The sequence below is a fragment of the Salvia splendens genome, chromosome 17 (assembly GCF_004379255.2).
Source record: "Salvia splendens isolate huo1 chromosome 17, SspV2, whole genome shotgun sequence".
Lineage (NCBI taxonomy): Eukaryota > Viridiplantae > Streptophyta > Magnoliopsida > Lamiales > Lamiaceae > Salvia > Salvia splendens.
The window spans coordinates 11,884,358-11,956,446 of NC_056048.1; the positions used below are offsets into that span (position 1 = coordinate 11,884,358).

Here is a 72,089-nt window from a genome sequence, read left to right on the forward strand (position 1 = left end):
TTAAATATTTTCTTTGTCATATATTTTTAAGTAATACTCCCTCTGTCCCACGTTACTTGAGGCTTTTCTTTTCAGCATGAGATTTAAGAAAGTTGTGTTTAATGGGTTAAGTAAAGTAAAATAAAGTAGAAGAGAGAATAAATTAAGAGAGATGAGAGAAAGTAATGTAAATAAATAAATAATAAAGAGAAATGACTCAAGTAACTTGAGACCCAAAAAGGAATACGACTCAAGTAACTTGGGACGGAGGGAGTATAAATTTTATTATAATTTATTCAAATGTATTAAAAAACTCATATAAAAATTATATAAATTGTTTTATAATAAAATATTACACATTCATATACTTGAAGTACAACATAAAAAATACACAAAGAAAAGAATTATATATTTGTTATTGTAATATAAAATATGTTCAAATTTATTTGAATACCAAAATATGTTCATGACATAAATCAAGTAATAAAATAAATCAATAACTAAAGGTAAATAAACAAAAATAAGAAATATTCCAAAATTGCACCAACACGAAATAGCCATGCGTACCTACCCCAATTTTGCATGGGTTTATTTAGTTTAAAATTATTTTTATTTAATTATGTTTTGTCTTATATGAGTGACCTCACTCCATGGTAACCGATGGAGGTGGTCTTAAAACATCGTACGTAAAATAGTGTATAACTTGAAATTAACATCTCTAAAATTTCCATACCTCAAAATTTGGGACGTATAGTGTGAAATTTTATCACTTGAATAATAATACTCCCTTTGTCTCATAGATATATCTCATATCTATTTATGACAAAAAAAATTTCCTTGTTTTTTACTTTATCATTTATTGGTCACACCATCCACTACACAATTTCAAATACTTTTTCTTCTTCTATTTTAAATACTTTATCAATTAGGTATTAAAATCAACCTAAAATAACTTATTTCAATGGGATAGAGGGAGTACAAGAGAAAGCCATGCCTAAGTTGCTTTTGTCATCCATCTATTAAAAAAATATAAAGAATAACTCCTAAATTCTAGTAATAAGAAAAGTCTCAAGTTTTGTAATAAATGTGTATTCACTATAATTTTAAAAGAAACAATATACTCATAATATAGGATCACATATAGTAAAAATGTATTCATAATTAAAGGATAAACGTGAAATATTTTTTAATACAAATATTACTATAAAATTCAACTTGAAATTATAAAAATGCATTCATATTCATAAAAATACAAAGTCTGGAACTTGTTTTAAATTTGATTTTTTTAGTTTGAGTACTTAGTTTGAAATTGTGATTAATTTTCAATAGTTGATAAATAAAAGTATACTAATGCCGTGTGCGTGTGAGTTGGTCAAGCAGTAAAGTGAAAATGTCTGAGGGTTTGAGTAAAGTCCACCATAACACGACCTTTAAATTTATATTCATTTATCTATAAAATGACAACGTTCACCTAAAACATCTACACCACTTGCAACCAGGGACGGACCTAGGCGTAGTACTCACACCATGGTTGTCTGTGTCTGCACTGCACCTTTTACATTTTATTACAGAAAGAAGGTGAAGGAGACGGAAGAGAGGAGGGAGAGAATTAGAAAGTAATTATGACAATTAAATTTACAGCTGTGTGGGGTCCTCTATTGATTTACATTTTAATTTCTATTGTTTATATAAGACGTTATATACTCCTACTAATTTCATTTCTAGTTTGTTTCGAGATTTGGGAATAGTGGATATAAATCTATAATGAATAATCAAATTTGCATTTTTTTATTTGTGGAATAATACTAACTCCATATGCTAATTTTCTTGCATTTATAGGATAATAGTATTGAGTTTATAAGTATCAAATTATTTTACATATCTCCAAAATATCAAAAATTTATGTGTTTAGGTGTTAATGTATAAAATGTTATTCAAAAGTTGAAAATAGAATATAAAATCAAGAAATTTCAATTTTTTAATTAGACTATATATATTTTCTTTTATTTTTTTTTCTCATTTTAATAAAAGACTACCGTTTTAATAATTTTCAAAAGACAATTTCTTTTGTAATTAATTGTGAAAAGTTGAAAGTTTATAATTTAATATTCTAATTCCAAACATAATGATATTGACCAAAAATTTCCTAAATTTATTAATTTGAATGAATATTACAGTATCTCATATAAAAAATATAAATTTTGTATTTGTAATTCAATAATGTAATTGTGTTTTCATCATTTTATAAAATTTTAAAATAAATACAAAAGGTAAGAATAATCAAATATTACTATTATAGATATATATACTATTATTTTTTATAATTTTAGCACCGGCTTTTTCAAAGTTCTAGTTCCGTCCCTGCTTGCAACCTGCTGTGTGTAAAGAACTATACAAAACCATGCGAAGAAAAATGTAAATGAACATAACTCAAATAGATGGTGAAGAGCCTTTGCTGCTATTTCATTGATTGATAAACTTACAGCCAGATCCTATTACATATACTGCATATTGAAAAGATCTAGAATCTCTCCTTAATCTCCATACTTTAACAACGCTAATCAAAACTAACTTTGCAACGATTCTTTTTTCTTTAATCCACTTATCAACACGTCTCTCCAAGTACAAGTGTGGTCCTCCATCTTAGCTGCCTTGCTTAGCTTGTCCTTGGCTTCAGCTCGTGGCTCTCCTTGCACAGCACGTGCTTCAATCTTCTTTGTCGCATTCGCATCGATGCAATGTACAGTGAGGTTCAGTGGCTTGGCACCTCGGTCCACAACTTGATCAACTTGGCCATTACGACCATGATTCATGGCTTGATCAAGTTGGTTGCCATTACGACCACGATCAACACGCTTGATCGATGGCGTTATCAAGCCATCTCGTTCAACACACTTGATCGATGGCTTGATCAAGCCATCTCCTTCTTGGTTATCAAGCCAATCTTGAGACTTCTAACATCCCCCCTCAACCTGAGGGAAGCTAAGGAAACCACACCAAGTCTGTTCCGTAGCTTCGAGAAAGATTGTTGGCTCAGGGGCTTAGTGAAGATATCGACCACTTGATCATGAGTAGGAACATGCCTCAGTTCAAGAGCCTTGTTGAGAACTTTATCCCTTACAAAATGTCAAGCTCAATATGCTTGGTCTGTGCATGGAGAACAGGGTTAGAAGCTAGAGCTATGGCCCTTAAGTTGTCAACCCAGATTACAGGAGCAGAATTAATAGGCAACTTTAATTCACCAAGAGTAGACTGAAGCGAAGCCACCTCAGCCGCAGCATGAGCTAAGCTCCTGTACTCAGCCTCTGTGCTGGAGCGAGCTACAATAGTTTGTTTCTTTACACACCATGAGATGAGACTTCGGCCGAAATATGTGCAAAAACCAGTAGTTGACCTTCTATCATCAAGGTCAGAGGCCCAGTCAGAATCAGAAAAGGCAGACAAAACACCATTGGACTTATGAATTTGAATTCCAAAATTTGAAGTGCCTGACAAGTATCTCAAGATACGTTTGACAGCTCTCCAATGAGTATCAAGAGGTGATGCCATGTATTGGCTGACCTTATTGACAGCATAGATGATGTCCGGCCTTGTGATAGCAGCATATTGTAGAGCACCTACAACGCTCCTATAAAGTTTTGCATTAGTGACAGGGGTACCAACGCTTTTGCTAAGCTCACATGAAGAAACCATAGGTGTGGGGCATCCTTTTGCACCAGTCATGTTAGCCTTCTTCAGTAGATCTTTGATGTATGCAGATTGACATAAGTGAAGTCCATGCTGAGTTTTAACAATTTCTACTCCAAGAAAGAGATTGACATCACCAAGATTCTTAAGAGAGAAATGAGCATTTAACTGATCAATTACTTTCTCAATGGCTGCAGGACAATTGCCAGTAACAAGCATATCATCCACATATATCAACAGATAGATAACCTCAGAGCCAGATTTCTTGATGAACATTGAAGCATCCGCTCTGGATTGAGTGAACCCCAGAGATATAAGGACAGAATGTATGGTGTAAAACCAAGCTCTGGAAGCTTGTTTAAGGCCATAGATAGCTTTATTCAACTTGCAAACTAGATGAGAACCTCCCTGCTCAAAACCAAAAGGCTGCTTCATGTAGATGTCTTCTTTTAACTCACCATTGAGAAAGGCATTATTTACATCCAAATGTGTAATATTCCAACCAAAAGCACAGCAATTGTAAGAATTAGCCTGATAGTGGCCGGCTTGACCACTGGACTAAAAGTCTTAGTGAAGTCAAAGCCAGGTTATTGTGAAAAGCCTTGAGCTACAAGTCTGGCCTTGTGCCTAGCAATCTCTCCATAAAGGTGCAATTTTAGCTTGAATATCCATGTACATCCTACAAGGTTCTTCCCAGGAGGCAGAGCAGTGAACTCAGCATGCATGGCAGCCTTCCATGCAGGTAAGAGTAATGCCTCTTGAGCTGATCTGGGAGTGTAATGTGGAGAAATGAGCAGAGTATATACTTTAGGCTTGAAGATCCCAGACTTAGACCTAGTAGTCATGTGATGTTTGGCAGGAACTGGATCAGCAACAGGATGATCACTCAAAACAACAGGAGAGTGTTGATTGCCTGAGACTGAGTGTGTGTCAGTGACTGAATGATGAGAGTCAGTATGATGAGAAGAATTTGAGAAATGATGAAGTGGAGATGACTGAGGTGAATCATCACTGGGTAGATCAGCATGAGGTTATGGAGGTGAAGTAGGAGATGAGACAATTGGAGTATGGAAATCAGCTGGCAGTTGGTTGGTAGCGAAATTGTTTCGGATTTGATCAAGTTATATAGAAGATAACCGACCGGATGGATCATTTAGCAAAGGTCGTTGCCACTTAATCAAGGCATTCTCGCTCTCGCTCACCACCAATGTAATTTGTAACTCCCAAAATCGCACAACTTTAATAGTAAAGCGGCAAGAACGGAGTCGATCCCACAGAGAAACCGGTGTATCGAGTGTGTGAGTAGTGAACAGGGTTCAGCTGCTGCCACGCTTTAGTTTGGGAGTTTCTAAGCTACTGGATTTACACTAGGCAAAATGTAATTAATCTACTTGATCAAGCTACTCATCATGCTGACACAATTTAATGGATCAAGTAAGCGACAGACAGAAATAAGATCTTAACTACCTAGGCATGCTACGAAAAACACAAACACTTTGCCATTCAACATAATAAAGATTCGGACAATTAATCGAAGACTTAAAAGTGAAACTGAACTGGAATCGTAAACAAGATGATAAAGACAAAACAACTTCGACTTTTATAGCTAAGAACATTGCGGTGAACATGCGGAATACAAGAAGATCAATTCTTTAACTACGGAATTAAACTAAGCTATCAACTTCGAAAAATAAGAAAGCGAGTAAAACCAAGGAGTTCTCGGTTGGAAACTTGGGACGGCGCCGAACAGATATTGAGTATTCTGTCGCGCTCCCTTCGGTCGCTCTCTCTCTAACAATTTCTTTTACTACGCTACCTTCGGAACTGGAAACTAAACTCATAACTAAACTAGAACGAAAAAAGGAGAATAATAGAAGAAGCTGAAAAGGAGATGCTAAAAAGAAGATTCCTCATTATGGTGGCACATCTTCTATTTATAAGTTCACCGCAATGACCTCCAGCTGGATAACGATCTCGGAAGAGGATATTCGCTCACGCTGTGATCGAGCGTCTCATCGATTGATATGTGCCCTCCTTCTAGAATGACGTCGCTCCTCAATAACAGAATGATGACTCAACTTCGTCCTTGCGTCTTGCGTTTCAGCACGAGTTCCCTTCTAGAACGTCGTCCTTGATAACAGAATGATGATCATCATCCAGCTCATTAGCGTCACGTGTCCTTCTTCTAGAACGCAGTGGTCCCCGCCTAACTACTTGATCACCCCCTTGATCATTTCACCCGATTTTTGGCCTTTTTCGCCTTTTGTACCAACTTGATCAGCTTGGCCTTGTTGCCTTGGTCAAGCGGCATTCCTGCACAATTAACACTTGCTTTGCGCGATAAACTGATCAAGTAGCATACATTTTACCCCTAAACCGATGCATGAAATAGGCCTTATCAGCAGTGATGTGCTTACTGGTGGAGACAATGTGTGAGAATCTGAAGCACCAGAAGAGAAGATTGAAGAATATGGGAATATTTTCTCATCAAAAACAACATCTCTAGAAATGATCACCCTTCCATCAGGGAGAAGAACCTTATAGCCTTTGTGAGAGCCACTGTATCCCAGTAATATAGAATTCACTGATCTGATGTTAAGCTCGTGCTTATTATAGGGCCTGAGAAGAGGAAAACATAGACAACCAAATACTCTTAAAGCAGAATAGTCAGGCTCCTTTGAATACAATTTCTGAAACGGAGAGACATTGCCAATGATTTTGGAAGGCATTCTATTTATCAGAAATACATCAGATATAAAAGCATCATCCCAGAATTTTGTAGGAAGAGAAGACTGAGCCAAAAGAGAGACCAGTTTCCACAACATGTCTATGCTTCCTCTCAGCTAATCCATTTTGTTGAGGAGTATATATCCATTTTGTTGAGGAGTATATGGGCAAGAAATGAAGTTAAGCTTTGGAATTCTCCTCCCCAATCAGACTGAAAACTCTTGATTTTTGTTTGAAAAAGATTTTCTGTCAAAGCCTTGAACAACTTGAACACATCAGAGACATCACTCTTGTTTTAGAAAAGATAAATCCAGGTGAATCTTGAATAATGATCCACAAATGAGACATAATATTTATAATCATTTCTTGAAATTGCTGGGGATGGACCCCAGAGATCACTATGGATGAGTTCAAGAGGAGAAGAAGCTATTGATTCAGAAGAATTGTAAGGAAGTCTATGTGCTTTAGAGATGCAACAAGAGTGACATAACTGGGTTTCATTCATTGAATCAAACGGGACATTACAACTTTTAAGAACACTTTTGACAATATCTAGAGTAGGGTGTCCTAGTCTATTGTGCCACAAAGCTAGAACAGGGTCAGCAACTTGATTTGAAGTAGCACTAGGTGTTGGTATAGTGGATCTGACACTGTGTATGGCTGGTCTGCCTTGATTGAAAGGAGTGGACAGGGAAGTGGTGGAGCTAGAGCTTCTCTTGATTGATGAATGGTCTACTAGAAAATGGTACAACCCCTTGTCAAAAGTTCCCTTGAGCACGACTTCCCGGGTTCCCAAATCCTTGACAAAACAAAAGTCAAGATGAAACTCAAAGAAGACAAAGTTATCCCTAGCAAATTTTGACACACTGAGGAGATTCTTGGTTATGCTAGGAACATGTAGGAGATTCTTTAAGGTAAGCTTCCTATTGTAATTAGAAGAGTGAGGTTTTAAAACGAATTCACCAATATTAGAGATAGCAACAGAAGATCCATTTCCGAGCAAGAGACCATTACCTCATGTGTATTCTGCAGTGGTGTTGAGGTTGCTTAAATCACCAGAGACATGGTGAGTGGCTCCAGAATCTGGGTACCAGCTAGCTGAAGCATTTGAATCATAGCCAAACTCAGATGGTGCTCCAGTGGTCAGAGATGGAGGAGGCCTAGCTGCAGTAGAATGCACCAGATGTGCTGATGGACTGAAGAAGCCATGTTGCTGATTTTGAGCATTCCCTCTGAACTGAGGTTGCTGCGGCTGTGGAGGGGAATAATTTTGCTCAAATCTGTGCCAGCATTTTGCTGCAGTATGCCCAGGCTTGTCACAAAGTTGACACACTACCTTGTTTCCTCTACCATAGCCTCTTCCACCTCTTCCTCCTCTCTGATTTGTTGCTCCACCTCTGCCACTTCCAGAATCAAACTTAGTGTTGTATGGAGTGAAATCTTTCTTTTGATTTGATGGTTGCATCAGTTTTAGAAGAGGTTGTGACCCCTCTGCGCTGAAGGAATGAGATCTCATAGTCTCCATCCTTGACTCAAAATTGAGTAGAAAAGCAGTAGCATCACCTAAACTCTATGAGTCTGACCTTGAGCTGATCGCACACACAGCTGGATCATATTCTTGTCCCAAGCCTCCAAGAATGTACATCACTTGCTCATCTTCAGATACTCTGCAGCCTACTGATCCAAGAAGATCAAAGTAGTTCCTCATTCTTCCAATGTACTCACTCATGGTCAGGGAGTCCTTCTTGAGATTCTGCATTTGCTGCCGGTATTGCATTATTTTAGCTGTAGATCTGCTTGCAAAATTGGTCTCAAGGGCACTCCAGATATCCCTTGCAGACCTCAGGCCAACCACCAAGCCCAGAGCTCCTTCTGAGAGTGAAGAGAGCAGCCATGCTGCAACCCTCCTATCTTGTCTCTGCCATGAAATAAACTTATCATTAATGACAGATCCCCCTTCTCCCTCTGCAATAACAATTGTCTGGGGTGGAGATTTATTTTCTCCATTCAGAAATCCTTCAAGCCCATATCCATAGGCAGTGACATTAACTTGTTGTTGCCACATTAAGAAGTTTGCATCAGTCAGCTTCACTGATATGGAGGGCAACTGCTATGTATAGAGAGACTGATTGTTTTGACCCTGAGCAATACCTCCAGATGTAGAGCTGGAGCTTGCCATTTGTGGAAAGAAAACAAAAACGTAAAGAAATGGGGTATAGAGACAAGGTCAAGGAGATCCTGCTCTGATACCATGTAAAGAACTATGCAAAATCATGCGAAGAAAAATGTAAATGAACATAACTCAAATAGATGGTGAAGAGCCTTTGCTGCTATTTCATTGATTGATTAACTTACAGCCAGATCCTATTACATATAATGCATGTTGGAAAGATCTAGAATCTCTCCTTCATCTGCATACTTTAACAGCGTTAATCGAAACTAACTCTGTTAATCAAAACTAACTCTTCAACGATTCCTTCTTCTTTAATCCACGTATCAACACGTCTCTCCAAGTACAAGTGTGGTCCTCCATCTTAGCTATCTTGCTTGACCCTTCCTTGGCTTCAGCTCGAGGCTCTCCTTGCACAGCACATGCTTCAATCTTCTTTGTCGCATTCGCATCGATGCAACGTACAGTGAGGTCCAGTGGCTTAGCACCTCGGTCCACAGCTTGATCAACTTGGCCATTACGACCATGATTCATGGCTTGATCAAGTTGGCCGCCATTACGACCGCGATCAACATGCTTGATCGATTGCGTGATCAAGCCATCTTGTTCAACATACTTGATCGATCGCTTGATCAAGCCATCTCCTTTTTGGGTGCCATTTCGTTCAACACACTTGATCGATGGCTTGATCAAGTCATCTCCTTCTTGGTTGATCAAGCAAATCTTGAGACTTCTAACTGATAGAAATCCATGGGTTCCATCCTAAAACTAATTGGTGATAGGAGGAGAGGCCCATGAGACTTATATAGTGGATTAAACTCTTTGTGTACACCGATGTGGGATATTATTATATTCATTTTTATGTTTCAATTGCCAACACCCTCCCTCAAACCCTTCAAGGTGAATTTTGGAGGGGTTGGACTTTTTTATGATCGATTGGACAATCAGCCCAATCTTTTTTTCGGTCGGTTGGACCACTGACCCAAATTTTCGGCCCAGTTATACTGCTAGGTCAGTCATTTTTTTTGGGTTTCAGCCCAGATATACTGCTGGGTAAGTTAAATATGACCCACAGTCGCCGACCCGCTCTGATACCATGATAGAAATCCATGGGTTCCATCCTAAAACCAATTGGTGATAGGAGGAGAGGCTCATGATACTTATATAGTGAATTAAGCTCTTTGTGTACACCAATGTGTGATATTATTATATTCATTTTTATGTTTCAATTGCCAACACTAACACTGTGCACCGAGGCTGGTTCAACAATTAGTGATTAGTGTGGTATCCTATTAATAGTTTGCTTTCATTCTGATAGCTTTTTACCGTGATCGATTTAATTTTGAGTTGATTATATTCTGTCATTCAGAATCTTGAAATTTTGATTGTTTAATCCACTTAAATCAGTATATGTAGATAGTTATAGTAAAACAGAAGAATCTGAATAAATTTGGAAGTTGATTATGAACAACCACAAAACATTCCTTGCGTGGGTTGCTTTAAACTTCGTTATTCAAATATTGTCAGGATTGATCCTAATTCGAAATGCGGAAGGAATGCGATGCGAGAATAAAATAGGAGAAAGAATAAAGTATGAGAAAGGTTAAATATATTATTTTTTGCTAAAAAATGTAGAAGTCAATAATTTATAATGGAACAACTAAAAAAGGCAAATAAATCAGTTGTAGTGGGCCGGAGAGTACTAAATTATGATTATATGTGATCTTCATAATTTTTACTTAGTTGGTGTATGGGCTATGGGGTATTGAGGGGGAAGGACTGTGCTCAGTGGCATAAATATGTTGATCGTTCTTTACAAGTCATTTTTACCTTCATTAATTCTTGATGTGATTTATGACTCTACATTTAAGAAACAATAAATTTTAGAAGTATGCATGACATTTGTGTTTTGGTTTCTTTTTACCACTTGTTCTAGGTAGTGCCTTTTCACTGTAAGAGAAATTGACTTATTTGTAAAACTGAATGTTGTTGGAGAAAGATGGACTACTGTCTCAAATCTTCTGTATTTATGTGCATGTTATATATGGATTACTTAGTACTTACTTTACTTTTAAATCTACTTAATGTGAATTTCTTGTTGTAGCTTGATGATTTGGTATTAAGAAAAATCTATTAAGTGGATGATTATACTTATGTACTTTTTTTTTTTAATTTTTCTTTTCAGCCTTCTGACGGCTGTGATTATACTTATGTACTTATTGTGCAAGAATTGATCAATTCTTTCTAGTTAGTTTTGTGGGTTGGTAGTTCCAACAGGATTATAATGTGGTTCTATGATTCATGTTTTTGGATTTTGTGTAGAACAGGTAGACTTTCTTGATAATTTTAATTTGATGATAGGTTTTTCGTACTTGTGATTTGGTTCAATTCATGTGTAATGGGTTGGTTAACGGTGGTTCTCAATTGTTAATAGGGATAATAGCTATTTAAATTATAAAGTTTGGTCAAATTTTGGTTCGTTCTATAAAGTTTGAAATTGGAATGTTAAATCACGAAATTTCAATTTTTCTCAATTGTCTCATCAATGCACATATCAACATCTTTTAGTGATATTAAAAACAACAATATAAATAAGAAAATAAAGGATTATTAAAGACAAATATTTATTTTAATGAAACACGTCATTTTCAATATCGCTAAAAGACTACATTTTGTGCATTAATGAGACATTTGGAAAAAATTGAAACTTCATGATATAATACTATTTCAATTCCAAACTTTATGGAACATATCAAAATTTGACCAAATTTTATGATTTAAGTGGCTATTAACCTTTGTTAATAATAGAGCTATTTATTTTCACTTGTACCATAAATCACAATTTCAAATTATTCTTCTAAAGTTGATTTTTTAGCTTGGCTTGCAAATGCAAAAATATGATAAGTAGTGATACGCTCGGATTTTGCACGGTTTTAAGGTCATTATTTAGTCAGTTTTGAATGTCAAAGTTGCATTACATGTCCATTATTTGCATATTTTATCTATTTTGGTATTTTGGCATGTTTTGTGAGAAATGTGCATATTTGAGCCTAAAAAGGGAGTCAAAACGCGAAGTTGGAAATCAGGAGATTCTGGGAGCGTCCAACAACCGCTGCAAGATCGCCGGAGACCGTCGGCGCTCAACGACCGCCAAGTCTGTAGCGGCCCGCTCCGGGAAAACTGTGCATGGAATGAAAACACGTCCGGCGACCGCTTGACAACGTGTGGCGACTGCTACAAATGGTCCAGAAAGTTACGGGATGATAGCCGGCGACCGCTGGCCAAGATGCAGCAGCCCACCGGGAAATAGCGGCGAGCAGAATTTGCCCTACTTTCTCACCAAGATTTACCATAGTTTGCAACATTTTCCTTATTTAAGAAGCTCGATTTTTACCCTATATATAGCCCCTCAAACTTCATCATTAGGATCCTCTTTTTGCAACATATTTTCCAGAGTTTAAAAGTTAAGAGTACTCATTATGCAAGGAGTTGAAAAATGATTCAAGATAATCAAAGCGACAATGATTCAACCTTTGGGTTTTATTTGCTTTAGATAGATGTTTTTCATTTTCTTCCCTTCAATCTATGACTTTGGTTATACAATTCCTTTTTCTATTTAATATCCGTTTGTTATTACTTTGTTACTTTCTTAAGTTGTTGGATAATTCTTCAAGTTTGAGTGACACATTTTGTGATGAATTAATATAACTTGCTACATAATCGTGCGAGGAGGTTGGCGAGTTAGGTCCACTTAATAGACACTACAATTAGCTTCCTTTAAAATGACACTGTTAATTGAGAGTGAGAACTTTTCAAGGGTCTTAGGAGCTTTTAGGAGTTACGTATTTATGATTGACAACCCTAATGTTTGTAACCAACGTTTGCATCGCATGAGCATAAACAAGGTGACTCGTTCTATCAAAGTAAGAACTATGCTAGGGTATTGTAGTTGGAATTTGTATAACCTGAAGGGGCTGGCAGCGGAAGCGTGCATGGAATTGAACACATAATAATTCTGATCTATTTAGCAGATTATTTAGACAAAATCTATTCGCATAATTCTCACATGTATCATGCTCATAACTTTAATTCAAACATGGTTTAGCGCAATTAACACCTAAAACATGCTTACTACGGAGTTAACCAATTTACCTCGTTGATTCTCCAAAGAATCGAAGATAGCTAGCGTCTTTTCCACGTTAAGATCTTAAGTACGAAACCACGGATCTTCTGACAGGTTCCCGGACTGTAAACTGATATCAGTGTGGGTTGATCTCACTAGAATACTAGGACTCAAATAAAGAAGACGGAAACTGGTCACGGCGGAGAGCTGAAAATCGTCCCTCTTCAAGACAGAAAGGGGGACGAAAATTTGATGATGAAAAATCTATTTTTTCTGCCCCCTTTATTCTCCTATTTATATTAATTCACATATTGTGCCCAGACAGGGATCTATGGAAGAACTTGGATATTGCCTCCCCCAATTAGCATCTTACTAATTAAATTGAACCCACAATTTAATATAAGCTTATATTGAAATATTACGAGCAGCCACTACAGAAGTAATATTGCACTGCCCATCCAAATCCGAAATTAAAAGTATTTCGGGTTTCCATTTGTTTGTCATTTATTTCTCATGCTTAAGATAGAAACGTCCATTAATTAATTAATTAATGTCTGCTATGAACTTAATTAATTAACATACCATTATCTCCAAGAGTGGACTTAGCAAGAAATGCTAATTTATTATTCATAGAGTAATCAAACTCCAACTAGGTAGGTTCCGAATAATAAAACCTTGTTTCGAGCTTCTCTTGTGGACGTTATCAAACGAGACTCATCTCGCGCACGATTCAATATAATATCAATCCTAGCACCGCTAGATATTAATCATCACTACCCAATATACAAGGATTCTTGGGTTGCAAAAAACCCGCACAATTTGGTAAGTCAAAGTAGTGCATAATCAATATCGTATGCTCAATGCTAACATATATTGATTAAGAAATTAATTATCAAGACCTCGTCTTTCAGTAGATAGCATAAAGACTCGTCTTGCTATTAGATCCAATTCAGTGCTATACCACACCAATTTCATCTTATTTCAGTAAGGCTTAGAAATATGCGGACTGACATTGCAACCTTTCACGATAGGTAATATAGGCCTATCTAGGTTGTGAAATTCTTATTTTTTTCTTTGTTCAGAACTGACCGTGTTACCTTAAATTGGACGACGCCCACAACCGGTCTACTAAAACAAAGGCTTAGACTTTGTTACGTTGCTCATACATTTAAATATGCAATAAACATTTAGTAAATGTAAAACCTAGCAACATTATGACAAAAATAATCTATTGCATCCATTGGAAAATAGAATATAGAGTTTTATAGTATTCAATCACTCGAAAGGTGATTTCTAGTATACAAACTCTAACAATCTCCCACTTATACTCAAAACAGCTTTCGAGTATACAATATATATGTGCACTACGTCTAATTCTCACACTTATACTTAATGCAAGTTGAGGTCTTGAATGAGTCGAACTCCCATCCCTTCAACATGGCGCTCGAACGGTTTCACCGCCAATGCCTTTATAAAAGGATCTGCCAGGTTGTTCTCTGACGCAATCTTGACCACTTGTATGTCTCCTCTCTGCACTATATCTCTAATGATATGATACTTCCTCTCTATGTGTTTTCTCGCTTTGTGAGCCCGTGGTTCTTTCGAGTTTGCAACAGTACTAGAATTGTCATAATAAATGGTGATGTTCTTGGGCAAATTATTAACCACACCTAAGTCCATAAGGAAGTTCTTGAACCATACAACCTCTTTGCAGTCTCCGAATCGGCCACATATTCAGCTTCCATGGTAGAGTCTGCGATGCATTTCTGCTTCACACTCTTCCAAATTACGGCTCCACCTCCTAAGGTGAACACATATCCAGAAGTAGATTTTCTCGAGTCCTGATCTACTTGAAAATCTGAGTCAGTATACCCCAAAGGACAGAGCTCGACTGCATTGTAAACTAGAGCATAGTCATTAGTCCGTTTAAGGTACTTGAGTATGTTATTTACGACAGTCCAATGTCCTTGGCCCGGATTCAATTGATATCTTGCTACCATGCCAATAGCAATGCAAATATCAGGCCTTGTACAAAGCATAACATACATGAGACTTTCAACTGCCGAAGCATATGGTATCCTTCTCATCTCTTCTATCTCAGATGGCATTTTGAGGCGCATCTCTTGAGATAGATGGATGCCATGTCTAAAAGGTAAAAAACCTTTATTGGCATCTTGCATGCTAAAGCGACTAAGTACAGTGTTGATGAAAGTTCTTGAGATAAGCACAACGTCCTCTTTTCACGATTCCGAAAAACCTTGATCCCGAGGATGTGTCCTGCTTCTCCCATATCCTTCATCTCGAACTGGTTCGACAACCAAGTTCGTACTGATGACAACATCTTTTTATTTTTTCCAATTAGAAGAATGTCTACTACATATAAAACTAAGAACACAATATTCCCCTTTTCAACTTTCTTATAAACGCAGCTTTCATTTGGGCACTTTTCGAATCCAAACTTATGAACAGTCTGATCGAAACACTGGTTCCATGATCTAGATGCTTGCTTGAAACCATAAATGGCCTTCTTAAGCTTCCAAACCATGTGTTCCTTGCCCCTCACGACATATCCTTCAGGTTGTTCCATGTAGATGGCCTCAAGACTCCCGTTCAAGAACGCAATCTTAACGTCCATCTGCCATACATCCCAATCCATGTAAGCTGCTATAGACAAAAGTATCCGGATCGATTTGAGCATGGCCACCGGGGAGAAGGTCTCGTCATAATCGACACCTTCCTTTTGGGTATATGAAGAGAGGATTTTTACACGTGTGTCGTGTGCACGTGTTCCTCATTTCAACAAGATTTATAATTTCCCACTAATGCAACAAATATTACAAAGTATAAGCGGCAAGAGCGGGGTCGAACCACAGAGACTAAGGACCTACTCGAGATTATTTCTACGACACAAACGGGAAAGGGATTGGCTGCTACCACACATTCATTAAGTGGGGTAAGACTCTAATCTACTTGACCTAGCGGAATTAAACTGGATCTATCTACTGGACCTAGCGGATGGGAAAAGTACGGACAATTGCATGACAATCAAACTCAAGACAACTTGTAAACTGGAGTTAAACTAACTAGAACACCTATGATTGAAGGAACATGCTGAAACATTTCCAAAATAGGCAGACAAAGATGCAAAAGCAAGTGGGGACCATTTTTCCTAAACTGGCTGGGGCTGGCAGAAACTGTGAAAACAAAAAAAGCAAAAGCAAAAAGCAGATTTGATTTCTAACAACCTCTTACTTCATCTTCTCCAAACAACCACGTAAAAACAGAGCATGGAACAGAGCTTCAACACCATTGACAAAATAAAACAGAGCATGCTTCAAAACGAGACGTAAAGACGAAATTCAAGCTAGAACTTCCAGATCTACTCTCCTGGGTCAAGCAGAAAGCGGAATAAACACAGATTAACCTTGCATGCATCACCTAAACTAACAGATCTCATAAATCGAGCACGTGAATAACTAGAACTCAACCTCTAAACTACTGGAAATCATGTAAACATCATGGATCTAAACATCTAAGCCACCAATTGCGAAAAGCATCCAAGAAACATGAGTAAATAGCATCATCAACATGAAAATAAACACCAAAGCTTCATAAAACTGGAAATAAGTCGAGATCCAACGGCGGAGTCAACAATTCCTCTAATGAAACTCGAGATCTAACTACATCATCTCAAAAGCGGTAAAGAAAGCAAGGATCCAACGTCGGAGTCGTCAATTCCCCCATCGAAACCATTGAACTAAGCTAAGAAATCAGCAATTAAACTAAGCTAAGCTAAGAAAGCGGTGGCGTTAAGCGCCTATGAGAGTTTCCTACCTAAACTACGAGAATGATAGCGTTAAGCGCTACCGAGAACTTCCTACCTAACTACCATAGCGTTAAGCGCTGCTTTCTTCATTCATGTTGATCCCTTTATATAGGAAGGCTTTAAGCTCGAATCCCTAGGGTATGTTCTTCGTGATTTGATGTTTGTACCCTTAAAATAGGATCTTTTAAATCTGCTCATTTCTTCACTTTTTCTGCTCCATTTTCCCCGCCCCAGGTAATTTGTGTGCGTTCCTGGGTCTAGCAGATTTTTTACGCACCTGCTCTCCTGATAATTCTCTTTGACCTAGCGGATTTTTGACAATTTTTACTCCTTTTCTACTCATTTTGCATCTGCTCGGTCAATTTGCAGCATCTACTTGACCCAGCCAATATGTGCACACTTAATCTCAAATTTGCGCATTATCTCCCCAAAAAGGGATGCAATATCACCAAAAACCAATGCATGAAACGAGCCTTATCAGTATACCTCTTGGCCACTAGCCTTGCCTTAAAGACTTTAACTCGTCCATCGGGTCCACGTTTACGCTTGTATATCCATTTACTCCCAATGGCAGTACAGCCTTCGGGTAGGACGGACAAATCGTAGACATCTTTTTCTATCATAGATTGTAGTTCCGAATCCATTGCTTTCAACCATTCATAATGATCGACATCTGTCTGGGCCTCTGCAAAGCCAGGGATCTAATACACTGCTGTCCAAGGAGTTATCCATAGATTCCCCCAAACCAATGTATATATCTGGCTCATGAGAGACCCTCTCACTGCGGCGCGACACTACAATACTTGGAGTAGAAGTTGAAATTTTGGGAATTGTTTGTACACTAGGTACAGGTTCCTGGTTAATGGAACTTGTGACAGAAGTTAGCTCGTCAAGAGCCACTTTACTGCTGGGTTTATGATTCATTACTAAGTCATCCTCTAAGAATGTCGCGTGAGTACTCAGAATGACTTTTTTGTCTCGGAGACTATAGAATTCATAAGCTTTCGATCCTCTAGGGTACCCTATAAATACACATGGCTCCGTCCTTGATCCCAGCTTAGTTGGATCCTTTTCTAATACATGAGCCTGGCAACCCCAAATCTTGAGATGTGATAGATTGGGCTTGCGCCCAGTTCACAACTCATACGGAGTAGTAGGGACGGATTTTGATGGTAAGTTGTCTAAAATGTGACTTGCAGAAAGCAAGGCATGTCCCCAAAACGAAATAGGCAGTCGTGCATAACTTATCATCGACCGGACCATGTTCAACAAGGTCCTATTCCTTCTTTTAGCCATGTCGTTCTGCTGGGGCGTGCCCGGCGCGGTCAGTTGGGATTCAATTCCCGCCACCGATAAGTAGTCCAAAATCTTGGCACTGAGGTACTCGCCTACGCGATCAGATCGCAGGCTTTTGATACTCTATCCATGATACGTCTCCACATATGCCTAAAACTCTTTGAACTTATCAAAAGATTCAGACTTGTGGCGCATCAAATAGACATATCCAATTTTCGAGAAGTCATCAATAAAGGTGATGAAGTATCGAAAACTGCCTCTTGCCTTGGTTGACATTAGTCCACACACATCGGTATGAACGAGCTCAAGTACTTCCTTGGCCCTATTGCCCTTAGCCTTAAAAGGCCTCTTGGTCATCTTGCCTTCCAAGTAGGATTCACACGTATGAAACGGCTCATTCTCTAGACCATTGATAAGGTCTTGGTCCACAAGAGAATGGATCCTTCTTTCATTGGCATGACCAAGTCTAAGGTGTCATAAGTACGTTTCGTTCATTGAACTTGAAGGTTCTTTTCTTTTCCTTGAAATTTTCGATGTTGTATTGAGTTCTGATTAGCGATGATTAAATTGTATTGAGTTCTGATTGCGTACAGATTGTTTTCCATGATACCACGATAGATATAAGAACCATCTTTCTTAACAACTCAATTGTCATTAAAAGAAATCGAATATCCATCAAAAACCAATTTAGAAACTGAAATTAAATTTATTCTAAAAGAAGGTATCAACAAAACATTCTTCAAAATTAAAAATCTATCACTACTAAAATGCAAATAAACGTTTCCAACTGCAACGGCCGCCACTTTAGTGGCGTCGCCCAGCTGGACCTCAATCTCACCATCATATATCCGTCTTGTCACCTGCATTAAGTCAGGATCAAAACAAATATGATCAGTAGCTCCAGTGTCAATAACCCAAGTATGAGTAGATCTCGAAGCCAAACATGACTCGACCACTAGAGCTTGGTGCATACCTGTAGCCTTGCCCCTTTTTGGACAGTTTGGCTTCCAATGCCCCTTCTCTTCACACTTGAAACACTTCCCCGAAGGCTTCTTGTTAGCCTTCTTAGCCGCAACCGGGTTCGGTGACCTTTCTTTCCTACGCCAGGCTTAGAGCCAGAGGAATGATGCGCCAAACTCAGCATTACTATCTTAGCTTGAACCATAAGGTCCTCCGCCGACTGAAGTTCAGTCAACAACTCTGCCAAGGTGTAATTCCTTTTGTTCATCTCGAAGTTGAGCTTGAACTGCTGGAAGCTAGGGGGAAGACTCTGAAGGATAATAGTCACTTGGGACTCGGGATCGATCGTCCCTCCCAAAACCTCAAGTTGGTTGAGGTGGCTCATCATCTCGAGGACATGGTCCCGCACAGACGTGCCTTTCTTCATTGTCTTCATCATGATACTCCGAAAGGCTTGAGACTTAGCCGTTCGATTCTGAGTACCAAAAAGATTTGTGAGATTTTGCATAATCTCGATGGCGGTCGCCATGGCAGAATGCTGATGCTTGAACACTGAAGACATAGAAGCCAACATATAGCACTTAGCCATCGCATTCGCCTTATACCATTCTAACTCCTGCCGCGGCATTTGCCGTCGGCACTGGAGGCTGTGGAGTAGTGAGCACAAACTTGTACTCTTCAGCTGTGCGAAAGATGTCCAAATTTTGTTTCCATTCTATGTAATTTTGGCCCTCGAGTTTGTTTTCTTTAAGAATTGCAGAAAGAGGATTGAATGACATTTTAACGATTTAGTTTGCACTGCAAAATAGAAGATTTATTATTTGTCATAAACTTATGTAAGAAATTTGAATAGATTAACCATAAAACTTTTCAAAATCTTACAACTGTAAAATTAAAATTTTGTACCCTCCATAAGAGGTCAATACGCATAAAATTTTTAGCATTTTACTGGTCACAACACCGACGAATAGTCCAGGGACCACATAATGGCATGACCGCCTAATGTTGCCTAAGCAAGACCACCAGATTTAGCATTACAGAATTTTATTTCTACAACATACTCCCATAACAATGCTCATGTGCTACTAATAAAATCAAGTTATCTCATAAATTCTGCGTGAACACCTGAACCTCGTAGTTTCTTAGGATTATTGTCCCCACATAATAGGTGGCGATAATATTAAAAACCACATTCTAGTTCACACTATTTATATTTGAGAAGTCCGCCCTCATGAACTTACTATTTCGTAGGATTATTATCCCCACATAATGGGTGGCGATAATATTAGAAATTAGCTTCACTAATTGCAGACCAATCGATGGAGATCATATACAAACATAGTTCGTAATTATAGCTTAGATATTTTAGTTATGGTTTTTCATTAATTATCCTTAGCCTTAAGGCAGAAAAGGCTTAATTAAATTATGTTGGTATTTAATTCTTATTCACGTCTACTATAAGATATTTCTAAAATAAATGAATTATTCAAATCTTAATTAGACATGAAAAATTAAATTCAATTTATTTCCATGTTCAAGATTAGGAAGAGATATTATATTATTTAATGTATTTCTTCATATCTATCCTTATTAGGATTCTAGATATATAATAATTAGGAAACTATTAAATTATTCTAATCCATATCATCTAGGAATCAAAATAATACTCCCTCTGTCCCTGAAAATTTGTCACTTATTTCCTTTTTCGTCCGTCCCTACAAATTTGTCACCTTTCACTTTTACCATTTTTGGTAGTGGACCCTACATTCCACTAACTCATTCACACTCACATTTTATTATAAAACTAATATATAAAAGTATGACCCACATGCCACCAACTTTTTCAACCCACTTTCTATTATATTTCTTAAAACCCGTGCCGGGTCAAATGGTGACGAATTTTGGGGGACGGAGGGAGTATTATTTATTTCCATAGATATAGCCAATAATTTAAATATTCCTAAATTCTAGGGAAATCTTCCCAAAATATTTTATTTCCATTAAATAATAATACTTTGATGATATCTTTTAATTAAATAATTATTAAAATAATCCATCATTGATATCTCATCGCACGAGGTTTGCACGAACAATGAACGACGAAAATCCGACGAGTTCTACGTCGGAACCCGACGTGCGCCTGCCAGGCAGCCCACGCTTAAGGCGCTGTTGCTCACGGCTGCTGCATCCGTGTCTTGGCTCATCGAGCTAACGCCTGTCGTCGGCCAGCAGCGTGCAACGCTGCACCGCTGCTCTCAGTCGGTGATCGTCACCGGTCATGGCATCCCGAGACCCGACACTGCCACTGCCTTGGCCAGCGTCGCGCGCGAAGGTGCGTCGCTCTTGGCCACCGGCTGGAGCCTCGTCTCTGGGACCTTCCACCTATGGTTAGGGGCTGGGCGGCTCACGGTGTCTCGGCAGGTTCTCGGACGAACCGCGGCACCGCGCCTGCCCCTTTCGTCGAAGCGGTTCTGGAATCCGCATGGGCTGTGCGGTCTCGGTCGGCGGCGCGGCGCCCCGTGATCGCCGCCCATTGCTCCCACTGTTTCGATATCCCCGATTTGTACGCACGTCGCACGATTCGTCTCGGTGCAAACACCGACGGATCGCACGCCTCGTGTGCTCAAATAATTCAAGTTCTTTGATTCGATTGTTCTTGAGTTCAACATGCATAAAATATAAACAAAAACACCAAGAACATGCTTCGCAATCAAATAAAACATGCATACATGAATTTCGTGAAATTTAAATCCAAATAATCAGAGCCAAAGACTGGCTCTGATACCAATTGAAGGGGCTGGCAGCGGAAGTGTGCATGGAATTGAACACATAATAATTCTGATCTATTTAGCAGATTATTTAGACAAAATCTATTCGCTTAATTCTCACATGTATCGTGCTCATAACTTGAATTCAAACATGTTTTAGTGCAATTAACACCTAAAACATGCTTTCTACGGAGTTAACCAATTTACCTCGTTAATTCTCCAAAGAATCGAAGCTAGCTAGTACCTTCTCCACGTGAAGATCTTGAGTACTATATCACAGATCTTCTGATTGGTTCCCGGACTATAAACTGATATCAGTGTGAGCTGCTCTCACCAGAATACTAGGACTCAAATAAAGAAGACGGAAACTGCTCACGGAGGAGAGCTGAAAATCGTCCCTCTTCAAGACAGAGAGGGGGACGAAAATTTGATGATGAAAATATCTTTTTTTGTCTCCTTTATTCTCCTATTTATATTAAGTCACATATTGGGTCCAGACAGAGATCTATGGAAGAACTTGGATATAGCCTCCCACAATTAGCTTCTTACTAATTAAATTGAATCCACAATTTAATATAAGCTTATATTGGAATATTACAAGCAGTCACTACATAAGTAATATTCCACTGCCCCTCTAAATCCAAAATTACAAGTATTCTGGGTTTCCATTTGTTTGTCATTTATTTCCCGTGCTTAAGATAGAAACGTCCATTAATTAATTAATTAATGTCTGCTATGGACTTAATTAATTAACATATTATCTCCAAGAGTGGACTTAGCAAGAAACGCTTATTTATTATTCATAGAGTAATCAAACTCCAACTAACTAGGTTCCGAATAATAACACCTTGTTTCAAGCTCCTCTTGTGGAAGTTATCAAATGAGACTCACCTCACGCACGATTCAATATAATAGCAATCCTAGAACCGCTAGATATTAATCACCACTACCCAATATACCAGGATTCTTGGGTTGCGAAAAACCCACACCATTTGGTAAGTCAAAGTAGTGCATAATCAATATCGTATGCTCAATGCTAACATACATTGATTAAGAAATTAATTATCAAGACCTCGTCTTTCAATAGATAACATAAAGACTCGTCTTACTGTTAGATCCAATTCAGTGTTATACCACACCAATATCATCTTATTTCAGTAAGGCTTATAAATATACGGACTGACATTGCAACCTTTCACGATAGATAGTCTAGGCCTATCTAAGTTGTGAAATTCTTATTTTTCTTTGTTCAGAACTTACTGTGTTACCTTAAATAGGACGTCGCTCACAACCGGTCAACTAAAACAAAGACTTAGACTTTGTCAAGTTTCTCATACATTTAAACATGTAACTAAACAACCATTAAATGTAAAACATAACATTATGACAAAAATAATCTGTTGCATCCATTGGAAAATAGAATATAGAGTTTATAGTATCCAATCACTCGAAAGGTGATTTCTAGTATACAAAACTCTAACATAACCATAACTGTGAACGCACATCCCTGGAATTCCTTTATCTCTATACTTTTATCTCCGTAATTTATTTGCAATTAGTTGTTTACATGGTTTCAAAGTGTTTTGTTTTAAAAAATCTTCAAATCTTTCTGTTTTTCCAAATAGTAATTGAGTTTTAGTAGAGGGTAGCTAGTCTGTGATTTTTTCCCGTGATCGATATCCGGTACTAACCTTTAGCTATACTATCCTTACTCTGTATACTTGGCAGATATTTATAGTGCTAATAAAAAGTGCATCAAGTAGAAACCAAATTTTTGACTTTCTCAAAATTGACTAAAGATTAATGACTTTGTCAGCAGTTATCACATATCCCATATTATTGACTTATTCCAACTTAGATACATTTCTAAGTCGGTGATTTATAACTTATAGGTCATGTTGAAATATGTTCTTTTTATTCAACTTGTTCATAACCGTGTCATTACATCAATCTTTATAGAATGGAAGCTATACACATATGGTAAGATCTACCCTAATTCTAATTACCTTATTCTCGGTAATTTACAATCAATTCGCTATCTTCATAATTATTTGCTCTGTGATTTGATTCCGTAATCTTCTCACATTGATTTCTTTCCAACACTCCCCCTCAAGTTAAGTAAGGGGATCATCCATACTTAACTTGCCCAATACTTCACGGAAATTTCTAGAGTCCACAGCTTTGGTAAGAATATCAGCTAGCTGGTCTTCTGATCGGACAAACGGTAGTTCCACTACCTTGGCTTCAATGTTGTCTTTGATGAAGTGTCGATCAACTTCAACGTGTTTTGTCCGATCATGTTGTACTGGATTCTCGGATATGCTGATAGCTGCCTTGTTATCACAGAATAGCTTGCAGGGTCCGGAAGGCATCAATTCCAACTCGGTCATTAGCCTTTTTAACCACAGGATCTCAGTCAGTCCACTCTTAATTCCTTGAAATTCTGCTTCAGCACTCGAAAAAGCTACCACCTTTTGTTTCTTGCTTCGCCAAGTGACCAAATTGCCACCAACGAATGTGAAGTACCCTGCTGTTGACTTCCGATCATTTGGGTTTCCGGCCCAATCAGCATCTGTGAATCCGTATATGTCCATATGACCATGCTTCTTAAACATCACTCCATGTCCCGGAGTTCCTTTGAGGTACCTAACGATCCGCAGTGCTGCTTCCCAATGAGCTTCTTGAGGTTAGTGCATAAACTGGCTCACCACCTCAACTGCATATGCGATATCCGGTCTCGTATGGGATAAGTAAATTAGCTTTCCAACCAAGCGTTGATACCTTGTGCGATGAGTAAGTTCTGCTCCTTCTATTATTCGTAGTCCATGATTCTGCACCATAGGAGTATCTGCTGGCTTGCAATCCATCATCCCTATTTCCGCCAGTAGGTCAAGGACATACTTTCTCTGATTAATGAAAATTCCCTTCTTTGATCTTAACACTTCTATTCCCAGAAAGTACTTTAGCAGTCCAAGGTCCTTCATCTGAAATTCTGAAAACAAGTTCTGTCTCAGCAGTTTGATCTCTTCCTCATCGTCGCCAGTGAGGATTATGTCATCTACATAGATGATAAGGCATGTGATTTTTCCTTCCCTCTTTTTCAAATACAGAGTGTGATCAGAGTTACTCTGTTTATACCCGTACTTCTTCATTACCTCAGTGAACCTTCCAAACCACGCTCGAGGAGACTGCTTCAACCCATATAGTGTCTTCTTGAGCTTGCACACTTTTCCACCTTCAAAGTCTTTGGAGAAACCTGGTGGAACCTCCATGTATATCGGTTTTGAAAGTTCACCATGCAGGAAGGCATTAGTGACATCAAACTGGTGTAGGGGCCATTCCTTGTTGGCCGCAATGGAGAATAGAACACGGATAGTGTTCATTTTTGCAACTGGGGAGAATGTCTCGGCATAGTCGACTCCATATGTCTGAGTGTATCCCTTTGCTACCAACCTTGCTTCGTACCGCTCAATCGATCCATCTGGTCTCCTTTTAATAGTGAAGACCCACCTGCATCCCACAGCTCGCACACCTTCTGGCTTGGCACAGACCTCCCATGTCTTGCTCTTCATCAGGGCATTCATTTCAACCATCATCACCTTTCTCCAATGAGGTACATTCATAGCTTCTTCCGCGGTCTGAGGGATCTCTTCTTCTTCATACAAAGCAGCCGTGAACGCTCTTGCCATTTCTATCAGGTTGGCTTTGGCAAGATTTGCCACTCCGTATCTGCTTTTAGCCCCTATCTTTTCAGGACTGTATCTCTTAGGTGGAATTCCTCGAGTGCTGCGTTGAGGAAGGATATATCGACCAGTATCCCCATCAATGGCGGTGACTTCATCTACGCTCGAATTGTCAGAAGTTATGAATGTACTTTCAGGTTTTGGACCGGGAATTACCTCAGATATCACTGGAGGAGGATTAGACTGAGACGTGGTTGACTGAGGAGGATCCATAGTGGATGTGACTTGCTCGGCGTTGGCGCTAGCTTGTTCTGTTGGTTCCGCTTCGGAGTTGCTTGATTGGGGCACCAACCAACTTGGGGGTCCATGTATTTCCCTTAAACTATTCCCACTCTCCCCCTGACTCCTAAGTTGGGTTTGATAAAAGTACTCACACTCAAAGAAGTTGCAGTTCATAGTAGTAATTATTTTCCTAGACGACGGATCATAACACCTATATCCCTTTTGATTAACCCCATATGAAAGAAAGACACATTTTATGGCGCATGCAGAAAACTTTGTGCGCTCGTGTTTTGGGATATGCACATAGACGGAGATTCCAAAAATTTTAAGCGGAAGTGTAAATGATTCGGGTATTTTTGTCAATTTCGAAAGGACTTGATGGGGTGTTTTCATGTCAAGAATTTTTGTAGGAAGACGGTTCACAAGATACACGGAGGTAGCGACCGCCTCTGGCCAAAGAAATTTTGGGACATTTGAGTTAAAAAATAGAGCTCGAGTAATTTCAAGTAAAATTCTATTTTTTCGCTCAGCTACCCCGTTTTGTTCCGGTGTATAAGGACACGAAGTTTGATGAACTAGCCCATGAGTCTTAAAATTTTTTTTCATATCTCTATTGACAAATTCCCTCCCATTATCCGACCTAAGAATTGAGATAGTTTTGTGAAATTGCGTCTGAACCATTTTAAAAAAGATGACAAACTTTTCAAAAACTTCAGATTTACTTCGCAAAAAATATACCCACGTCATTCTAGTGCAATCATCAACAAATAGCAGAAAGTATTTAATACCATGATCACCAGTAATAGGCGCAGGGCCCCACACATCAGCATGAACTAGGGAAAAAATATCTTTAACACGCGTATTATTTGATTTAAAGGACTGTCTATGGTTCTTAGCCAAAACACATGACTCACAAGAGATGTCTTTAAGAGGAGAAAATTTGGGAAAAAGTAATTTGAAATAACCCGCAGACGGATGACCCAATCTTCGGTGCCACAACCATGCTTCTCTATCAGCAGAACCTTGAGCAAGCATCGCGGCGCCACCTTGGTGAGCTATCTCGTCCACATAGTAGAGGCCTTGACGCTCAGTGCCACGCCCAATTATCCTCCTCGTCATGATATCCTGTAACACACAGAAATTCGGGTGCATCAATAAAGTACAATTCAGCTCCTTAGTCACATGGCTGATAGACATTAATTTGTGAGATAATTTGGGCACATATAGGCAATTCTTAAGTTTCAGACTCGGGGATATCTCAATTGTTCCACTTCCATGTACAGATGTTAATTCTCCATCAGCAGTTTGAATTTGGCTTTTCGTTGCTTCATTAAAAGTGGAAAAATCATCCCTATCATAGGTCATAGTATCTGTAGCCCCGCAATCGAATATCCACTCAGTCCCGATGTTACCCGATAAATTTTTTGCCATGAACGCAATATGAGTGTTTTCAAGAGGTGCAAAATAATTAGGGCTAACAAAGGATTTTTCAGAAGTTTGAGGGTCATTTTTCATTTTTTCAGACTCTGGGAGATTCAATTGCAATTTAACATCATTATGGGGTTTATTGCACAATAACTAGAATCTGGGGGTGTTATTTTGGAGGACTCAAAACTTAGGGGCTTAATTGCAAAGTTAAAATCAGGGTTAGGGTTAAAGAACCCCAACCCTTTACCTCCGAATGATTCACCACCGCCTCTCCTGAACTCGGCGACTGCTGCTTCTCCGACCGACCTGCCGCCTCCTCTGTTCTCCTGCCGGCCGTGAGTGTCGGTAGCCTCCTGGTTGCCCGCTCCGGCCACTGAGAACAAGCCCCCTCCGTTATCGGTCACCCCGACGGCTAATTTCGCCTTGGCCTTTTGATTTTCATCCCACCATTCCGGGAATCCGATGAGTAGAAAGCACGATTCTTTGGTGTGTTTGTGCTTTCCACAGTGTGAGCACCATAGCTTCGATTTATCTACTTTGAATGGCTGACGATTTGGTGGCGGCGGTCTTGTCCCTGTTCGGTTTGGCGGTGGTCCACTTCGCGGCTGACTCCGTGCCGCGAATCCAAGCCCGATATTGCCCGATGATGAGTTGATGTCGTTGGTTGCACCGGCTGGTTCGGAGATTGCCGGCATGATTCGGAGTCGGGCGGTCTCCCTTTTTATCCAGCCGTATGCGACCTCGGCTGAGGGCCACGGTCGGTCTTTGAGGACCTCTCGCTTCATCTGATCGTACCTCGGGTTGAGTCCGGTCAAGAATTTGAAAAGGCGTCGAGTCTCGACGTATTTTCGGAATTGGCCGACTCCTTTGTCACAGCAAGTGACCGGTTGTTCTTGACACCGATCTACATCTATCCACGTTCCATGTAAGTGTCGCCAATATGTTTCGAGGCTTTGTTCTCCTTGCTTGACGTTCTCTGCCTTCTCTTCCAGGTCAAATAGAAGGAATGGATCGGATGTGCTCTCAAACGTTACGGCTAAGCTTTTCCATAAGGCTTCTGCCGTTTGGTGATGGGCGAAATCGATAACGATATCGGTTTCGATATTGTCTAGAATCCATGAGAAGACAATTAAGTCTGTCTCCTCCCACTTCGTGTAATCAGCCGCCCCTGGTTCGGGAGGTGGCGGATTGCCGTTGATGTGGCGGAGTACTCTCCTACTCCCGATCTGAATTTTCATCAGCCGCGCCCATATCGAGTAATTCGATCCGTCGAGCTTGACGGCTACGGTAACATTCTTGCTAACTCTCAGTTTTTGGTCATCTGGGATTTTGGGTTTGGTTTCGTCTCCGACCATGGCGGTTTCTGCCTTAGGTCGAGAAAGGATTTATCGGGCTATGATGAATTTTTTCTGAGCCTTTGCTCTGATACCATGTTGAAATATGTTCTTTTTATTCAACTTGTTCATAACCGTGTCATTACATCAATCTTTATAGAATGGAAGCTATACACATATGGTAAGATCTACCCTAATTCTAATTACCTTATTCTCGGTAATTTACAATCAATTCGCTATCTTCATAATTATTTGCTCTGTGATTTGATTCCGTAATCTTCTCACATTGATTTCTTTCCAACAGGTCACATGATTTATACTATTTGAAATATCAAGCAACTGAATTTATAAAATTTAAATTAAAATATCTGCTCCAAATATCTTGATCTGAAATCCTGTTGACAAATGATAGCCATCTACGATGATGCAAAAGAATTTATTTAAATATAGATTAAAAATTCATCTATTTATATTCTAATGTAGAAGTGTGTGGTTTTTTTCCCACCGGCATTTTGGCCATGTTATCGGGTTATCCAATCTGGTTGGTCCAGATTTTTGTTGAACCAAAATCGGTGATTAATCGTCGGCCTGAAATCGGCGGAAATGCTTAGATCCAAAATGAGGATTGACTAGTGCTAACAATATTCTAAAATTAAGTTATACTATAATAGTTTGTGCAATTGTGATGTAAGTTCACTTAGATATTTAGGTTTGCAAAATGACATGATGTTCGTGATAAGACTCTCAGAGTTGTTTGCTTTAAATTTTTCTAGGACGTTGTACAGTGTTTTCACAATGGTGATGTGCCATTCTCGTTTAGATCAGCCGCAATGTAACATCTCAAAAAAATTTGCGACTTTTTTTTTAATATGGATGTCGAGTGGAAAATTTTCTTTTATGAAATTATTTGTTCCTATGTGATTGAGTTGATTATGTGAAATATTGTCATGAGCGATGTGGAATGAAATGTTATATACATTATATTTTACAATGTGGGGAATTAATTAAATGAGATCATGCATTTTGTTCTAGTCAAATTCATTGGGAATTTTCGGCCCCTTCAATTATTGGAAATATTTTCTTCTTGGATTTAATTGATTGTTTTGGGATATTTATCCAAATTAAATCCAAATCGAATTATCCCTAATTTTTGCTACATGAAATTCGAATCCTAGCCTAATCTTGTGAGTTTCAAAAATCCCCTATTTTAATTAGGAGGATGAATTATTTTCTTTGATTTAATTGGTGCCTTGTTGACTTCCTTCTTTTAATTTTGTATCCAATTAAATCATGCCAAACTTTGTTTCCTCACCCTAATTAAATTAGGATTTGAATTATTTCCTTGTGGCAATTAAAGCCAATTTTCGGCCTTCCCTATTTGTAGAGGAAATATATTTGTTTCCTATTTTGTAGAATTCCTTCTATTCAAATAAATACCAAATTAATACCTATATCTAATTAATTGGGGATGTAAATACTTTCCTTTTAATTTCCCCCATTCCACACGCCTATTCCTTCTTTTAATTGTGGGATTTTAGTCATTGGCCTCTATTTTATTCCTCCACAATTAATAAATTAATTTAGTTGGGTATTAAACCTACTATAAAATCACCTAAACCTAATCCTAGCCCACATATTTTTTCCCCTCCCAACCATCTACCTCTCTCTCCCTCACTCTCACACGCCTCCTCCTCCCTCTCTACATTCTCTCCAAAAACTCTCCTTCAATCCTTGTTCTTGCATCCATTGGAGTTGGAATTTCAAGAGTTTCTGAGGAATAGCATCAATCCTTGTTTCTACCGTTTGATTTTGATTGAAGAAGGTATAATTTAAAATATTTTCCTCATCCTTTCCATTGAATCATTGTTTTTGAATCCCTCATGCATATAGTGAGTGTAGGAATCATAGATCGCAATATTAATCTGTGGGAATTTATGTTTGTGTGAGAAAATTTGTGGATGTGCGATTTTGAATGAATATGTGTGAAGTTTGGATGATTCATTGGTGAATGATGTGAATAAATGAGAACATGATTGTGAGAACTTTTTGAAGCATGATTGTGTGTTGGATGCATGAATAATTGTGTTTGGATGAATGAGGAATAAACTCTAATTTCGAAATTGTGAAGCCTGAAAACTGTGGCGTTTGGACAGTGGATTCCGACGTGTGTTTGACCAGCCAAACGCTCTTATTTTGACACAAATTTTTAACTGAGTAGATTTTGAGGTGTTTTCTGTGTTTTGTGTGAATTTTAACCCCTTTTGACAAAAGATGAAATTTTAATAAATTTTTGAAGTTGACTGCGCAATTCTGCCAGAAACTTGTATTCTCGCCCAGAGAGTTTCATTTTTTATTTGACCGACCAAATGGCCTTATCTTGATGTGAATTTTTTGACTGGATGAAATTTGAAGTTTCTTCTGTGTTTTGTGAAAATTTCAGCCTTATTGAACATCGGATGAATTTTTGGTAAATTTTTCAATCGAACCGCGCAGTACTGCCAAAATTTTTATTTTCTGACCAGAGGGTTGCATTGTTGTTTTGACTGACCAAATGATATGATTTTGGTGTGAAATTTATTTGGACGTGCTTGAATGTGTCTACTGTGTAGTGACCAAAATATAGCTTCATATGAGGTCGGATGGATTTTTGGTGGTTTTTATAAAATGACTGCGCAGTTCTGCCAGATTTCTGTTATGTCAAAATAATACTTGTTGCCAAGTTTGGGTGAATTATATGATGCATGTATGATCAAGGAATGTATCTTATGACGTGATTATGTGTGATAATTTTAGAAATATTATGGCATATTTTTCCTTATGTTGATGAATGTTGGGGTGGGTAATTTAAGAGAACGATGAAAGGAACGACAGGACATGCATGATAATTTGTATTGATGGAAGGCTGATTGTGTTGTGGTGTTGAAAAGGGGATTGTGTGTACATGAGCACAAGGGACGAGGGTTGCTTTGAGTTGGGTATTATGTTGTTTAAGCAAACGAGGTGGGCTTTCTTTTACAAATCTTTTATTTTCCGAAAATATGATGTGGTGTTATAAGGGTGGTTTAACTTGTTATGTCATGCCATGATGTTTTATTTATGAGATTGTTGCCTGATGCCTAATTCATCCGAGCTTGCTCCGTTAGGCTATATGACTGTGTTGTGAAACGAATTCGGGTCTGAGTAGGGCCGCAAACCCTATCAGGTTGTGTACACTGGTGGGATCGTGAGCTATCCTTGCTAGTCGGCCGGTCTCGTGGTCGAATAGTGTGGCCACACTTTCGTCGCACATGGAATGATGATTGTGATTGATGGATTGTTGAGAAAGTGGGGAGATTATTTGACTGGCCAGTCTATGAAATATTTTTGTGTTCTCGATGATATTTCTTAACTACATGTAAAACTCGAGATCACTGGTATGGATGCATAACTGTTATAAAATGTTTTCGGCATGAGCCCATTGAGTACAACAAGTACTCAGCCCTGCATTTGTTTTCCCTATGTGCAGGTTGAGCGGGATGTTGCGGTGGATGTTGAGTCGGCCTAGGGAATTTTTGCATGCGTTATGTCTTCATACATAAGCGTCATCCTTGACTCTCTTTAAAACCTTATTTCCGCTGCTATACTTTTTTTTATCTATGCCCCAAGAGTTCTTTACTTCGTACTATTTTTGGCATGTCAAATCATTTTAGACGTTAATCCGTTGTTTACTTCGTTACTCTAAAATGAGTTTTCGTAAAGTAAAACAATTGTTCTTTTGGATGTTAATTGGATTTTGATATTTATTTTTCCCCGCCGCTTCCTTTGAAAAATCGTTTGCGATAAGTCTTTGCACTAATTGACAATGAATTTATGACATTAAGTTTCTTTAAGCTAAAAACTTGTTGTCTAACTTTTAATGAACTAAAATATTATTCTTTTAAGCTATTTGAGCATTTCTTATGAACTGTCGTCCTTAAATGTTGTCTTTACTGTTATCACGTGGTCACGATCTCCTCGTTTATAGTACCCATAGTATGGGGGGTCGTGACACGCAATCAATTTCACACACCGATAACACTTGACTTTTGTCGTTCTTCTGGAGCGTTCCCTCTTTAAAGATGATTAAGGGTTTTGGGTATTGGGTATTTTTTCCATACGTTAGATTTCATTTTTATATTTTCAGTTTCCTTGGAATTTTTTTCTCTCCATTTATGTAGGTTAACTTCCTCTATCCCAACTAAGTTGAGTCATATTCCTTTTTAGGATGTCCCAACTAAGTTGATTCATTTTCTCTTTTGACAAAAAAACAAAACATCCAATCACTTTTTATTTATTCTATCACCTACTTTACTCTCTCTTTATCTTTCCTACTTTATTCCTCTCTCCTACTCTTCAACACAATTTCTTAAATCTCAGTGCCTAAAAGTTTTGACTCAACGTAGTTGGGACGGAGGGAGTAATTCTTTATCTTTATTGTCCTCTAACATATTTTCATCTTGATCAAATTTTAAAATATTGCTAGCTTGTGTTTCATTAAGAGATTCAAATATCTTACACTATTTACAAAGAATAGTTAATACTAGTTACACATACACACACTATACTCAAACAAAGGCATATAAATACCAACACACAACAACACACATACACAAAACAACAACAACACACAAACGACATCACACATACACACACAACACACCTATACACACAAAACACACAAGGCATACCTATACACACACACACACCTACACACACATACCACTATACACATACAACACACTTATACACACACAAGACATATCTATACAAACACTACACACACACTTATACACAAATACAGAGAGAGAGGCAATTGCAGTTGTGGTATCGTCTACGGTGAGGGAAGGGTGGCGACGTCGTTGGTACTGGTGTGGGGCGGCGGCGTCTACGGTGAGAGAGAAGTGGTGGCTATTCCATAATAGAGGAGCTTGACGGCGTTATTGGGAGTGGGAGAATGTAAGGTTAAGAATTTAGAAATTTGAATTAGTGTATATTAACATTAATATAAAATTAAAATTGAAATTTAATTGAGATTTAATATGGTTCTCGGGTAGAACCGGTCGGTTCCCGATAGCACTGAAAACCGATTAAGACAAAAACTTGTAATCGGTACAGGACCAAAAACTGGTCCTCCAATTCCTGATGTCACATGCCTAGTTAAAACCGGTCCGCCTGCCAATTAACCGAGAACCGAATAACCAAATTAAGCAACCCTATTTTAATGTCATTTTTCATTTTTCTCCCTTCAATCTCACTTTTCTTATGAACTCTAATTCTACAAATGAAACTATTTAATTTAGTATAATACGATGTTCTTTGGTAGCCTAAAATATAACATCGTCTTACCCGACGTCTGATAATGTCGTGTAAGTTACTCATCAAGTTATATATACTTCAGAATTTTGATCGATTGCAAGATTAGAACAAATTAATGGCTCAATAGTTTACATGAAGATTTTAAAGTTCATAAACAATAAAAACTTGGCACATTTTTTGTTGTAATACTCGCTCTGTCCCATAAAAACATGGACATTTGAGACTAGGGGTGGCAAATCGTGGATGTTGTGTCCTTATCGTGTCGACACGATAACGACACGACACGAACACGACCCATTAAGAAAACTCCAAACACGAACACGACCCGTTAAGAAAACTCCAAACACGAACACGAACACGACCCGCTACTCTCAGACACGAACACGACACGAACCCATTAACGACACGAACTACTTCGGGTCAACATGACACGATAACAACACATATATGATACGACACAATAATGACACTATAATAATAATAATATTATAATATATAAATATTATTTTTAATATTAAATTTTAATTTTAAAATTTTAAAATAAATAAATAATAATAATATTATAATATATTAATATTATTTCTTAACGTGTAACACGAACACGAACACGACACGAAGTTTTCGTGTCGACCCAATAAGGACACGAACCCAATAAGCTTTGACACATACCCATTAATTTCGTGCGGGTTCGTGTCGTGCCAAAAATTGCCAGCCCTATTTGAGACAACGCAAGAATTAATGCAGAATTGGTAAAGTATAAAAAGAGATTAAAAGAAAAAAATAATTATAGTATTATAACTGGAGGAGCCCACCTTATTTAATAAAGAAATTACTGAAAATTGAAAGAAATATTTTATGGGATATTCCAAAATGAAATTTTCTTATTTTTATAGAATAGATTCATTTTCTTATTTTTATAGAATAGAGATAGTATATTTATTAAAATTGATCTCTATCTATTTATAACGAAAATATCTCCTTCATGAAATATATTTTCATTTACGAAATCACATTTTATTTATTTATTCATACTTTATAGTATTAAAATTGATTTTGTTAATAAAGTTGTTTTGGTGGACGAATGAACAAATTTAAATCCAAATAATATATAGAGGAGACATAATACATATTTGAAAAGTAGAGATAGAAAATCAAAATTGAAGAAACAATAATTCACCAAAACCTCATCATCAAGAACAACCACCAGAGATAGATTCCCCTTTAAGCTCTCTCCTCTCCTCTCCTCTCCTCTCCTCTCTTCTCTCGGGCCCAAGTTTCAGGTTTCAATCACTGCTTCCAACTCACGTCAAAATCAACCAGCTATCTATGCATCAATTCTTGCACATGAATACTTTCTGTTCAAATATAGCTACACGAACTGACTCTTTGTGTACTTTTCTTCATTGTGATTCCCAATAAAGGAATCGTTGCTGGGTTTTCTAGATCGTGCGCAGATCCTTATGTTTGTTGATCTGGAGTCTTCCTAGGATTGACATGAAGTTGAATTTGAGGTGAGAATCTTGCTTCAATTTCTTGTTTCCACGCTTGTGAAATTGGGGGTTTCTGTTAAAGCTGATATCTTGGTTTTATTTAGTTTTGTGCAAATTTTTACTTGGTTTTTGCAATCAGGAGTTTTTATAAACTGTATGATAGTGATATGCTGTTTAAATTGGGGGTTTTACTGTTTCGTATTGTTTGTGTTATTCCGTTTTCCCAATTGTTATTGTTTTAGTAGTTTGCCCTAATTTTACTGCAGATAGTATCTGTACATCAACTTGTATACGTATTACTCGTTGTGGGAGAGAAGATTGAAGTGTAAAGGGGACTAGATTCTGAGCTAACAGCCCGTCGATTTCGATATATGATCAGTAGTTGAGTGTGTGCCTTATGCATTCTAGCAGTTGATTGGTAGCTGCTGGCTGCTTTCGAGTTTGCTTGGACAAGGTTTTTTTTGGTGGCTTTAAGTGATGATTAAAAATTTCCTTAACAAGCTTCCAAAGAAACAGGTAAAGTCAGCAGAGAGTCGTGATGGAGGGTCTTCGGCTCTCTCTTCAAATGCTTCGACTACTTCCAGAATCAATTCTGCTTCAAGTGCCCGGTCAGGCAATGTAAACTCCTTGGAGAATAATTCGACACAGAACTCTGGTGTTAATCATGGGAACAAACTTCATGATCCGTTACGCAGCAAAGCAAACGGGAGTAGTCCGCCAGTGCCATATGAGGCACTACCTGGTTTTAGAGATGTCCCCAGTGCGGAGAAGCAGAACTTGTTTATAAGGAAACTGAGCATGTGCTGTGTAGTATTTGACTTCACTGACCCCACGAAGCATTTGAATGAGAAGGATGTCAAACGGCAGACTTTGGTGGAGCTTGTCGACTATGTCTCTTCAGCGAATGGGAAATTCAGTGATGTGGTCCTGCAAGAGATCGTGCGAGTGGTGTCTACAAATTTGTTCCGCACTCTCTCTACTCAGCCTCGTGAAAACAAAGTCTTGGAAGGTCTTGACGTGGAAGAAGAGGAGCCCCTAATGGATCCTGCATGGCCACATCTGCAAATCGTCTATGAGTTTCTCCTCAGGTTTGTTACATCCCCAGAGACTGATGCAAAGCTGGCAAAGCGCTATGTTGACCATTCTTTTATTCTAAGGCTATTGGATCTGTTTGATTCGGAAGATCCAAGAGAAAGGGAGTACTTAAAGACAGTACTGCATCGCATATATGGGAAGTTCATGGTGCATCGCCCGTTCATTAGGAAAACCATAAACAATATATTCTACCGATTTATCTTTGAAACAGAGAAGCATAATGGGATTGCAGAGCTGTTAGAAATTTTGGGAAGTATTATAAATGGATTTGCGTTGCCGTTGAAAGAAGAGCACAAACTTTTTCTTGTCCGGGCACTCATTCCACTTCACAAACCAAAGTGCATACCGATGTATCATCAACAGCTAACTTATTCCATCACACAATTTGTAGAGAAAGACTGTAAGCTCGCAGATACTGTTATCCGAGGCTTGCTTAAATATTGGCCCATAACAAACAGTTCAAAGGAGGTCATGTTTTTGGGTGAGCTTGAGGAAGTGCTGGAAGCAACTCAACCACCAGAGTTCCAGCGCTGTATGGTTCCTTTATTCCGCCAAATTGGTCGCTGCATGAGCAGTTCACATTTTCAGGTTGGTTATGTTATGAATTGCTTATGTTTATTGTCTTTCATAAATTAACGAGAAACTGTTCCCCCCCCCCCCTTTTGCTCCATGCCTCCATCTAAACCGTGTTTTTTGCTTATGTAGTTGAATCCTGCCCGCTTTTCATTAACATCAACAATGTTAACACAGAATGAGTTAATTTGTGCTTTATATTTTTGGTATATTACAGAAGCATCTTCTAGGGCTGGCAATTTTAGACACGACACGATAATCCGACACGAATCCGCACGAAATTATTGGGTTGGGGTCAAGTCTTATTGGATCCGTGTCCTTATCGGGTTGACCCATTAAGAACCCGATAATTTCGAGTTGGGTTCGGGTCGGATGCGGGTCGGATACGGGTAACCCATTAAGAAATAATATTATTATTTTTATTATTATTTAAAAATATATATATTACTTTAATGTTTTAATTTCTTATAAATTAGGTTTAAATAGTATAAAACGAATTTTAATTGTGTAAATTAGGTTAAAAATTAAGGTTTAATCGTGTAATATTAGGTTGTAATCATGTAAAATCAGGTTCGGGTTGTTATCGTGTCGTGTCAACCCATATTATATCGTGTCGATAACGGGTTCGTGTCGGGTGCGGGTCGTGTTCGGATTTGAAGGTAGCAGGTCGGGTTCGTGTTCGGATTTACAAATTCTTTAACAGGTCGGGTTCAGGTTATGCCTTATTGGGTTGGGTCATTATCAGGTTGACCCGATAACGACCCAATCCGCACGACTTGCCGGCCTTAGCATCTTCATCGGTTTAGTTTCATTTAATACCTGAAATACCGGCAAATGGTGATTTTGGAACTTAGTTAAAGTATGTTGGTAATGTAACACTGCGATATATGGTAATGCTCCCTCCGTCCCAAGGTAGTTGGGGCATTTCTCTTGGGCACGGGATTTAAGAAATTGACGTGTCAAAGGTTAAAGTAGAGAGAATAAAGTATGAGAGAGAAAGAGTGACAAAAGAAGTGTTTGCCAAAAAAGGAAATGGCTCAACTACCTTGGGACAACCTAAAAAGAATACAACTCAACTATCTTGGGACGGAGGGAGTATGATGTACTCCCATTGCTCATGAAATCATGTAGCAATTGGTTAAAATTACTTGTATTATAAAACCGCCAATCCTTTGTTTAGTTTTTCTCTTCATCTGGTGATGGTCTGCTGCATGATATCATATTTATCGCTGCCTTCTTTATATACATACTTTATGTGATATGTTAATTATTGTTATAGTGATTAAAAAGGCTTAAAACCACAAGTTTTAGATTTCCAAATTGTATCTACAATCAATATCTCTCTCTGGTGAAAGAATGCTTTCATTAAATTCTTTTGGACAACAAACATGGGTCTTGACAGCCAGCAAAAAGATTGGAAAGCCAGATCAATTTAAGATGTGGCAAAGTAGAAGACCCCGTTTTTATTCAGTCATTCTTTGTGATGATTTACTTGATCTTTGCACCATTTTTGGATCTTGATGTCTTCTATAACACCATCTAGATTAATCTCAACTTTGTACTTGTTTAGATGTCGATGTATGAGCCATATCTAACTTTACATATGAAGTGATTTCTTGATTGATATGATCACAATGATTGCAAAAAATAAAAATAAAAAATCAATTTCTTCACCCTATTTGGTTTTTATCATCTTTTGATGTCCGTATTATGCTTGGTTAAGTCGGTTATCGATACTTAGTTTGCCCTGATTTCGTTTGTGCTATTTACTGCATTGACTCATCCACTTAACCCTTCTTGCTCATGTAGGTTGCAGAACGGGCTCTCTTTTTATGGAACAATGATCATATCGAGAACCTGATCAAGCAAAATCGCAGAGTTATACTGCCGATCATCTTCCCTGCATTGGAGAAGAATGCAAGGAATCACTGGAATCAGGCTGCGCACAGCTTGACATTAAACGTAAGAAAAATATTCTCTGACGTGGACCCTGAGCTATTTGAGGAGTGCCTGCTAAAATTCCAGGAAGATGAAGGTCGGGACGAAGAAGCCAAGGTGAAGCGTGAAGCAACCTGGAAACGCCTGGAGGAGATTGCAATCTCTAACGGCGCAAGCAATGAAACAGTGCCCATCCCTTACAAGGCCGTGCTCACCACCCGGCCATCCAGCTAAGTAGCACAATGTTGTCACTGGTGATGATGCACTATGTTGTTGGAGGCGGAAACATGAAATGAAACTCTGCATATTTTCTTGATTGATTAATCTTTTGAAGAAGCTCTGCTGCTGGGTCACATGCGACGAAAGCACGATATCATCGGCGGTCTATGACCTCATCGTTTCGATACGGGATCAGAGGGGACTGTACATGCGTAAAATGGATGGCCAACTGCTGGTGGTTATAGGTGCTTTTGCCGCATGCGATGTGCAGGTACCTTATTTTCAGTGATAGAAGAAAGGTTTTTCCATCTCTTGCTCTTAGAAATGATGTTGAGATCAAAATCCAGACTTGTATTTTTATGTTGATGTGAACTATTCATTGTAAAAGTTATTAACAGTTGAAATAGTCTATGATTTCTTTTTCTTGAGTGGCTTACTATTTTTACAATTCTTACTAAGACGTGTTGAAATTATTATATAGATATTTTGCTGCATTTGGAATCATCTATTTGACTTTTTGTAATATATTGCGTATTCTTCAAGTTAGATACATACATAAAGTCAGAGCTCAAACCCTACACTGATACATACAGATTCATACACAAGTTTGATTCAAAGCATCATCTAAATCTTCAATCCATAAGAGCATGCACATCGGTTTAGGGTTTAGGGTGCCGATGTCTGGAAATAAATCCAGATGCATCATCTAAATCTTCAATCCATAAGAGCATGCACATCATCTAAATCTTGAAGATTCCAAATGCATCATCTAAATCTTCAATCCATAAGAGCATGCACACCGATGTCTGGAAATACTCTTAGCTAAGAGCATGTTCTCTCATATAGATTTAGGAAAAAAAAAAAAAAAAAAGAGCATGCACATCGGTGCTCTTAGCTAAGAGCAGGCGCCGTGCCGACTAAGAGCATGCACATCGGTGCTCTTAGCTAAGAGTAGGTGCCGTGCCGTCGGCACGGAGGGTACCTTGCTCGCTGCTGTGCTCCTGCCAACGGCACGACCATGCTCTTAGCTAAGAGCACCGCCGTGCCAACGGCAAGAGCACGAGCAGCCGACGTGGCATGCTCTGATTGCTCGTTGGTTTATCTTTTTTTTTTAATTCGAAAAAAATCTGAAAAATTCAGATTTAATAAAAAAATATTTTCCCACTTCCTAATAAAATATATCCATTTTTTCCACACTTTTAATTTACTTTTTCATTATTTTTATCCCAAAATCCACACTTTCATCTATAAATGGCTCAATTTCAACACAACAAATCACACTACACCAAACAACTCTCAACCTCAATTTTTAGGATCTTAATTATGTACTGTAATTTTTAATTTTAAGATTTTAAGTATGTAATTTTTAATTTTTATGATTTTAATTATGTAATTTTTATTTTTTTTGTAATTTGTAATAATAGTTCAGGTATTTTTAATGCATTTTTATATTGTGTAAATGTTTTTATTTGTTTGGTTAGGGCGTTGGCTAGCCTATTGCTAGCCTATTACTGGGCTATTGTTTGATTAGCCTATGACTAGGCTATGAGAAGGGCATGATGATGTGGCAGGAAGAGTTTTTGGCTAGCCCATTGCTAGCCTATGGCTAGTCTGTGGCTTATTGTGGATGCTCTTATAGTTGAGATTATTCAGATGCTTTTAAAGTGTTAAAGCATCTCAAAACGGTAAGATTTGACCAAAATAGGAATAGTCTTTCATTTGTTTCTCCAAAAATGAGAAAGAGAAATAGAGAGAAGAGAGAATTCATAATAAAGTGAGAGTAGGCAAAATAAATAATTTGATAAATCATATTGAAGTTTAGATGTACTAAAATATTAATACTTAGGCCATCCGCAATGTTGTCATTGTAATCGTTCATTTCCTTCATTATTCATGGTCTTATACCATTTTTTACCATATCTTAACTATTTATGAGTTCCACATTTTTATTTTCATACTCCTCATGTCCAAGGCTAAGTGAGACGTATTCTTTTTGGGATATGTCTCAAGCTAAGTGAGGTTTTTATTACAATAATTGACTCTCTTCTCTATCTTACTTACATCCTCTTATCTCCTCTATTTTATTATCTCTTTTTTCTATTTTAATATTACTCCGCCGTTCCTAAAAAATAGATAATATTTGAAATGACACGAGTTTTAATACACAATTGGTAAAGAGAGAAATAGAAAAAAATAGTGATTGAAGTATTGTTAGTGAACAATAGAACCCACCTCATTAGAGAGAGAAAAAAATCTTTAAATAGAATTGGTTTATTCTTAAGGGACATCCCAAAATTACAAATGCGGTCTATTTTTAAGGAACATAGGGTATACAATTTAAATAATTACACACCACTATCTAAATTCTTGTGGCCACATAGAAATATCCCATTTAAGCGGGGACGAAGGGAGTATTTATTTCACAACCCATTATCCATTCTCTTAATTGTTTTTATTATGTATTTTAAGTAAATTGCAAAGTATTCAATTTAAATTCTTTTTTCAATTTAATTAAAATACAAAATCCATAAAAAACTAAAAAAATTTAAAAAACAAGAAAAATATGCAACAAATTAAAAAAAACCTTTAGGTTTTAACAATACAACATTTATTACTAAATTAAACATTGATTTTATATACTAAATCTAACAAATTTAAAAGAAAGTAATAAAAATTACTCTTTCTGTCCCTATATAGCAGATGCATTTCTTTTAGGCATAAGATTTAAGAAAATTGTGTTAAATGAATTCAGTGAAGAATGAATAAAGTAGAAAAAAATAAAGTAGAGTGATGAAAAGAGATTTTTTTTATAATAAAAACTCTCAAACCTCTATGGTGGTGAGTAAAAGCCCACAGGTTAACAACCCCATAACAAGATCCCAAAAACAACAAAAACAAATAAAACCAACTAGCCTCTGACTCATAAACTCTAACCTATCAAAGAAAGAAGCAACAAAGCAACTGCAAAAACCCAAGAGAAAAGGAGTTGTGCATCACTTCAAAAGATAACAAACAGATCCAAGCAAACAAGTACCTTACTCTCTGGTTCAACTTCTGAGGTTGCTCAAGTCGTCGGTGAAGGCCTTCATTGGGATGATTAAACTCTGACATGAACTTTTAATCCATGATCTAAGGCTCCAGATAAGTCTTTTTTTTTTCGAGCTCCCAATTCATTTTCCAATCCTTGAAAAATGACCTTATTCCGAATATTCCAAATTGACCAAGCAATGACATATAACATAAAGCTCTAAATTTTAATTGTAAAACTTGAGTAGAATAGTGTTCATCCAAGCGATGAAGCACACCATTGGTTCCTTGAGCATGCAAAAAGAGATATTCCATCATTTCAAACAATAATACCAAAGGCCACTAGAGACTCTACAGCTAAAAATGATATGCTCTAGGGTCTCTGGCTCTTCCTTACATAAAACACACTTATCATCTTCGATTCCTGGAGTATCAAATCTGTGAGGTCTAATCTTGTTGTTGAGTCTTCCATAAAGAACAGATCAGAAGTATACATGTAAGACTGCTCGTGGTGAGGAAACCTTTTTCCAACCAGGGTACCCTTGTTTCGCTGTTGTGTTCACGTTGTCAAGACAGTCGAGTAACCCGCAAAACAAAGTTAGATGAAGAGAAAAAAATTGACTTATTGACCAACCACACTCTTTTATCACTTTTATTTTGTAACACTTCGACTTTTTTGTTTATTCTCGAAAGGACGTCGTTACGCATCAGAATTTTTTTTTCGCCTTTATTTATTCGTCGAGAGAAGTATTTCACATTTTGAGCCAAACAATTATTCTTTCCTAGCCCAATTTGAAACCCAATGGTCATGAGCTCAAAACTTTTTAATTCTTCCTTCTTTGAGCCCAAAATTAATCCTCTTAATTCTAATATAAGGATATCTATCACTCTTCAATATCAAATCTACTACAGTTATCTCAAATCTCTCCACCACCCTAAAAAAGAGGAATATAATTAGTCAAATCTTTTCCATGGGAATATATATATTCCATTAATTCCATAATTTAAATCATTCTCTCAAAATTCCAAGGAACAAAACGTGAGGGAGAGGAGGAAGCGAGAAGCAGGGAGAGAGAGTTTTGGGAGGGGAAGAAGAATACGACGGCGGCGATGATGACGGAACGAGCAGAGGGAGAAATACGTCGGCGGTGTCGATCCTGCACCACAATCGGACAACAGCTATGATGACGGAGAATTTCACGAGGCAACGATGGCGTAAAACTGTGACAGCAACGACGCTGCGTTCTGACCAACGGAGGAGCTGCGAACTAATGGAGAGACGGCGATTTGATGGTAGAAGGGGAGAAAGACGAGAGAAATAGGGGACGGCAGTGGCGGCGACAGCTGCTAGACGCCGGCAACGGAGAGCAGCGACAGCAGCGGCTGCTCGGCAGCGACGACACTGACGGGCAGAAGCAACAACGTAACTGAATGACTCCGGACTGGTGCCGACGATGGAGTTGTGACAGAGAAGAGACCGAGGCGACCGAGGATGACGACAAGCCCTCGATTTGGAGTACGAACAGCAGCAGTCGCGAGAGAGAGTGAGGCAGCGGTGCGGCTGCACTGAGGGTGAGTGTAACGGCGGACAGCCGCTGTGTGAGCAGCGGCATGGCAGGCTGTCCCGGCGTAGCAGCAACGCCCGATCAGCGGCTGCAGAGGGCGAGGAGCAGGGGCTGACCGCGACCACGGCGGCAGCTTCAGTCTTGCATCAGGACCGAGCAGCAGCGGCGACCCGACCTCAGCTCTGGGCTGGATCGCGCACAGCCACGGCGGGAGAAAGCAGCAACGGTGAGAGAGAGATGAGATTATGCTCTGATCTAGGGATCTGAGAAGAGGAAATTGGGAATACATGAGAAAGTGATGTATATGGCGTGAAATTGGGTGAGAAGAAAATAAGAAGCTGTTGTTTACTTTTTCAAAATAAGTGACTAATTATGGTAATTGGGCTACTATACTAATTTTTTTGTTTGGGCTTAGAGTCATTTATTCAGTTGGGCTGTCCGGTTCATTGTTTGGACAGAATTAAGAGATCTTTGCCCGGATGAGATATATAGAAAGAAAAAGGAGGGCGGCATTAAATCAAGGGGTGACGTCATGCACGCTTTTAAAAAACGGAACGGAACACAAGTTAAGGCTTTAAACGAACGAGGTGGGCTTTCGAACTAAAGTGTTTTTAAGAGCTTTGGTCTTAATATATCGGTTTGAGCATCATGTTATGTGTGATTGATTTATTATATTTATTCCAATGATTAGGCGATATATGTGATCAAAGTGAAAGTGTTGTTGCGCATGTTTTGTGGTGCTATGTGTTGATTTATTGAGTGATATTATAAATTGCTTGGCTTTGTTGATGTGATGTGAATTGATGCTCGACCTTGACAGAAAAGTGATTTGTGTTTCAAATATGTTTTTAAGGAAAATAAAGTTTGCAAAGGGAATGTCATGTCATGTTTTTGTTTTGAGAAATGCCTATCTGTTTGTTTAGCAAGGGAGTTGTCCCTACTAGACTTATTGAAATCGAATTCGGGTCTGACTAGGGAGTGAGTCCCTACTCAGGCTAGTGTAAACCAATGGGGATCGTGAGCCGTCTTTTGGGTCGGCAGGTCGAGTGATTGAGTTTGCGGCCACATTCTCGTTTCACATTATGTTGTTGATGTTGATGAGATTGATGTTGATGTTGATAATTGCTTAGTGGGGAGTGAGTCCCTACTATGAGTTTAATCGAATTCGGGTCTTAGCAAGGGTGCGTCCCTACTCGGACTAGTGTACACGATGAGAACCGTGAGTCATCGAACGGGTTGGCCGGTTTTCGTGCTCGTGGAAAGTGGCCCCCTTACACGGCACCCTAAAGAACAGATATGACAGTTTCTTAAATAATTCAAGGAGAAATGGTTGTGTTTTGAAATGATGAGGAAAAAGGATTTGAGGATGAGTTGAAAGTTTGTGTTTGAGATATTTTTAGTATCTCGGGCCTTTTCAAGTTAAAAGCCCGAGGTCACTCAATGGTGGCATGATATAACTGTTTTATAAAATTATTTTGGCATTTGTCCACTGAATGCATCAAGTACTCAACCCTGCATTTCTTTTTAAAAATGTGCAGGTTGAGCGTGACGGGTGCGGTGGGTGTTGAGCAAGACCGTTGAAGAAATTTAAGTGTGTAGAATGTGTCATGTCTTCACACGTGGCATATTCCTTCTCTCAAATGCTTCCGCTAAGTAGATGTCCTTCTTTTGAGTTCTTGTATCGCTGAGATAATATTCATTTGTGAGTTGTTGATTGTTGAGATACTCTGATTTTATTCGAACTATTTCCATTTGTTTCGAGCTATGGTCGATTTGTGTTGGTTTCCCCTTTCTTCCCCGCTTCTTTAATCCTTCCCTAGTCGCGATCAACCGTGTTTTCTATCTTTAAAAAATGCGAGCGTGACATGTTTTCTCTCAAAAATAAGCGATTCACAACTAGAAAAACATCCCCAACAAGACTCTCCTCCTGTTCAAGATCCATCTCTAGTTTTCATTATCCTAAACTCTCATCTATTTAATGAGGTTGTTCTTCTGGGTTGACAATAAGAAGAGTCTTGGAAAAAAGGTTTCAAGGCTCTCTTGCCCCGTTCATTTTTTTTAAATAAACTCTTATATAAAAGAGGAAATTACAAATGATGTCAAGAGGACTCGAACTCAGCATCTCATACAATAATGTCTAAGCTCCTTGCCGCTAGGACAAAGGCTCTTCTCTCATTCATTTGTCATACCTGTTTGTGCCCTATTTTCCACCACTCTTATTTGAATTCCTATTTTGGCCACCCTTTGGATTTCCTTATTGAAGCTCTTGAAATTTGCAATTTATCCCCAAATGCTTGTTTAGACTTTCTTAGTTATAATTAGAGGATCTCCTATATTAGATCCTATCCATTAAACTGATAATATTTCTTTGTATAAAGGTCTCTAATTGTCTGTCTCCACCATTTAAATAGCAAAGAGGCATTCTTTATGTAGATGTCCTCGTCCCCCATCCTCATTGTTCCTTTTGTTTTTGGATGATATCCTAAAATATGTCATGGGCATTTTAGAGATGCCACAAATTAAGCACTGCACAAGTACTTCTCCAATCTATTCATAGAATAAAGTAAGAGAGATGAGATATTTTACTTTGTTTTTTGTCAAAAAAAAAAAGAAATTAGTCAATTATATTGAGACAACTCAAAGAGAAATACGGCTTAACTATAGTAGAACGAATAGAGCATATAAAAGACCCTCTGAAGCTATGAGAAATTCACTTCTCTAATACCACAAAACATAATCTTTCATTGATTTACGAAACTGACTTTAGTATGAGTCATTGTGAAATTTAGTAGTATTAGTTTATTTTTCAAATTTTGATTTTTATAATTTAAATATATGTATGTATTTAAAATTTTGAAAATGGCCAAAAACTTGATGCACTACAAGTATATAGTGTAGAAATAGTATAGCTAAAGGTTAATACTCCCTCTGTTCCACAAGAACATGCACTATTTCCTTTTTAGTCCGTCCTACAAGAATATACAGTTTCTAATTTTAAAAACTCTTTTCTCTCTAATAAGGTGGGGCCCATTCTTCACTAACAATACTTTAATAACTTTTTCTCTCTACATCTCTCTTACTTTACCAATTTTACATTAAAACTGGTGTCGTAACCAAAGTGCATATTCTTTTGGGACGGAGTGAGTACTAATATATCGAACATGAGGAATAGGACTGCAGATTGTCTGTTATATACTCCCTCCGTCTCACAATAGGAATAACTGTTATTGTGGGTAAGAGTTTTAAGAAATGTAAAGAAGAGTAAGTTGGAAAAGTTAGTGGAATATGGGATCCACTTTTTTATACTGGTTTTTAAAATAAAATGTAGTGAAGTGAGTTAGTGGAATGTGGGACCTACTCACCATTTATGACAAAAATGAAGTGTGACTCTTATTGTGGGATAAACCAAAATGGTAAAGTATGACTCTTATTATAGGACGGAGGGAGTAGTAAGCATCATATACTATAAGAAGATACATGTTTTTAGTTTATTAAATTAGACATTAACAATTTATATAAGAAAACAAAAGGAAAGTAAATAATACTGATCAGACGAAGAATGGAATTCCAGGGATATTGATTTTACAACTTACGTTATCAATTATTCCCACCGTCCCTAATAATTTGTCACCATTTAACTCGGCACGTGTTTTAAGAAATATAATAGAAAGTGAGTTGAAAAAGTTAACTGCATGTGAGTCCTATTTTTATATAGTACTTCATCTGTCCGTGAATAGGAGTCCTGTTTTTCCATTTAAGTCCGTCCACGAATAGGAGTCTCGTTCACTTTTTCCATAAATAGTAATAAGGTCTCACATTCTACTAACTCATTTCACTCACATTTCGTTTAAAACTAATACTTCCTCCGTCCCATTAAATATGCAACATTTGAGAATCGGTACTGGTTTTTATGTAGTGTTGTTTTGTGAGTTAATGGAGAGAGAGTAAAGTAAGAGAGATGAAAAAGTAGAGATAGAGATGTTTCTCCTTTAGGAAACGTTTCATTTTTAATGGGACAGTCCAAAAAGGAGAACGTTTCATTTTTATTGGGACAGAGAGTATGTACAAGTGAGACTCATATTCCACTAACTTTTTTCCACCTACTTTTCTTTACATTTCTTAAAACTCGTGCCGTCAAGAAATGAGACTCCTAATGGCGGACGAATGGAGTATTAGTTTAATAATAAAATGTGAGTGAGAATGTGTTGGTAGAATTCGGGGTCTATTACCAAAAATAGGTAAAGTGAAAGGTGACAAATTTTTTTGGACATACGAAAATAGAAATAAGTGACAAATTTTCAGGACGGAGGGAGTAACAGTTAGCATCTTCTCACGAAAACATGGGCACTTGGTGAATCACACAATTATTCCCGTATCTTCAAAGCTCCTATAGAGAATGGATGAAGTTGTGCGCGGATTGTGAAACAAATTGGAGATCTATAGAGAATGTACTTAGCTTAAGGTCGTCAATCAAAAGCAAGTAACTCCATAGACCCGACGATGGCTTTTGCTTTTTCATGTGGGTAAAAACTTTCGTCGAACAAATCCAATTCCAATCAGCCAACTTCAAAGCAGTTTTGACCGTTCAAACGATTACCTTTGTTTTTGGAGCCTCTAATACGATCTCTTCAACTTGAAGAAAGCATTGCGTGAAGATCTTACTGTTGGTATTCTCGATTACAAGAGACAAAAGCCGGGCCTAATACAGAATGGAAAAACTGAAACAAAATCACAACTGAAAAAGAAACAGTAAACCGTGAACAAGTTGTTAGCCGAGTCGATGAGTCCTCTTTCCGCAAGACGAGATACGCCCCGGTAGTGCTCTCGGATTGGCGTTTCGTCCCCAAAGATAAAACGACTACGTCTCTGGTGAAGCAGCACCGCTATCAGCAGAGCTCTGGCGAACTGAATGGAGAAGAGGGCAGAGCTTCGACAGAAAGACAATATAGGAGAGGGAAAGGGCTTATGATGCAAAAGGCTCGTGAATTGGTGTAGAGATGCATGGAATGACTAGCTTATTTATAGGCTCAGTCCACTACAGGGGGTCAACAGCCATGATGGTTGTCATCATTGCGAGGCTGTAACCGCCGACCATTGCAAGGTGTTACGAGAGCTGAGAGGTTGTCTAGGTTCATTCCCGACGTGGACTTATCGCGTGTCAGCCACGTTAGCTTTACTGCGTCATACTGACGAGGTGTCATCCCGCTTGGCTTGCTGACGTGGAAACGGTGGTGGTCTAAAAAGAACTAGACCAGCCTAGGGTCGAACCTAAGCACCGAGCCACACGACCAGGCCCAAAGAACAGTCCAAATACCAAGATATAAGATCTAAGACCCAAGGGCCCGGGCACGGGCTCGGGCTCGCGGCATGGCGGGCGGCGGCGCGCGTGTAGGTTCTATAGCTCATCTTAGTCCACTATAATTATTACATGGAATTATTCTTCTTATTAAATACTTGATTAATAAGGTTATAACTTCCAATGTGGGATAATTAACTCTTTTAATTAATCCCATGGCTTCTTTCATAACTCATTTAAGTAGTTTGCAATTTTGCACAACTTTAATCCATTATTTCTCACTCACCGGGATCAGATTTGAGAAAATAAATATATCACGGTCATCTACTCCGAACGTAGATCGACGATGTATCATTTAATTTCACAAAATTAAATATCTCATTGAAATTATAATTGATCAAAATCTTTTGACCGGGCATAGATTCCAACACTTACACGTCTCAATAAGACTCTATAATAAGGGTGTGAAAATAGAATGGTGTTAATTAAAACATGATTTGTCAGTAATTATCAACACACGTAGTCTGTTGGTAATAGTAAAAATTAAAATATTAAATTAACTCAAAAATCAAAAACATTGACACACGTACTTGTCTGTTGGTGATTTCACATTCGTTGTTAAACTCCACCTTTTGTAGTGCTTATGGAATTCTCTCATTATACTGCATTTAAACTATTATAGCATCAAATCAACATCAACTTCTGAAAATTATGTTTTTATTCTTATTTCTAAGCGAAGTGAAATACATAAACCAACCACACTCACTCCAAATTTACAAAAGAACATAATTTCAAACTACGAAAGATGTTAAAAATAAGATTGTTTAGCTTCATATCAATTATTTCAATCTTTTAGATTCTAAATAATGGAGTAATTTTTTAAAATTCAAAATGAAAGATAATCTATCTTTCACACCTCCTAATTTAATGGCAACCTAATCCTAAATCTTGAATCGAACATATAGTCGACAATGTACACACACACACGCACATGTACATTTATTTATGTTGTTTGGTGCTGTAGTCGTGCTTAGAGTAAATGATGAGGGAACACAAACTAAGTAATTGAAAGCATGTAATTTAAATGCATGAACCAAATTGTTGCACATCTCATCATTGTTCTACATCCAATGTTCCAACCATTTCTCTTTTCTAAATTAAAATTTTGTTTTAGATATGTAGCTAATTAATTCAGAAAACATCAAACCTGATTCTATACGATGTTTCTTTCTGTCTTATCTATTATTCACACTTCCGGCACGGTGTATTTACTACTCACTCCGTCCTACCATAAGCGAGACGCTTTATTTTTACACTCGTTTTAAAAAAATAAGGGGTATAAAATAGTTAAAGTGGAGACACTATAAAGAACTTATCTTTTAGAGACACAAAAATTAAGACGCAATTACTAGCGTTTTGAAATTTTTAAAAATAACTATAATTTAGGACGCAAAAGAAAGCGTTTGAGGGAAAATGATCTTAATCCTTTACTTTTTAGGACGATTCTATTCGTGTTCCCTAACTTTAGTTGAGACACTAATAATAATGACACTTTATGAAGCGTTGGTGGTGTAATTAGACAAACAAACTAGCATCCTTAATAGCAAGTAAAAATGTACTTATCTGGTGTTTTTTGTTATAGTGAGATAATGTAAAGTATGAGAGAGAATATTGTAGAGAAGAGTATTATCTACATTATCCTATCTCTTACTACTTTACATTCTCTCCATTTTAACAATTTTTATACTCCCTTCGTCCCACTAAAGATGACCCACTTTCCCTTTTGGTTTGTCTCAACCAAGATGACCCATTACTAAAAATGGAAACTCCTTTATCTGTACTTTATTCCCCCTCTCTTACTTTACTCTCTATACTTAACACACAAAATAAAACTGCATAAAAACACATACGGCCAAGGAAGGGGTCATCTTCCGACGGAGGGAATATCATTTTTCTAATACGAGTGCAAAAATGTAGCTGCTCACTTATGGTGGGACGGATGGAGTACTATTTATGTCCACTAAAATATGTGTTAAATGACATAAATGGTAAAGTAAGAGACAGAATGAGAAAAGTCGTTGAAGTACTCTTAATAGATTGTGGGGTCCACATTATTAGTGACAGTATTTAATTAAATTAAACTTTCCATATTTAGTAATTGATCCTATTTTGGTGGACGACCCGAGATAGTAAAATTAGTCTATTTTTTTGGATAGAAATAGTATTTAATACTTATGCATTGATAAAATGAAATATGAGATACTTATACATTGATAAAACGAAATATGAGATGATAATGTATAACATTAAAGTATAGCATAAATTTCGAACCTATTTTACATAAAAAAAACCTTTCGATTGAGACAAGAGTATCCATTGCAAATATTCGAACTAGTATTGAATTTTGGAAGTAAATAAAAGTAGTCACCCATAACGACAAAACTCGCCAGCATTGATAGCACCAAAGGGAAGGAATCCTTTAATTTATTTTTTTGCCCTAGTTTAAAAAAATAAAACACCTCTAAAAGTATACTTTTTGTTGCATAATGAGGATTTTGTCAAACCAAAGAATAATCTATTTACCCCCAATCTCAATCCTTTATCATTACAAAACAAAATGATGTATGCAATATAATACGAGATTGAAACACGACCGGAACCAAGGCCTACATTATTGATAAAATTATATGTGCACAAATGATTGTGCAATTTATAATATTGTCACACATCCCATGCTTTTTTAGGCCTTCGCCGTTTTTATGCTTCTTTTAATTCAATCATGTACCTTAACACCTCCCCTTTAGACATCACTATTCATTATTTATGTCATGAAACCCTCCATGATCTGTCAGAAAGAATCTTGTTTCTAATATAAACTCCCTTTGAGTAAACCTCTCATCATCTTCAATCTTTTGTTCCATATAAAGGTCTCTTTTCCCACTTCATTTTGTGTACTTTTGTAATTTTACTTAGAGATTTTCGGTGGCCCGAAAAATGGGAAGACAACCTTGTTGTGACAAGATTGGTCTCAAGAGAGGTCCGTGGACGATCGAGGAAGACCACAAGCTCATGACTTTCATTCTCAATAACGGCATTCAATGTTGGAGAACAATGCCAAAGTTTGCAGGTTTGTTCGTTTTGATTGCATTATTACATTATCTCTGTCCATAAGAAATAGACAAAGTTGTAACAGATTTTAATGCTCAGTTGAAAGAGAATGAAAAGGTAGTTGAAGTAGTGTTTGTGGATTATGAGGTCATCATTTAGAATGATGTGTAGGGCTAGTGTTTGTTTAGAGCTTTTCATATCATTTGTTGGACGACTCAAAATGGTAAAATTATTCTATTTTATGGACGGTGGTAGTATAGTGTTATGATCCCTATGTAGTATATGCAAAATTAAACAGGACAGATGAATAATATTTTGAAAAATCAAATCAAATCTAAAAAATTGTCACTTTTTTACATAATTGTGTGAAATCCATGTAGGTTTATTGAGATGTGGGAAGAGCTGCAGATTGAGGTGGATCAATTATTTGAGACCTGACTTAAAAAGAGGGGCATTTTCGGAAATTGAAGAGGATCAGATTATAGAGCTACATACTCGTCTTGGCAACAGGTCTTAGTTCTATTATTCAAGAATAAAATGATTTTATTCTTTCCTTTTTCAATCAACAAATTTTTGATACAATAATTTTACATATTTGGTCTCATCATACGAGTCTTATTAGTAGTAGCCTAGTAGGCCCACTAAATTTGTATAACTTTTTAATGCATAAAAAATTTAATTTTTTTAAATACGAGCTAATTATAAATATAATTAATGTTAGTATTTTTGTATGTTTAGGTGGTCCAAAATCGCCTCACATTTTCCGGGGCGAACGGACAACGAGATCAAAAATCACTGGAACACCAAGATCAAGAAGAAGCTCAGGCTTCTAGAAAATAATCCCATAACACAACAACCGCTCGATAAAAAACAAGATAAAAAAGAGTTGGAAATGTACCCCAACTCACAAAACGAGCATGAAAAGGTTAATGGGAAGTTCCAAGTGTTGGAAGGATCAAAAGGAGATCATAGAAATGAAGTAGTGGAGAAAGCAATGAGTTCCCAAAGTGAAATTAGTAGTGTTCATTTGATCAACAGCTATGAGATTATGAGTAGAAATATGGAGATGGAGATGCTTATGACAAGCCTAGAAAATGCATCTCAAACTTGTTCTTCATTTTCATTTCAAGGTTCATTTAGACCCATCGGCAGTAGTAGCGTGGAACAATGGGTTCAGAGTATGATGTGTTGGGATGGGATCAATTACATTGATTAACAACTCTTTTTTCTCTTCCTAGCAACGTCTTAAATCTCACGGTGTAGCTTGTTGAGTATGATTTGTTTTAGTAATGGATATTGGTCTTATTTTCACCCTGAAAAATATGAACCATTTTGTTTTTAGTCCACTTTGATAAGTATAACTGTCTTATTTGGAAATTCAACTACACTACTATTAATATGGACATCACTCTCCACTAGCATTACTTTCAGTATACTTTCTCTTCGTCACTTTTACTTTATTAATTGTGCATTAAAACTCATGCAGAACCAAAAGTTTACAGGAGTAGTATTTTTTAGGGATGTAGGGAGTATAAAGTTTAGATAATTTTGGTATTTGATACTCCCTCTGTCCCGCTTAAGATGACACGTTTTCCTTTTTAGTTTGTCCCAACTAAGATGACACATTTCATTTTTTGGAAACTTTTTCTCTCCAATTAATACACCCAACCACTTTTTCCCACTCCTATTAAAATATTTATCTTTCTTTCTCTCTCTATTTTAATACTTACACTCACCTTTTCTCTATCCAATTAAACACTTTAACCATAACTCCTAAAATCTCGTGCCGGCCAAAAAATGTGTCATCTTGGCCGGGACGGAGGGAGTATAAACTTTGAAAGTGGTTTTATAAATCACAAATTTAAGATTTGTGTCAATGTTTTATGGTGGGTGATTGTTCAAACCTGGCATATTTATGAGTCATATTTTATTCTATTAGACATATATTATTCTATTCATAAAAAAGGCATGTATCATTCAACAGTTGAATTCAAAAATTAGGAAGTCAAAACGACATCCTTGCATAATTTCAGATCAAGTTGGACAAAGTCCAGCGATGGAGGGCTCATAATCAAGTATTAATAGTAGTTTAGTTGATCAACTAGTTTTATTAGTAATTTTTCTTTTTCATAAACAAATATGGTGTTTTCTTTGTCCATTTTTTTAAGAATACGGCCGCCAGTGTCTTCACGAATGAAAAAAAAATTAACAAACAAAGAAAAGATGGAATGATTGGAGAGGTTTAATTATTAGTTCAATATCTAAAGCACCTAAATTAATTTATAATTTGTTTACGTCAAAAGCAACAATTTAAAACTATCTCTTTTTTATATTCACGCGTAAAAGGTTACATGTTAGTCCCTCCGTCTAAAAATAAAAAATATATATATTTTACTATTTTAGGTCGTCCAACAAAATTAAATTACTTTTTAAATATGAAAATTTTTAAATATTTAAATACTATTAATAATGTGAACCTACAATCCACTAACTATTTATCACTTATTTTTTCACTCTCTCTTACTTTATCAATTTCAGATAAGAATCTGTGTCATACACAATTATGTCTATTTTTCATAGACGGGGAGTATAAAATTTGATGATAGATGGCGTTTCATTTTCTTAACTTGTTTTAAGAAAATAATACTCTCTTCGTTCTAACTAAGTTGAGTCGTATTTCATTTCGTGATATCCTAACTAAGTTGTGTCTTTTCCTTTTTTAACTAAAAAATAAAAAATCGAATCACTCTTACTTTATTTCATCACTTATTTTACTCTCTCTTTATTTCTCCTACTTTAATCCTCTCCTACTTTGCAACACAATTTCTTAATCTTCGTGCCCAAAAGTTTTAACACAACTTAGTTGGGACAAAGACAGTAATAAATAGCTAAAGTGAAAAAAGAAGTAAATTAAGAGAGAATATTATAGAGAAGACTCTTCTATGCACTATTCTCACTCTTAATTTACCTTTTTTCCACTTTAACCATTTATTACACCCTCCGTCCCTCACTAAGTGGGGCATTACTTTTCTGCACAAGTTTTAAGAAAATAGAGTTTTGTTAGTTAAGTAGAGAGAATAAAGTAACATATAGATGAAAAAGTAGAGAAGAAAAAGTAAGAGAGAGTACAAAAAATGGAAATGACTCACTTAGCTTGGAGCATCCCAAAGAGGAATATAGATCACTTAACAAGGGACAAAGGAAATATTATTTTTCTAAAACGAGTGCAGATTTATTAAGGCAGAACGGAGGGAATACATAAGTTATCACAATGAACTCTTTTACTATTTCAGTAGGGACTGAGAAACTAAAGAACATAAAATAACATCTAATCTATAATGAAATAACCAACTGCTTAGATCCATTCAAGTTTTTAAAACATGAACTCCTTTAAGAAAGATATAAGCAAAATACGAAAAAAATACTCCATCCGTTTCCTCATAGTAGAGTCATTTTTTCAGTTCGGGAAGTTCCCTCATAGTTGAGTCATTTCCATACATAATAACTTATTTTCTCTTTCTTACTTTACTCTCTCTTACTTTATTCTCTCTACTTTATTCACTTTTTACTTTATTCTCTCTATCTTTTTCTCTTTCTTTCTTTTTTATCTATTTATTTATCATACTCAATATTCATTTCTTAAACTCCGTACCGAAAGTTTCGTCCCAACTATGAGGGAACGGAGGGAGTAAGTTGCAAAGTTACCTTCTCTATGCGTACAAAATCTATAACAACGTCGAAAAGTTGGATTAAATTACGCATTTTCTCCATGGAGTGGCAATTTAGAAATATCAAAACGGTCCTAGAATCATAATACTCCATCAAGACTATCACTCTCTACTAACTCATATCTCAATTTTGTTATAATTATCATAGAAAAATTAAGAGTATAAAACTAATTTTAAAAAAGAAATTAATATGATACTGGTTTTGGAAAATATAACAATTTGGTTGTGAAGAATGACGAGTTCAAAAAGAAATTCATTTTCTAGTTTCCATTTTCAGACCAAAGGAATTTATTTGACAAAGTAATAAAAACATCATATATTTTTTTTATCTAATAACTGAAAATAGTTAATAACTTATTACTTTAGAATACAAATTTATGTTATTCATAAATATAATACCTTCGTAAATATTCCGTCCTATAAAAATAAAAAGTTATATGATAAGGCTCATTTCATGCATCGGTTTTGGGGGTAAAACATATACTACTTGATCGGTTTATCGCGCAAACAAGTGTTAAAATGTGCAGAAATGCTACTTGTCCAAGGCAGCAAGGCCGAACTGATCAAGCACGTACAAAAGGCGAAAAAGGCCAAAAATCGGGGGAGTTGATCAAGAGGCGAGGTCAAGCAGTTAAAGTGGGGACCGCTGGTTTCTAGAAGGAAAACGTGAGGAAATGAGCTGGATGTGGCGCACCATTCTGTTACCCAGGACGACGTTCTAGAAGGGGACACGTGCCAGCTTGTGAAGACGCCAGGACGAACCGATCAGAAATTTGTTATCCAAAAGCGTCGTTATTCTAGAAGAAAGAGCACGTAGCAATCAATGAGTCGCTCATCCTCTGCATGAGTGAATATTCCCTGTCAAGATCGTTATCCAGCTGGAGGCCGAATCGAGCTTATAAATAGAGGCTGCGCCACCACAAGAAAGTATCCGAGACTTTACTTTCCGCCTAGTTTAGCTTAGTTTAGCTTAGTTCAGCTCGCTAGCTTAGTTTAGCTTAGTTCTGCTCTCTTAGCTTAGTTTAGTTCAGATCTCTAGTTTAGCTTAGATAGCGTAGTTAAAAGGGCGACCGAAGGGAGCGCTGCAGAATAACCATTTCTGTCGGCGTAACTTAAGTTTCCCGCTGAGATTCTTCTCAGTTTACTGCTTTCTTTATTTTCGAAGTGTTAGCTTAGTTTATTTTCACGCTGTAATCGTATCTTAGTTTAATCGAAGTTATTCTCTCTTTTAAATCGCACATTTACTTTTCTTTTATTACCTGCAATTTACTTGACCCAGTGTTTAAATTTCCGTTGATCAAGCTAGCTAGTTTGAATTCTGCCTAGATAAAAACCGTAGTTAAAACTCCCAAGTTAAAGCGTGGCAGCAGCTAACCCCCCTGTTCACTACTCATACACTCGACACACCAACTTCTCTGTGGGATCGACCCCGAACTTGCCGCTTTACTGTTAAAGTAGTGTGAAATCGGGAGTTATAAATATTATCTTTGGCGCGTTTCGGTTTGAGGATTGATTCGATTAAGTGGCAACGACAATTTGCTAACTGGTCCAACCGATTCAGTTATCCTCCATATAACTTGATCCAATCTTAATCTGCGCGTTTCCGAGCCCGCCATTATAATGTTGGTAGCTTTTTCTGTTTAATGAGCATCCCCAATGGGTGCCTTGCGGAAGAGCACAACTGTAGCGTCGGCACGACAGCGCGCCTGCTCATTGTTGCGCTCGTACCTTCTTTACGGACGCACTCTTAGCTAAGAGCTCCGCCCCCGGGTAAGCTGGATGCACATGGGCCACGTGGCGCGCTATGTGTGGGTGGTGACGCCAAATTGCCCTCCGCGCGATTGGACGTCATTTTAATATGATAAATGTTTTTTTAATCAGAAAAAATCATTAAAAAAATTCCCACCTCCCAAAAAATAGAGCCATTTTATGATCTTTTTTTTAAATTGAATTTTTTGTATATTTTTTTATCCTCAATTCATCCAAATCATCTATAAATATCCTCATTCATCACCCATTTTTTACATCAAACTATCCCTCGCTCATACTTCTCTCATATTTCTTCGTACAATTCACCAAATGGAACAAAAAGATCGAGACCGATTGATTGCGGAAGCGGAGCAAGAAGAACAAGTATACTATCAACAATATTAAGCTGCTTATGTCGTCGCCCTGACTGCCGCCAACCCACCTTCTCCGCAACCGAAAAAACTGGTCTCTACTTCGCTTGTGATGGAGAGGGAGCCAACGAAAGGCTCGTGAATGACTATTTTTGTGACAATCCATGGTTCCTGAAGGATTACTTCCGACGCCGTTTCCGCATGTCAAAACGCTTGTTTATGCGTATTGTAAACACATTGTTCGCCCGTGATCCATACTTCTAATCACGACGGGCCCAACTGATCGGGTAAGTCTCTCGCCATTGCAGAAGTGTACTTGCGCCATCAGACAGCTTGCGACCGAGCAATCGTCGGATATTTTCGATGAGTATTTGCATGTGGGGGAGTCCATTGGAATCGACTGAGTCAAAAAATTTTGCATCGACATCCATGCTGCTTTTGGTGATGAATTCCTTCGGGCACCCAACACCTAAGATTGTCGGAAGTTGCTTCGTCTTCACGAAGCATGCCACAAATTTCCTGGAATGCTTGGCATCATAGATTGCATACATTGGAAGCGGAACAATTTCCCGGTATGTTGGAAGGGAGCACATGTAAGCGGACACAAAGGCGGCGGACCGCCAGTCATCCTAGAAGCGGTCCCCGACTTCCGCCTGTGGATTTGGCATGCATATTTTGGAGCAGCCAGATCCAACAAAGACTTGAACGTGCTCTACTCTTCCCCCCTCTTTAAAGATGGTGTAGCACCGGCGATGGACTTCACGGCAACGGCCGTCAATACCACACAGGGTACTATCTCGCCGATGGTATCTACCTAAGGTGGCCGACGTTTGTGAAGCTATTCAACATGCCACAAGATCCAAAACGGATTCATTTTGCGCAGCGTCAAGAGACAACTCAGAAAGACGTCGAAAGAGCGTTTGGGGTTCTTCAAGCCCGATTCACATTGTGAAGGCCTCTGCTCGGATGTAGTACAAAAACAACCTTGACGACTTCATTTACACGTGTATTATCTTGCACAATATGATAAAAGATGACGAAGGACCGGCTACGGCAAACTTTTTTGACGAAAGTGCTACCGGAAGCTCAACCGCAACCTCTCCCCAATGCCAAGGTGAGCATATAACGCGCGAGGGGATAGACAAAAAAATAACAATGCGCGACACCAACGCCCACATTCAACTACAACAAGAACTAGTCGAATACCTTTGTGCAAAATTCGGTCACGAGTAATGGGTTTTTTTAATTTTAGAATTTCAATGATGAAATTTTCAATTTTTAGGATGTTAATTATATACTTTTTTTATTTTTTAGGAATTTGTAATAGTATTTCAGATTTTTTAATGCATTTTAATATTAGGCCATCCACAATAGGAATAGCCCAGCCATAGCCCAGCCACTGCCACATCAGCAGCACTAAAAATCCTCTTGCCACATCATCAAAACAAGCAAATAGCCCAGCCATAGCCTAGCCACTAATATCCACATCACTATTAACAAATATATACAAAATGAAATAATTAACAATCACACAATATGCGAAATTTAATTTACGAGACATATACGGGAAAAGTTTAATAATACTATTAAAATTTAAAAAAGTACAATAATTTAAAAAATACATTAATTAAAAAAAATACAATAATAAAAAAAAGTACATAAATTTTTAAAAAAATACAATAATAAAAAGGAGTGACAATTCACTCCTCGTTACTTCCGGAACTAGGCTCGTTGTTGAGATCCATTTACCGTTGTTGATCTTGAACAGAAATTAAGATAGAGAGAATACTCATTAAAACAAGTGGTGTGAATGAAAATGACGAACAAAGCGCGTATATATAGTGTTTCGAAAAAAAAATTTATTTTTTCGCGCTAGGCGGTGCGCTGGGCGATCCGGGCGCTGCAATAGCGCCGAACGGACCGCCCAGCGCACCACCCAGCGCCACGCGACCGCCCAGCGCTGCGCGGTTTCTCTCTCCAATCGCCCGCTGGGCGGCTGCAATAGATCGCCCAGCGAACCGCCCAGCGCCGGCGCTCGGCTGGGCGGTCGCTGGGCGCCTATTGTGGATGGCCTTATGAAACTGTTTTTCAGTAATTGAAGTATTTAAATTGAATAATAAAATATAGAGATTCATGAATAATGAAAAATCATGCCTTAGCTAAGAGCACGATTGGGGGTGTTGTTCCTAAGCTAAGAGAACGAAATACAAAATGAATAAAAGTGGGACCGAACCTACAAACGTGCTCTTAGCTAAGAACACAGTTGGAAATGCTCTAATTTAAATACTCAATAATTTTTTCTTCTATCTCTCTCCTAATAAAATTCATGTTACTCTAATGTGCAGTAATATTTTTGTTGGACGGATGAATATATAATAACTTAATATTAAGGAAACAAATCTTAAATTTAAATTGATAATAAATCCTATGAAGAGATATCGTTTTACTATTATGTAATGCATTTAGAGCATCCGCAGCGCTGGCTCGTTGCCAACTCGATCTCGTCTCGATGAGACGAGCCAACATCGAGCCAGCGTTGCAAATATCCGTCGCGTCGCGTAGCCTGGTGCCAAGAGGAGACTCGAGAACCAGCTTGCCACGCGCGTTGGCCACATGGCAAGCTCCCGTGCGGCCATGACGCCCACTCACCGGCCTGCGAGTGGGCGTCGTTTATTTTTTAAAAATATTTCGAAAAAAATTGAAAAAAAAAATTCCCCCCAAAAATACTAGCCGTTTATAGCCGTTTTTCTAATATTTTAATTTTTTAAAGCCCCCAATCACTTCTATAAATATCAAATCATTCCCACAAATTATCCACCATAAAAAAACTCTCTATTCTCACTCAAACACTCTACATTCTTCATCTCTAAACATTATTCTTTTCCCAAATTTAATCCATTCATGGATCCATTTGAGCAAATGCGTCGAATGATGGAAGAATCTCTAGAAGCAGATCGACATAGGGAGGAGGATGAAGCCGCGGCGCGTCAAAAGCAACCCCGGAAATACATCCATCGTGACCGGGAGGAAGCCGCCGCAAGGTTGGTACGAGATTACTTTATGAATTATTGGTATTAATTTAATATTTCAATGAAATATTAATTGAATTTGTTGGAAATAAAAATAAAAAATGAAATTGAATGAATAGTTAAGAGATGGAGGGTTGCAGGTGTAGTCCTTAGTTAAGAGATGGGGGTAAAAAGTGCTGTATGACCCATAAATAGTTAAGGGATGAGACGGTATTGAGACAGAGATGTGGTGGCCTTATAACCGAGCTAGGTCCATACAACATAAAGTTTTTACCTTTTAGAGTGAATTGCAAATATGTACTATGTTGAGAAAATTCTTTTTTTGTTCTAGGGAACTTTAATCATTCTAAAAAAGGGGTAATTTTTTTTTATTTCCACAAAGGGAGTGACGCATGTCCGTGATGCATCTCTGTTATTGAAACGCATTTCTGTGATGCGTCTTTATAAGACGCATGTGACTTATGCGTCGCTTAAAAATACACATTTTTTTGAAAGACGCATGTAGCTCATGCGTTTTTATGAGAGATGCATGTAGCTCATGCGTCTCTTAACGAAATAAATCACCAACAGAACAGAACGCGCGAGAGAGAGACGCATGAGCTACATGCGTCTCTCATAAAAACGCATGAGCTACATGCGTCTCTAAAAAAAACGTGTTTTTTTAAGTGACGCATAAGTCACACGTGTTTTATAGAGACGCATCACAGACATGCGTCACTCCCTTTGTGGGAATAAAAAAAACTAACCCTTTTATGGAATGATTAGAGTTCCCTAGAAAAAAACATTTATCGTAATATGTTTTAGGATTTTATATCTTTTAACTAGTTCCTTGAATTCATAAGAATGTCATGTAATCACAACTCATATCCTTTTTATTCATTGTGCCTCTGAAGATATAATTGACCTACATTCATTGATGTATATTTTGAATTTAAATCTAACATTACTTTATTGTTTACATATACTATTTTTTTATTAAAAATATAATATTATATATAATAATATTATTATTATTATTAATAATAGTAATAATAACCAAAAACACACCTTATAATTTTTTTTAAATTATTACTCCCTCTGTCCCACAGTAAGAGTAACATTTTGCCATTTCGGTACGTTCCACAATAAGAGTCGCATTTCATTTTTACCATAAATGGTAACTGGGTCCCACATTCCACTAACTCACTTCACTCACATTCTATTATAAAACCAATATAAAAAGGTGGGTCTCTTATTCCACTAATTTTTCTAACCCACTATTCTTTATACTCCCGCCGTCCGCGAATAGGAGTCCCGTTTTTTTCATTTTAGTCAGTCCGCGAATAGGAGTCGTGGTTCACTTTTACCATAAATGTTAATAGGGTTCAACATTCCACAAACTCATTCCACTCACATTTTATTTAAGACTAATATATATAAGTGAGAATCATATTCCACTAACTTTTTTTCCATCCATTTTTCTTAAAATTTCTTAAAACTCGTGCCGACAACAAATGTGACTCCTAATAGCGGACGACAGAGGGAGTATTTTTTAAAACTTCTGCTCACACCAAATGTGACTCCTATTGTGGGACAGAGGGAGTACTATATATTTATATATTTTCAGATAATACCATGGACATATTTTTATATAACATAAATTTTTTTAAAAAAACTATTACTATTTAAATTTTACCAAAATGCATACTCCGAGGGTCCACTAAATGTTGTTCACATTTTCCATTTCGGTCCGTCCACAAAATATTATTCACTTTGTTTTTTTTCCGTTTTAGTATATAGACCTTACATTACACGCACATTCTATTATAGAACTAATATATAAAGTGAGATCCACATTCCACTAACTTTTTAACTCTTTTTTCACATTTTTAAAAATCTGCACTGATTCAATATGGACAAAATTTGGTGGACGAGGGAGTATATTATTATTATAAAAAAATTGACATATTTATTTAGTAATTGACTATAACCTTAACAGGAAACTGCATTATATGATGGTATTAATATATTTATTTGTATTTTCAAATAATAATGACAAAAACCTATAAGCTCGTATTAATTTAATGTATCATCTATCATAATCTAAAGTGGCAGTTTGATGAAAAGACCTTAATGCCCTTTTTTGAGGAAAAATGAGATATATAAATGAGTGGTATCTGACTGTATTGTCCATGTGAAAAATAATTATACAAAAATTGGTCCAATCAAATGCAAACTTGTTGAAGAAGATTTAGAACGTTTTTAAATAGATGCACTAGAATCTGCATTTTTTTAGACTGATATTATGATTTTGTGATTGCAGGCTTGTAGTATAGCAGGTGTGGTTCTGCTTGGATTCCTGCGACGGCTTCGGGTAAGGCGACGAGAGAATGCCGGCGACAGTCCTGCCACCGCGAAGAGAAAACATCCAATTAGAGTCTCTAACTTAGGACACATAACGTCCGATTTAATCAATTTTGATACAATAAGGAGTGAATCTAACAAATTAATCTCATAAGTACTAGCTTTTTTTCACAAGTAAAAATGTTAAAAGCTTAGATGGATCAAAGTACAGCCATTTAATTTCAATTTAATTGTATGAGATTTGAAAGCACTTGCTAAAACAATCATTACGAACTTAGGTATGCACTATTTGATGTTTGCATGAATATTCGAGAGTAGTAGATAATAAAATACAAACGAGCTAAAATGCCAGAAGCAAATGACAATTATTGATCCATCTTCTATTGGCTGATCTCATGTATAAGCTTCTGAAGGGCGTCGCTCGAAAGAGGAATATATCTGAGTTTCTTCTCGCTCTGAATCACGCAAAGCAGGCCCGTCAATGTTGTTTACTACAACACAAACAAAAGATTCACCATCGTCCATCGAGAAATGAAATAAGGTCATCTATGTAATGCAGAGTTCACGTCATTATGCTCAATAGTCTCTGCGATCTCTTGAATCTCCATGAATGTATCAGTAAGCTGTATAAAACATGTTAATTATGGAGCCTAAAATATCTCCTACCATGTTTAGGATTTGTTTCCTTGAAGTATATTTCCTTGTGATAGATTTATTCCTTAAAAGATATTTCCTTATGGAATATGTTTCCTAGTTTGACTAGAATTAGGGCTCTCTAATTACTTATAAATAGAGGTGCTCCCTCATTATTAAATCATCCTAAAATTATATAGTGAAATCCCTGGCTTGGCATCGCCCCCAGACGTAGATACACATTGTATCGAACTGGGTAAACAACTTCTTGTGTTCATTCTCTTTCATATTCGTGATTGCCTGTGTTTATTTCCCAACAACTGGTATCAGAGCCTAGGGTTTAAGAGGCAGAAATCACGATGGGGATCGACGAGAAAATTGCTGTAGAGAAGTTCGATGGATCTGATTTCGGATTTTGGAAGATGCAGACTGAGGATTACCTGTACGGTAAAGATCTCTGGAAGCCTTTAAAAACCAAACCCAAAAAGATGGAACATGAGGAGTGGGAGCTGCTGGACAGAAAAGCGATGAGCGCGATTAGGCTATCGTTGTCCAAGGATGTGGCTTATCACACGACTGCAGCAAAGTCGACAAAGGAGATGATAAAGATCTTGGAGGACATGTATCAGAAACCATCAACGGCAAACAAGGTACATCTGATTACACGATTGTTTAATTTTAGAATGCAAGAGGGAAAGCTGGTGCAACAACATCTCAACGAGTTCAACATGATTACTTCGCAACTGAACTCGGTTAATATAAAATTCGATGATGAAATTCGTGCCCTGATTTTGCTATCGTCTCTGCCTGAGAGTTGGGCTGGCACAGTGACAGCAGTTACTGCTGCAGAGACAAAACTAACATTTGACAGAGTAAGAGATCTGATGATTGGTGAGGAAGTTCGCCGGAGAGAATCAAGATCTTCTACTTCGGGATCAGCACTGAATACAGAACAGAGAGGCAGATCAAAGGGAAAGCAAAATCGTGGAAGATCAAATTCCAGAGGAAGGAGTCAATCCAAGAAGGATTTGGATAAAGTTAAATGCTGGAATTGTGATGAGTTTGGGCATTTTAGAAATCAATGTGAGGCACCGAAGAAGTATAAGAATAAGGATCAGAAGGACAAGAAGACAGCAAACGCTACCATGTCTGATGACGATGGCGAGGCGTTGTTCTTGAGCGTCAGTAGTCCAATGGAATCGTGGGTATTGGATTCTGGGGCGTCGTTTCACTCCTGCAGCAATGTGGAGATAATGGAAGACTACGTTTCTGGCGATTTTGGGAAGGTACATCTGGCTGATGACGAGCCCTTAGATATCGTGCGAAAGGGAAACGTGAAGGTAGTGACGTCCAATGGATCCGTAATAAAACTGAATGGAGTCAGACACATTCCTGGATTGCAGAGAAGTTTGATTTCGATTGGGCAGCTTGATGCAGAAGGGTACACCGTGACGTTTGGCTGCAACAATTGGAAGATTACCAAGGGAGCTATGATAGTAGCTCGAGGTAAGAAGGAGGGTACGTTGTATACCACAACTAACTCCAAAGATTGCATTGATATTGCAAGTGAGGCAAATAATGCAGATTTGTGGCATTGTCGACTTGGCCACATGAGCGAGAAAGGGATGAAGATAATGTGCTCAAGAGGTTTACTGCCTGGCTTGAAAACTGTTGAAGTTGGCCTGTGCGAGGATTGCGTGTTTGGGAAAGAGAAAAGGGTGAGTTTCTCAAGAGGAGGCAGAAAATTGAAGACACAGAAGTTGGAGATGATCCACACTGATCTATGGGGACCAGCACCTGTGAAGTCCCTAGGAGGCTCTGAATATTATATGACTTTCATCGACGACTCTACTCGAAAGCTATGGGTTTATTTTCTGAAGAGTAAATCCGATGCGTTTGACGCTTTCAGGAAATGGAAAGCCCTTGTTGAAACTGAAACCGGGATGAAGGTGAAGTGTCTAAGATCCGATAATGGAGGAGAATATGAACTTGCAAAGTTCAAGGAATTCTGCGCCGAGAATGGAATCCGCATGGAGAAAACTGTGAAAGGAACTCCACAGCAGAATGGAATCGCAGAGCGCATGAACAGAACGTTGAATGAGCGAGCAAGATGCATGAGGTTGAAAAGTGGATTGCCAAAGAGTTTTTGGGCAGATGCAGTCAACACAGCTGCATTCCTAATTAATAGAGGTCCATCAGTTCCCTTGGAGTTTCGGATACCCGATGAGGTTTGGACAGGAAAAGAGGTAAATCTATCTTTCCTACGCATCTTTGGTTGTGTTGCTTATGCTCATGTTAGTTCCGTTGAGAGAAGTAAGTTGGATGCTAAATCTATTAAGTGTACGTTCATTGGTTATGGAGGCGATGAGTTCGGTTATAGACTCTAGGATGAGCAGAACCGTAAGGTTATTCGCAGTAGAGATGTCATCTTCAATGAACAGGTATTGTACAAGGATAGATTGGAGGCGTCAAGTCCCAGCAGTTCTGAGCCACAAGTGGTCGAGCTAGACATCTCAAACTCGAGTGGGAGCAAGGAGAGTCAGAATGCAGAAGAGGTGCTTGAAGAAGAACCAAGCACTCCACCACCGACTATTCCGCTGCCTAAATCGACTAGAGAGCGACGTGCACCTGATAGGTACTCGCCCTCTAATTTCTATTTGTTACTTACTGATGGTGGTGAGCCCGAGTGTTATGCAGAGGCAGGAGAAGGCCCTGATAAACGAAGGTGGAAAATTGCCATGGATGACGAGTTTGCCTCTCTTCTCCTAAATGGCACATGGGAGCTTGTGGAACTTCCTAAAGGGAAAAAGGCATTGCATTGCAAGTGGGTCTATCGAATCAAAGGTAAAGCTGATGGTAGCAAGCGCTACAAGGCTAGGCTGGTTGTCAAGGAATTTCAGCAACGATACGGTATTGATTATACAGATGTGTTCACTCCTGTTGTGAAACTAACTATTATTCGTTTAGTGTTGAGTATGGTAGTTGCAGAAAATCTATTGTTACATCAGATGGATGTAAAGACGGCATTCCTTCATGGTGATTTGGAGGATGAGTTGTACATGACACAGCCTGAAGGATTCATAGTAAAAGGAATGGAAAACCTTGTATGCAAGTTGAAGAAGAGCTTGTATGGTTTAAAGCAAGCTCCAAAGCAGTGGTACAAGAAGTTTGATGGATTCATGATGGAGATTGGCTATAAAAGATGCTACGCTGACCATTGTTGTTACTACAAGAGGTTTGACAAGAGCTATCTTATTCTGTTATTATATGTTGATGATATGTTGATCGCAGGAGGTGATCAAAAGGAGATGGATAAGTTGAAAAGGCAATTGTCTGAACGATTCTCCATGAAAGATCTTGGAGAGGCTAATCAAATTTTGGGCATGAGAATCGAGCGTGACAAGGCGGCAGGAAAATTGTATCTTTCGCAAGCTGCTTACATTGGTAAGGTTTTGGAAAGATTCAACGTGGATAATTCGAAGCCAGTAAGTGTGCCTTTTGGCAGTCACTTTAAGCTGTCGAAGAAGGAGTCGCCGAGTAGTGTGCCTTCTTTTGAAAGATTCAGCTGTGTACGAGGCCTGATATTGCACAAGCAGTGGGAGTAGTGAGCCGGTTCATGGGTGATCCGGGCAAGCAACATTGGGAAGCAGTTAAATGGATCCTTCGATACTTGAGAGGTACTACAGAAAGCGTCTTATGTTTCAATGGCAAGAATGTCAAGCTGGCAGGTTATGTGGATGCAGACTTGGCGTCCAATGATCTTGATGGGAGAAGAAGCACAACCGGGTATGTATTTACTTATGGTGGTACTGCTATTTTATGGACTTCTAAGTTGCAGAAGACTGTTGCTTTGTCTACTACGGAGGCTGAATATGTAGCTGCGACAGAGGCAAGCAAGGAGATGGTGTGGTTGCAGAGTTTCTTAGATGAACTTGGGAAGGAGAACAAGAGTAGCATACTCTACAGTGATAGTCAGAGTGCTATTTTCTTGGCGAAGAATCCAGCGTTTCATTCTAGGACAAAGCATGTGGAGTTGAAATATCATTACATCCGACACCTAGTGGAGATGAAAATCCTGCAACTTGTGAAGATACTTGGAAGTGAGAATCCTGCAGACATGTTTACTAAGGTGGTGACCTTAGAGAAATTGAAGCTATGCATAGCTTCAATTGGCCTTGGAACTTGAAGAGAAGGTTAGGCGATGCTAAGTGGATGAAGGGATGAGATCACGAGGAAATGGTTGTTTAGGAGTTGTTAGTCTCCAAGTGGGAGATTGTTAATTATGGAGCCTAAAATATCTCCTACCATGTTTAGGATTTGTTTCCTTGAAGTATATTTCCTTGTGATAGATTTATTCCTTAAAAGATATTTCCTTATGGAATATGTTTCCTAGTTTGACTAGAATTAGGGCTCTCTAGTTACTTATAAATAGAGGTGCTCCCTCATTGTTAAATCATCCTGAAATTATATAGTGAAATCCCTGGCTTGGCATCGCCCCCAGACGTAGATACACATTGTATCGAACTGGGTAAACAACTTCTTGTGTTCATTCTCTTTCATATTCGTGATTGCCTGTGTTTATTTCCCAACAAAACATGGGTCCAACTCACATATTTTCTAAAACTCAATATTTTTCCCAGTCCTTCTGTAATTTTATAGAAACGTCAGCAAGACTCACGCGGCTTACCTCATTCCATCCTCGTTTTCTTGACTGTAGAATCCCCAAATCACGTGATGAACCTCGCCTAAATGCATCAGAACCAACAGTCGTGCACTTATTACCTTTCAATAAATCCACATCTTCAGAAAAATAAAAAACCTCAATGTATGTTACCTCTCTCTGCGGCATAGCCACTATTTCCTCCAACTCCTCATCCGTCATTGACGGCAACGTCCTCGTCTTCGTCAAATTTCACGGAATGAGGTGGAGATTTGCTCACCAATCCAGGGAGCTCATAGAATATATCCTCGTCGTATACGAGCTTCTCATACACCAATATCGACAATATATCCTCGTCGTATATTGGCTCATCATACACCTGCATCGACAACATATCCTCGTCGTATACGGGCGTATCATGTACCGGCATCGACAATATACTGTTGTTACTATTCTTCAGTGCTTCAGGGAGCTCATAGAATATATCCTTGTCGTATACAGGCGTATTATACACCGGCATCGAAAATATATTGCTATTACTATTCTTCGACGGTTCATCCGCATCATATGATGTGAAGACGTCGCTGAATAATGGATCGTCCATCGAACGACGCTCCGGGGCAATAGACCTCATCGGGTTGGATTTCCCCCGATGCTTCTCCAGTCGCGCCAACCGTCATTGTAGGTCTCGCACCTGTTGTCGCAGATCACCGTTATCGATGTCGCGCTGGAGATCTCGAACTTGTTGTCTCAGATCATCGTTATCGATGTAGCGCAGATCACGCTGTCGTGCAGCCTCTTCGTTTGGGAGATCTCCACGTCCACACCATGACCTCCGCCACGAGTATTGCCACGTCTGCTGCCATGTCTACGTTCAACCATTGATAATCAACCTGGATCGTGATACCAAATGATGCAGAAACGTATGAGAATGATTGAATTGGTAATAAACAACTCAAACTTATTGAGAACTCAAATTAGTATTCAAGGTCTGTCTTTTAAGATCAACAATGAAGTCTTTATATAAGTAAAGGAAAATCCTAAACTTATGGAAAATAAAACTAGAAGGAAAATAACTAAAAGGAAAATAAGTAAAAAGGGAAAATCTAATTTGGTAGAAGGAAAACAATTACTCCTAATATTTTTCCTTCTACTAATTCTATTAACTAGGAAATAAATAAAACCAAAAATATAATTTAGTTAGTCTCCAAGTCTTATATTCTATACCTGAATCAAAAAGTCATTTAACTCTTATATTGGTTATTGAGGTTCAAATAACATTTATTTAAATACAGAGCTTCTTGATGTTTTTTTAAATATCACAAACTATATGATTGTGTTGTTTGAATTTCAAATTGGTTTAAATTTTTTGTTTAAATTGTTACTCCCTTCATTCCAAGATAAGCGAAACATTTTTTTTTTGGCACGAGATTTAAAGAATTGATATTTAAAGAGTTAGAAAGAGTAAAGTATGAGAGAGGAAAAAGTGGAGAAGTAAAGAGAGAGAAATTAGGTAGAGAATAAAGTAAGAAAGATTATTTTTGCTAAAAAAGATAATGACTCACTTATAGTGGGATATCTCAAAAAAGAATATGACTCGCTCATCTTGGGACGGAGGGAGTATATTTACTTTTGTGAAATGGTATTGATTCTCTTTTTAACTAATTAATTGGCAATGTAAATTTAGTATAAGAAAAATTATTTGGGTCGTGAGTGGCCGTTAGAATAACTATATTAATATGCATATATAATTACTGTATCATATATAAATAATATCTGTGTCTTAATTAAAATTTATTAATGTTGTTTTATCATCATATAATATATTAAAAACAACATTTTTTTATAATATTAAAGAATTTAACTTAGGTGGTACCTGGTAATATTTGTTAAAACAGGGCATACGTATATTGAATTTTCAAAACTATTCTAACAATGGATTTTGTGAAAGTGTGTTTGTTTTGTTCGAAAAATATATACAAGTTGTTCTAATCAACATATGTGTATGTGTTGCTTTAGTTCTCGAACTTATTTAATTTTACATTTTGTAATGATCTTATATAAGGATATTATATACATTTTTTATAAGTCCACAAGATAATAGTATTATTTTCTTTATTTCTCATTTATGTTGATTTATTGAGAATGTGTAACCATTATGTGAAAATTATTTGGCCCGTGCATAGTCCGGGGATAACACACTAGTATTCCTTGTGTGCCACTATAAATGGGGCATTTTTTATTCTGCACAAGATTTTATGCAATGTTATTATATGAGTTATATAAGTGAAGAGAATAAAGTAGAATGTGTGATGTTTCTATTTTTTTAAAATGTCATTTAGAGTTGGACTTCCCAAAATAAAAGAAAATGTGACATTTAAAGTGTGCAGAGAAATATATATTAAATGTGTATACATCTAAAAGTATAAATATATGCAAAAATTTAGATTTGAATTAAAAAATATTAATATTGAATTTAGGTCCATTATACCCTTTAGGAGTTCATGGGTAAAATGAAAAAAAATTGAGAAGGATTTAAAACGTGATTACTGATTTGAAAAAAAAATATTAATATCAAATTAATATGAATCTTTCGGAATCTTTCAATTTCATCGTCGTACATATTGGAGTATGGTGCTTATCTATTTTAGGCTTAATTTGTATTCTATTGTTACTCATATTTGTTGGATGGGATGATTATGACTCATTATTATAAAGTTATGAGATTCAATTTTATTTAACTAAATATAAAATACTTTCTCCGTTCTACATTATGAGTCACTCTTATTGTGAACACGAGTTTTAAGAAATGTAAAGAATAGTGGGTTGGAAAAGTTAGTGCAATATAAGATCCACTTTTTTATATTGATTTTATAAAAAATATGAGTAAAATGAGTTAGTGGAATGTGGGACCTACTTACCATTTATAATAAAAATGAAGTGTGAGACCAAAATGACAAAGTGTGACTCTTATTGTGGAACGAATGGGGTACAAATTACCTACTACATCCCACTTTAGGAGTCTCGGTTATCTATTTTAGTTCGTCTCACTTTAGGAGTACCAGTTAGAATCTTCCAACAAAAGTAATAGACCTCACACTCTTCTAACCTCATTCAACTCACATTTTATAATAAAACTAATACATATATAAAAATGCGACTCACATTCCACTATCTTTTTTCACCTACTTTTCTTTATGTCGTACTCAATTGGAACCCCTAAAGTGGGATGCGGGAGTATAATCTTGTTTACGGGTCATGCATGTATTATTCTGCCAATATTGTAACTCACAACTAAAAATTATAGAGTGAAATCATTGACATGATATCGCCTCCGGATGTAGTTACACATCATATCAAACTAGGTAAAATAATTCATGTTTCCTAAGAGTATCTCCAAGGGGAGAGGTAAATAAGAGGGTAAAGTATGATAACTACCAAATTTACCTCTTTTTGATGGTAAATCATTCTCCAAGAGGAGAGGTAAATGAGAAGGTAAAATTCCATATTTACCTTTTTTCATGAAAAATCATTCTCCAAGAGGGAAAATATTTGAGAAGGTATTATATATTTATGTTTTGTAATGCATCTTATAGTACTATTTTTTTTATTTTAATAATTTACATTTCTATATGCTTTTTTTCTTTAAATTTATTAATTTTTGAAAA

At 37.5% G+C, this 72,089-nt stretch overlaps 2 protein-coding genes across 4 annotated transcripts; both read left to right on the plus strand.

Annotated features, from left to right (window-relative positions):
- Positions 1 to 34,731: 34,731 nt before the first annotated feature.
- On the plus strand, positions 34,732 to 39,340 carry LOC121775177 (serine/threonine protein phosphatase 2A 57 kDa regulatory subunit B' theta isoform-like). Of its 3 annotated transcripts, XM_042172188.1 has the most exons (4): positions 34,732 to 34,877; positions 35,019 to 35,108; positions 35,354 to 36,770; positions 38,565 to 39,340. In XM_042172188.1, the coding sequence occupies exons 3-4, from the start codon at positions 35,565 to 35,567 to the stop codon at positions 38,925 to 38,927; spliced, it is 1,569 nt and encodes a 522-aa protein (XP_042028122.1). In that variant the 5' UTR covers positions 34,732 to 34,877; positions 35,019 to 35,108; positions 35,354 to 35,564; the 3' UTR covers positions 38,928 to 39,340. The 3 variants fall into 3 exon arrangements, with proteins under 3 accessions (XP_042028122.1, XP_042028123.1, XP_042028121.1); XM_042172189.1 differs by having other exon boundaries at positions 34,732 to 35,108; positions 35,333 to 36,770; XM_042172187.1 differs by having other exon boundaries at positions 34,732 to 35,108.
- Positions 39,341 to 51,572: 12,232 nt separating this feature from the next.
- On the plus strand, positions 51,573 to 53,212 carry LOC121774066 (myb-related protein 315-like). Its single transcript, XM_042170982.1, has 3 exons — positions 51,573 to 51,927; positions 52,289 to 52,418; positions 52,647 to 53,212. Exons 1-3 carry the CDS (start codon positions 51,795 to 51,797, stop codon positions 53,122 to 53,124), a joined length of 741 nt encoding a protein of 246 aa, XP_042026916.1. The 5' UTR covers positions 51,573 to 51,794; the 3' UTR covers positions 53,125 to 53,212.
- The last annotated feature ends 18,877 nt before the right edge of the window (positions 53,213 to 72,089 follow it).

Coding starts and splice junctions, on each gene's coding strand:
- LOC121775177 (XM_042172189.1), top strand. CDS start 35,565: ATGATTAAAAATTTCCTTAACAAGCTTCCAAAGAAACAGGTAAAGTCA. Junction 36,771..38,564: donor TGAGCAGTTCACATTTTCAG/GTTGGTTATGTT, acceptor TTGCTCATGTAG/GTTGCAGAACGGGCTCTCTT.
- LOC121774066 (XM_042170982.1), top strand. CDS start 51,795: ATGGGAAGACAACCTTGTTGTGACAAGATTGGTCTCAAGAGAGGTCCG. Junction 51,928..52,288: donor AACAATGCCAAAGTTTGCAG/GTTTGTTCGTTT, acceptor AAATCCATGTAG/GTTTATTGAGATGTGGGAAG. Junction 52,419..52,646: donor CATACTCGTCTTGGCAACAG/GTCTTAGTTCTA, acceptor TTGTATGTTTAG/GTGGTCCAAAATCGCCTCAC.